The following is a 72,089-nucleotide window of genomic DNA, read 5'->3' as shown; positions in this document are numbered from 1 at the left end:
CCTCTCTGTTTTGCCTAGGTGGGGCTGCGACGTGTTGATCTTCCGCAGCCGGGCATGACCCAGGAAAGTGTGTCCGGCCAAATGGGATCAAGCGTGTTGGGTTATGTGGTGCACCCCTGCAGGGAAGTTAATCTATTCGAATAGCCGTGATCTTCGGTAACAGGACGACTTGGAGTTGTACCTTGACCTTATGACAACTAGAACCGGATACTTAATAAAACACACCCTTCCAAGTGCCAGATACAACCGGTGGTCGCTCTACCTCAGGGATATGAGGAGGGGATCGCCGGGTAGGATTATGCTATGAGATGCTATTTGGAGGTGCTACTTGGAGGACTTCAATCTACTCTCTTCTACTTGATGCAAGACGGTGGCTGCGAGAAGCGTAGTCTTCGACAGGATTAGCTATCCCCCTCTTATTCTGGCATTCTGCAGTTCAGCCCACTGATATGGCCTCCTTACACATATACCCATGCATATGTAGTGTAGTTCCTTGCTTGCGAGTACTTTGGATGAGTACTCACGGTTGCTTTCTCCCCCCTTTTTCCCCTTTCCTTTCTTTCTGGTTGTCGCAACCAGAGGCTGGAGTCCAGGAGCCAGACGCCACCGTCGACGACGACCCCTACTACACTGGAGGTGCCTACTACTACGTGCTGCCCGCTGACGACGACCTGGAGTAGTAGGAGGATCCCAGGCAGGAGGCCTGCCCCTCTTTCGATCCGTATCCCAGTTTGTGCTAGCCTTCTTAAGGCAAACTTGTTTAACTTATGCCTGTACTCAGATATTGTTGCTTCCGCTGACTCGTCTATGATCGAGCACTTGTATTCGAGCCCTCGAGGCCCCTGGCTTGTATTATGATGCTTGTATGACTTATTTATGTTTTAGAGTTGTGTTGTGATATCTTCCCGTGAGTCCCTGATCTTGATCGTACACGTTTGCGTGCATGATTAGTGTACGATTGAATCGGGGGCGTCACACCAGTCCTTCCTCGAGCTGGCCGAGGCCACTACTGCACTCGCCGTGAGGTCCTCTTCCTTCTCCCCCTTTCCACGTCGCTCGATCTGCCCCCTAACCTCGTTGTCCATCACAGCCGAGAGCTCGACTCCGCCGGACATGTCGCTGCCATAGCGACATATGCGTAAGCTCGAAACCAAGCGCGTCACCATGCTCATCACATCACCAGGAGGCTGTAGCACCCGACTGTACGCTCCGTCGTGCCCCACAACACCATTTTCAACCTCGCCCGAACTCCGGCAGTCGCAAAAGAGCTCGCCACCGTCAGCTCCGCCCACACCAGCCCCTTCTGTTTGCAGGGCTAGTTGCGCATGAGCCTCAGATGCGTGTAGCACCAATCCGCCGTCCAAATGGTCGCCCGGGGGCGATTTCCGACGTGCTCCGCCGTGTCTGGACTCGCTGCCGTTGAGTCGACGGTGGGTTTGACCCCCTGTTTGACCTCTCCTGGGTCGCCGACGAGTGGGCCCAGGCCCCTGCTAATTTAGGTTAAGCGTTAACTAAACTTAATTAGCCCTATTAATACTGACATGTGGGACCAAGGCTTTAACTAGTCTAGTTTACTATTAGTTTAGAGCTAATTAACTTAGGTCAATTAGTTAGACACTAACATGTGGGTCGCAGCCACCAGGTTTGACCTGGGCTAGCGCCTTTGACCTGCTGATGTCACACCGACGTCATGCTGACGCAGTTAACCATTTTCTAGATTAAAACAATTCAGGAAATTCTAGAAAATTCTCTAAACTTCTAAAAAATCATAGAAATTAATCTGTAACTCCAAATGCAAAGTTTTATACATTCTTTCCATCTGTACTAGTTTCATGCATGGTTAAGAAACTTAACCTTGCTGTTTAGTGCAAAACATGATAAGGCACTATTTAAATTCATAAGTTGAGTTTGGGATTGAACCTTTGGTTCAAAATGACTCAAACCCAGCTAGTTGTAGTTGCATTAGCCCAACACACTCATTTTGCCATGTCCTGATCATGCATCATATAGAGCATTGCATTGATTGTGTTCTTCCTTGTTTGCTGGTAACTGTCCCCTCTGAGTAGACGATGTTCCGACGATGAGTTCAATGACACCAATGAAGAGCTATATTATCTTCAGAAGTGCCAGGCAAGCAAAACCCCCTTGTTCATTCCAATACAAACCCACTCTCTCGCTCCTGCTCTCTTTTACTGCATTAGGACAACAACGATTCAACTGTTACATGCTGCGGTAGTTGAACCCCTTTCCTCTGCATGACCTGTCATTGCCACAGTAAATAGATGAAACCCACTAGCATGAGTAGGAGTTGTTTGAGCCTTGATGTGCCTACTCATTCATGTTTGTTGTCATGCCAGCTACTGCTTAGAGTTGAGTCAGGTCTGATTCATTGGGGATGAATTGGAAAGTTGTGAACATGTCCTACTATTGGGAGCTAAGTGTGTGAACACAATTTGGTGAAGTTAGCGGTGAGAGGACATGTAGGAGTACATGGTGGGTTGTCTCATTGAAACCGTCCTCAGGAACTGACTTCTGTGTTTGTGATCCATGAACAGCTACTACCACACATTAGGATCCTTAATTGACTCTCTCGACTTATTAATCGCCTTGATCTCTGTCCAAGAGTTGCAACTAGCTAGTTTCTGGTGTTCTTAGGATATGTGTTGGAGGCCATGCGTAGCGCTGACCCTAGGGGTGGGCTATGATGCAAAAGATACACCGTGGCACGATGTACTGAGTCGCCCGTTTGGTGTCCTAGGAACCCTGCACACATCGTTTGGGGACTTGAGTGACATCCCGGCCGGATCTCCTTGCGGATTGAACCCGAATAGGCGATAAACCTGGACTAGAGACTTGTGTGGTTAGTCAGGTCATGGCCGACACCCTCACCAGGCCTCCGCTTGAAGGTTGCCGAGATACATGACGTGTACATGGCGGTAAGTGGCGAGAGCGTGTGTGAAGAAGTACACATCTGCAGGGTTAACATCATCTATTCGAATAGCCGCGTCCGCGGTAAAGGCCCTCTGGGTTGCCTATACAGTTCATAGACAAGTGAAAGTGGATACTCTAAAATGCGCAAGATAAGCATGAGTGCTATGGATGGCGTTCTCGTAGGGAGACGGGAGCGGATCCATAGTGGTGTATTGATATGGTGAATATGTGGACTCATGTGTGCCACCTCAAAAGAGTTACTTGCAATCGTAGTTTAGGAGAGCCACAGAGTCAAAGATGGCTTGCTGCAGTTAAACTCCACCACCCCCTTTGTTGATACTGATGCATATGTAGCTAGTTCTGATGTAAGCCTTGTTGGGTACATTTGTACTCACGTTTGCTTAATTTATGTTTTTGCAGAGAGACTTCAGTCTAACTAGTAGTTCTTGTTGGAAATATGCCCTACAGGCAATAATAAATTGATTATTATTATATTTCCTTGTTCATGATAATCGTTTATTATCCATGCTAGAATTGTATTGATAGGAAACTCAGATACATTTGTGGATACATAGACAACACCATGTCCCTAGTAAGCCTCTAGTTGACTAGCTCGTTGATAAATAGATGGTTACGGTTTCCTGACCATGGACATTGGATGTCATTGATAACGGGATCACATCATTAAGACCCAATCCTAAGCCTAGCACAAGATCATGTAGTTCGTATGCTAAAGCTTTTCTAATGTCAAGTATCATTTCCTTAGACCATGAGATTGTGCAACTCCTGGATACCATAGGAGTGCTTTGGGTGTGCCAAACGTCACAACATAACTGGGTGGCTATAAAGGTACACTAGAGGTATCTCCGAAGGTGTCTGTTGGGTTGGCACGAATCGAGACTGGGATTTGTTACTCTGTGTAAACGGAGAGGTATCTCTGGGCCCACTCGGTAGGACATCATCATAATGTGCACAATGTGATCAAGGAGTTCATCACGGGATGATGTGTTACGGAACGAGTAAGGAAACTTGCCGGTAACGAGATTGAACAAGGTATCGGGATACCGACGATCGAATCTCGGGCAAGTATCGTACCGCTAGACAAAGGGAATTGTATACGGGATTGATTAAGTCCATGACATCGTGGGTCATCCGATGAGATCATCGTGGAACATGTGGGAGCCAACATGGGTATCCAGATCCCGCTGTTGGTTACTGACCGGAGAGTTATCTCGGTCATGTCTGCATGGTTCCCGAACCCGTAGGGTCTACACACTTAAGGTTCGATGACGCTAGGGTTATAGGGAATAGATATACGTGGTTACTGAATATTGTTCGGAGTCCCGGATGAGATCCCGAACGTCACGAGGAGTTCCAGAATGGTCCGGAGGTAAAGATTTATATATGGGAAGTCCTGTTTTGGTCGCCGGAAAAGTTTTGGGGTTTATCGGTAACGTACCGGGACCACCGGGAGGGTCCCGGGGGTCCACCAAGTGGGGCCACAAGCCCCGGAGGGCTACATGGGCCAAGTGTGGGAGGGGACCAGCCCCAGGTGGGCTGGTGCGTCCCCCCCCCCCACAAGGGCCCAAGGCACCTCCAAGAGGGAAGGGGGGGCAAACCCTAGGGCAGATGGGCCCTAAGGCCCACCCCAGGTGCGCCTCCCCCTCTCCCCCTTGTGGCCGCCACCCAGATGGGATCTGGGGGCTGCCGCCACCACTAGGGAGGGAACCCTAGGTGGGGGCGCAGCCCCTCCCCTCCCCCTATATATACTTGAGGTTTGGGCTGCCCAACACACAGGAGTTCTTGACCTCTCCCTGGCGCAGCCCTACCTCTCTTTCTCCTCTTATCTCGCGGTGCTTGGCGAAGCCCTGCTGGAGTATCACGCTCCTCCACTACCACCACGCCATCGTGCTGCTGCTGGACGGAGTCTTCCCCAACCTCTCCTTCTCCCCTTGCTGGATCAAGGCGTAGGAGACGTCATCGGGCTGTACGTGTGTTGAACACGGAGGTGCCATCCATTCGGCACTAGGATCATTGGTGATTTGGATCACGACGAGTACGACTCCATCAACCCCGTTCACTTGAACGCTTCCGCTTAGCGATCTACAAGGGTATGTAGATGCACTCTCCTTCCCCTCGTTGTTAGATTACTCCATAGATTGGTCTTGGTGATGCGTAGAAAATTTTGAATTTCTGCTACATTCCCCAACAGTGGCATCATGAGCTAGGTCTATGCGTAGTTACTATGCATTAGTAGAACACAAAGTAGTTGTGGGCGTCGATATTGTCAATTATCTTGCCGTTACTAGTCTTATCTTGATTCGGCGGCATCATGGGATGAAGCGGCCCGAACCAACCTTACATGTACGCTTACGTGAGACCGGTTCCACCGACTGACATGCACTAGTTGCATAAGGTGGCTGGCGGGTGTCTGTCTCTCCCACTTTGGTCGGATCGAAATCGATGAAAAGGGTCCTTATGAAGGGTAAATATAAATTGGCAATTCACTTGTGGTTTTGGCGTAGGTAAGAAACGTTCTTGCTAGAAACCTATAGCAGCCACGTAAAAAAAACTTGCAACAACAATTAGAGGACGTCTAACTTGTTTTTGCAGCAAGTGTTTTGTGATGTGATATGGCCAAAGGATGTGATGAATGATATATGTGATGTATGAGATGATCATGTTCTTATAATAGGAATCACGACTTGCATGTCGATGAGTATGACAACCGACAGGAGCCATAGGAGTTGTCTTAATTTATTTATGACCTGCGTGTCAACATAAACGTCATGTAATTACTTTACTTTATTGCTAACCGTTAGCTGTAGTAGTAGAAGTAATAGTTGGCGAGACAACTTCATGAAGACACGATGATGGAGATCATGATGATGGAGATCATGGTGTCATGCCGGTGACGATGATGATCATGGAGCCTCGAAGATGGAGATCAAAAGGAGCAATATGATATTGGCCATATCATGTCGTTTGATTGCATGTGATGTTTATCATGTTTATACATCTTATTTGCTTGGAACAACGGTAGTAAATAAGATGATCCCGCATTAAAATTTCAAGAAAGTGTTCCCCCTAACTATGCACCGTTGCGAAAGTTCGTCGTTTCGAAGCACCACGTGATGATCGGGTGTGATAGATTCTTACGTTCGAATACAACGGGTGTTGACGAGCCTAGCATGTACAGACATGGCCTCGGAACACATGCAAAACACTTAGGTTGACTTGACGATCCTAGCATGTACAGACATGGCCTCGGAACACAAGAGACCGGAAGGTCGAGCATGAGTCGTATGGTAGATATGATCAACATGAAGATGTTCACCGATGTTGACTAGTCCGTCTCACGTGATGATCAGACACGGCCTGTTGACTTGGATCATGTAATCACTTAGATGACTAGAGGGATGTCTATCTGAGTGGGAGTTCATAAGATGAACTTGTTTATCCTGAACATAGCTCGCGCTTTAGTTCTACTGTTTAGATATGTTCCTAGAGAAAAAACAGTTGAAAGTTGATAGTAGCAATTATGCAGACAGTAAAAGGCTTATGTCATTAATGCACCACTCAGTGTGCTGAACCTCGAATGTCATCTGTGGATGTTGCGAACATCTGACATACACATTTTGATAACTACGTGATAGTTCATTTAAACGGTTTAGAGTTGAGGCACCGAAGATGTTTTAAAACGTCGCGAAACATATGAGATGTTTTGAGGGCTGAAATTGGGATTTCAGGCTCGTGCCCACGTCAAGAGGTATAAGACCTCCGACGATTTTCTTAGCCTACAAACGAAGGGAGAAAAGCTCAATTGTTGAGCTTGTGCTCAGATTGTGTGAGTACAACAATCGCTTGAATCAAGTGGGAGTTGATCTTCCAGATGAAATAGTGATAGTTCTCTGAAGTCATTACCACCAAGCTGCGAGAGCGTCGTGATGAACTATAATATATCAGGGACATATATGATGATCCTTGAGATATTCGCGATGTTTGACACCACAAAAGTAGAAATCAAGAAGGAGCATCAATTGTTGATGGTTGGTGAAACCACTAGTTTCAAGAAGGGCAAGGGCAAGAAGGGATACTTCATGAAACGGCAAATCAGCTGCTGTTCTAGTGAAGAAACCCAAAGTTGAACCCAAGCCCATGACTAAATGCTTCTGTAATAAGGGGAACAGTCACTGAAGCAGAACCACCCTAGATACTTGGTAGATGAGAAGGCTGGCAAGGTCGACAAAAGTATATTGGATATGCATTACAATGTGTACTTTACTAGTACTCCTGGTAGCACTAGGGTATTAGATACCGGTTCGGTTGCTAAATGTTAGTAAACTCGAAATAAAAGGTTGCGGAGTAAACGGAGACTAGCTAAAGGTGAGCTGGCGATATGTGTTGGAAGTTTTTCCCTAGCTTGATGTGATCAAGCATCACACACTCCCTCTACCATCGAGATTGGTGTTTGCGTTGAGCATAGACATGACTGGATTATGTCTATCGCAATACGGTTATTCATTTAAGGAGAATAATGGTTACTCTGTTTATTTGAATAATACCTTCAATGGTCTTACACCTAAAATGAATGGTTTATTGAATCTCGATCGTAGTGATACACATGTTCATGCCAAAAGATATAAGATAGTAATGATAGTACCACCTACATGTGGCACTGCCACTTAAGTCATATCGGTATAAAACGCATGAAGAAGCTCCATGTTGATGGATCTTTGGACTCACTCATTTTTGAAAGGATTGAGACATGCGAGCCATGTTTGTTGGTAGATATGCATGAAGAAACTCTGTACAGATGGATCGTTTGGACTCACTTGATTTTGAATCACTTGAGACATGCAAATCATACCACATGGGCAAGATGACTGAAAGCCTCGTTTTCAGTAAAATGGAACAAGAAAGCAACTTGTAGGAAGTAATACATCTTGATGTGCGCAGTCCAATGAGTGCTGAGGCATGTAGTGGATATCGTTATGTTCTTACTTCACAGATGATTTGAGTAGATACTGTGTATATTTACTTGATGAAACATAAGTCTGAATTATTGAAAGGTTCAAGTAATTTCAGAGTGAAGTTGAACATCGTCGTGACAAGAGGATAAAATGTCTATGATATGATCGTAGAGATGAATATCTGAATTACGAGTTTGGCACAGAATTAAGACATTGTGGAAATTGTTTCACAACCAATACAGCCAGGAACACCATGGTGTGATGGTGTGTCCGTACATCATAACTGCACCCTATTGGATATGATGCATACCATGATGTCTCTTATCGAATTACCATGATAGTTTATGGGTTAGGCATTAGAGACAACCACATTCACTTTAAAAAGGGCACAATGTAATTCCGATGAGATGACACCATATGAACAATGGTTTAGAGAAACCTAAGCTGTCATTTCTTAAAAGTTTGGGGCTGCGACGCTTATCTGAAAAAGTTTCAGGCTGATAAGCTCGAACCCAAAGCGGATAAATGCATCTTCATAGGACACCCAAAACAGTTGGGTATACCTCCTGTCTCAGATTCAAAAGCAATAAGGGATTGTTTCTAGAATTGGGTCCTTTCTCGAGGAAAAGTTTCTCTCGAAAGAATTGAGTGGGAGGATGGTGGAGACTTGATGAGGTTATTGAACCGTCTCTTCAACTAGTGTGTGGCAGGGCATAGGGAGTTGTTCCTATGCCACCTACACCAATTGAAGTGGAAGCTTATTATAGTGATCATGAAACTTTAGATCAAGTCACTACCAAACCTCATAGGACGACAAGGATGTGTACTACTTCAGAGTGGTACGTAATCCTGTCTTGGAAGTCATGTTGCTAGACAAAAATGAACCTACGAGCTATGGAGAAGCGATGGTGGGCCCGGATTCCGATAAATGGCTCGAGGCCATAAAATCCGAGAGAGGATCCATGTATGAAAACAAAGTGTAGACTTTGGCAGAACGGCTGGATGGTCGTAAGGCTGTTGAGTATAGATGGATTTTAAAAGGAAGACGGACAATGATGGTAAATATCACCATTAAGAAAGCTCGACTTCTCGTTAAGATGTTTCCCGACAAGTTCAAGGAGTTGACTACGATGAGACTTTCTCACTCGTAGCGATGCTAAGAGTCTGTTGGAATTATATTAGTGATTACTGCATTATTTATGAAATCTTGCAGATAGGATGTCAAAAACCATTGTTTCCTCGACGATTTTTTTGAGGAAAGGTTGTATGTGATACAACCGGAAGGTTTTGTCAATCCTGAAATATGCTAACAAGTATGCAAAGCTCCAGCAATCCTTCTAAGGACTGGAGTAAGCATCTCGGAGTTGGAATGTATGGTTTGATGAGATGATCAAAGTTTTGGGTGTATACAAAGTTTATGAGAAACTTGTATTTCCAAAGAAGTGAGTGGGAGCACTATAGAATTTCTGATGAGTATATGTTGTTAACATATTGTTGATCGGAAATGATGTAGAATTTATGGAAAGCATGCAGAGTTATTTGAAAAGTGTTTTTTAATGGAAAGCCTGGATTAAGCTACTTGAACATTGAGCATCAAGATCTATAAGGATAGATCAAAACGCTTAATGGTACTTTCAAATGAGCACATACCTTGACATGGTCTTGAAGGTGTTCAAGATGGATCAGTCAAAGAAGGAGTACTTGCCTGAGTTGTAAGGTATGAAGTTAAGACTTAAAGCTCGACAACGGCAGAAGAAAGAGGAAGGACGAAGGTCGTCCCCTATGCTTTTGTCATAGGCTCTCTACAGTATGCTATGTTGTGTGCCGCACCTCAAGTGTGCCTTGCCATGAGTCAGTCAAGGGGTACAAGAGTGATCCAAGAATGGATCATAGGACAGCGGTCAAAGTTATCCTTAGTAACTAGTGGACTAAGGAATTTTCTCGATTATGGAGGTGGTAAAAGAGTTCATCGTAAAGGGTTACGCCGATGCAAACTTTGACACTAATCCAGATTATTCTGAGTAGTAAACTGGATTCGTATAGTAGAACAGTTATTTGGAATAGCTCCAAATAGAATGTGGTAGCTGCATCTAGGAGATGACATAGAGATTTGTAAAGCACACACGGATCTGAAAGATTCAGACCCGTTGACTAAAACATCTCTCACAAGCATAACATGATCAAACCCAGAACTCATCGAGTGTTAATCACATGGTAATGTGAACTAGATTATTGACTCTAGTAAACACTTTGGGTGTTAGTCACATGGGGATGTGACCTTGAGTGTTAATCACATATCGATGTGAACTGGAATATTGACTCTAGTGCAAGTGGGAGACTGTTGGAAATATGCCCTAGAGGCAATAATAAATTGATTATTATTATATTTACTTGTTCATGATAATTGTTTATTATCCATGCTAGAATTGTATTGATAGGAAACTCAGATACATGTGTGGATACATAGACAACACCATGTCCCTAGTAAGCCTCTAGTTGACTAGCTCGTTGATCAATAGATGGTTACGGTTTCCTGACCATGGACATTGGATGTCATTGATAACGGGATCACATCATTAGGAGAATGATGTGATGGACAAGACCCAATCCTAAGCCTAGCACAAGATCATGTAGTTCGTACGCTAAAGCTTTTCTAATGTCAAGTATCATTTCCTTAGACCATGAGATTGTGCAACTCCCGGATACTGTAGGAGTGCTTTGGGTGTGCCAAACGTCACAACGTAACTGGGTGGCTATAAAGGTACACTACAGGTATCTCCGAAAGTGTCTGTTGGGTTGGCACGAATCGAGACTGGGATTTGTTACTCCGTGTAAACGGAGAGGTATCTCTGGGCCCACTCGCACTACTAGAAAAACCCCTACTAATGGCGCACCTAGTATGGCCATTAATGGCGCATCTGCGGTGCGCCATTAACAGCACGCCATTAGTAATTTTTACTAATGGCGCACCACCTGGTGCGCCATTAGTATCTGGTACACTAATGGCGCACCGCGGGTGCGCCATTAGTATAGGCCAGGGTGCGCCATTAGTATGCCTCCCAGGGGCCATGTATATCCAGGTGCTTTGGCATACTAATGGCGCACCACCACTGGATGCGCCATTAGTAACCATGGCATATTAATGGCGCACTTACCAGTGATGCGCCATTAGTATGCTTTGTCATACTAATGGCGCACTGTCATGTGATGCGCCATTAGTATGAATATTAGGTTTTTTTTATTTTTTTATTTTCTGTTTTTTGCACAGGTTACAAAATGTATAATTTGACAAAATATAGACAGCACACATCAACAACAGATTCATCGAATACAATAGAAGAATACAATTCATCATATTAGTCTCTGAATACAATTCATCATATTAGTCTCCGAATTGAAAAGACCGAACAAAGATAGAACATTATATTACAAGTCTCGAGACCGCGAGTAGCGAGTTTGTCTTCACATTACAAGTCTATATCGATCATCTAAACTACCATCACATAGAAGAGAGCTGCGGTCATCACGATGAGCATCATCACGATGAAACTCGTCTTCATCCGGTTCCTCCAACGCTCCCTCCCCTCTCCCGCTAGATAGCGGGCGTATCTAGATTCGGCCTCGGCCCTAGTGGTGTACCCTTTGTAACTGTTACCGCTGAATCGGTGAACCTGTCTCCGACACTCCTCCCAGTCATCGTAGACTCCGGGAACCTTACCCTTGTACACGACATACGTCGGCATCGCTATGCACTAGCCAAACGAAATGTTAGTACCAATTCACAGACAATACATAAGCAATATATAATTATGCAACAGAACGATCGGAAGAGAAAAGCAAGACATTAGTAGCATCGATTACATCTAAGTTGAACAACTCTCGAAACCAAAGTGACATACTACAAGTTCATTAAAGTTTAATTACAACATGAGCCAATCGATGTTTCAGAACTAGACACATCATCACTGCTTTCGACTCGACTCAAGGGACTGGAGCGTGGATGAAGCCGCCGTCTATCGTGGGAGTCATGAAATAACGGTCGTTGTCAGCCTGCATTTGAAGCATTGTGTCGATGTCACTGTTGGACGGTTGATTTCTGAGGTAGAACTGCCCCGAGGTACGAAGGACATCTTGATGGATGATTTCCGCAAACTCCGACTGGATGCGAAAGAATTCTTGTCGGAGGTCCGCGTCCTGGATTGCCGAGACGCTCGCGGCCCAATCTTTGAGTTTACTCGGTAGCAGAAGTTGATGATGGTCCCGTACGATCGCCCGCATGTGATGGATGGCGTAGTAGGCACCCTTCTGACCGCCAGGCGGCTGCTTGACGTAGCAGAACATCGTATTGTGGGAGAACACGTGCTTGCCGTACTTACGAATAGGCCTGGTGAAGGTGCCTCCAGATTTGGCGTAGCCGGGGAGAACATCATCAAGAACCTTCTTGACATTTGTGTAGTCTACGTTCGACTGACGGTCCGGGTCGAAATACGTGGCCATGGAATATTTGGGGCTTAGGAGGATGAGCGTGCAACGTGTGTCACTACAGAAAACACGGAATGTTAAAAGAAAAACGATCGAAATGTAAGAATTCATATGTTACGGGCCGGTTGAGGGGAGGACTTACTCGGGAAAGTAAGGCACGAGGAAGTTATCCTTATCTTGGTTTGCCAGAATGACGCCTTCGAGGTAAGAACTCGCGACTTGCCGGTCCCCAGCGCTGCCCAAGATCTTGGCACGCATGTAGAAGGGGTCGACTATCACGATGTCCGGGGTCTTGTTGCGAATGATCCGCATCTCCATACTCAGCGAAAATAGCCGAACGAAGGTGTAGTGCAGCGGATGAAGGTTCAACATAGCATGGATGTCATCAAAACGCAGGACGATCGTACGCCCGATGGAGTTATCCACAAAGCCCTTGCCCTCTGGCACCTTGGCCGCGAAAACTGGGTATGCCACATCCTTCTCCCTGAGACGCTGCTTCTCCAAAGAAAGAACACTGTCATGCAGACTCCGCATAGCACCGGTTGCAGCATTGAGCATATTTGTCGGTAGCATCGCCCTACCCGCCACATGCACCCTCCTCGAGATATCCTGCGGTGAAGGTGGCCCGTCCTGAGCACGGATCGTACTCGGTGCCGGCTGGCTCGCACCCTTCTTAGTCTTTCTTTTGCGTGCCTTCTTCTTCTCCTGTAATGGGACCGAGTTCTGCTCACAGACCGCCTTCTTGAGTGTGTTGGTGCTGATAATATTTCGCACCTCGCCTATCTGAGGCTCGGTGAAGTCGGCAGCTGGAGGCGTCTCCTGAGAGCTGAACGTCAGACGGCGCCTGTTGCAACTTGGCTTCTCCGCGGTACCAGCTAGATCGCACACGTCTTTTGTTGGGTTTGGTTCTTGAGAAGGAGGCCCCATGAAGTCGCCATCGTACCCATGATCGGCAAAGTACTGATCGACGTTGCCAAATGTATCATTTTCGTCGTCGTCGTCGTTCTGATCCTGTGCCATATGCATGTTTGGATCCAGTGGCATAGGGATGTCCGGCACCGTTACGGCGGTCTTGCCATGGGGCCGACTTGGCGCCGGCACGACTGGTGGTGTTATCTTTGGGGTGGTGTCCCCCGCCCCCAAACGAATCTGGATCTTCGGCCAAAGCAGGGGCCAGCTCAGGCAGGCGCTGAGGGTCATCACATCTTCATCGTCGGCCCCGACGGGTCGAATCGGAGGTAACAAGTCGTCGCAGCCTGGCAGCACCTGAACCAGTTGAACCCTAAACAAGTTGGGTGGCATCTGGGTACCGTGGAACAAGGGGTTGCCCAGTTGAACGGTTTTGCCCTTGGCGACATCGACCAACTCATTGTTCACGAAGGGGAGGAGAGTGCACGGAACGTCGGCGGCACCCTGCGAAAACATGTAGGGCGTCAGGGATGACCAGTCAAAGGCAAGGAGATGAAGTCCTCGGCCGAGAGAGGCTTAATTAGTTACCGTGATGATGGCGTCGAGCTCGGCTAATGTCGACGCACCGCCAACGGCGGGCGTGCAGTTGACGGAGGTGCCGCTTGCTACAGAGGTGCCGGCCGGCGTACACCCGGGTGCATTAAGCTCCCGTGCCGGCGTCGGAGACACCAATGTCGCCTCCGCCGGAGGCACCAATGGCCCCGCCATCGCATTATGCGAGTTGCTGGCCGTGAAGCTAGGAATCGGGGGCGGCCCCTGTTGGCTGCCCGCAATCCATGCACTCAACCCCGAGATCAAGGTAGGCACAAGGCGGTGATCGTCGCTTCGAGTCGTTGTTCCGCTTGCTCTTGGACAATCTCCGGAATCCGCGCCACCTGTGCCTTGAGTTCTTGAACCTCTCGCACCTGGCTTTCCGAGCTGGTCTTTTTCTCCTTCCGCACACCAGCGGTATAGTATGACCCCCATTTTGTCGACAAGCCTTTGCCGGCCACACGACCAGCTGACGTCGGCTTACTGAGCTTATCCTTGTTCTTCATTACATTCAACCGCCTATTTAGAGTGGTGTCCCAAGGGTTGCTCTTAGTCGACCCCGCGCTACTGCTTTCAGTCGCCTGCGGAAGGAATGTGAACCATTTAGAAATTTGGCTTCATCAATTAGAATGAAACCATATGGAGCTAATTACGCGGGGGTGTATTCCTTACTAGAACAAGCTCAAGCTGCCTGGTCTTCGGATCCGTGGTAAGCTCCTTTGTTTTCGGGTCCTTCTTGTACCGGGCCCTGACAAAGTTCCTTTTCTGCTTGTCACCGTATTTATCGAAGAGGGGCGGTAGGCCTTGCTCGGCACGGTCCGCCTCCTCCTTGTCCCATATAGGCTCCGCCACTCTGTAACCGCCGGGACCGAGTGTGTGTTCCCCTATGTTCAGCTCCCGCATTTGTTTCCCCCACTCACTTGATTGGGAGCTTGCGGTGCTCGAGCAATTGATCTTGAAGTCGTTGTAGTCATCTTCGGTGATCGAAGGATTTTTCTCCTTGATCTTCTGATAACTCTCACCTTTCTTGATCATTCTCTTCACATTGCTTTTCCAAGTAGACAGGGCCTTGCTCATCTTCGTGAGGGCAGCATTGTTCACTTTATTCCCTTTGAGGCTTGTGTTTTCAAATTCAGCGGGGAACTTGTATCGTTCGTGCAGCTTCGTGAAGAGGAGGTTGCGCAAATTCCCTCGGTCAGGATGCCTCAGGTTCTCGGTGTTGATCGAGACGGTGCTCCGGACAATGCACCCGAGCTGAAGCGAGTACCCCTTGACTATTCGTTCGGGCGCCGTTGGATTCCCGTTGGAGTCCACTTCAGTAACTTCCTCCTTGAGGGTGCGGAGCACGATCGGGCGCTGGTCCTTCCGTTGCCTCTTCGGTTGGCTGCCATCTGTGCGGGCGCCGCCATCATCAGTGGTGGCATCCTCGGCGGCACCATCAGTGGTGGCATCAGTGTGGTCTTCCTCGGCGGCACCATCAGTGGTCTCAGGATCGATGGGGAAGGCGGCGGCCTCATACAAGTGAGGTTGTTCCTCCATCTCCTGGGACAGCTCCCAGAATGCCTTGCCGCCCGAACCCCCGGCCTCATCGTTGTGGGCCATGTTTCTCTCTAAATAGAAACAAAGTTTGGTCAAAAAGTTGGTTATTGTCAAGGAACAAGATCTCTAAGTTGACCAAATAACCTAATTCTCGAGGAATGTCGCCAAAAAGTTGGTTATTGTCAAGGAACAATTGAGAGATGTTTGTGATATTGCCTAGGTGTTTTGGGATAGAACCTGTTAGTGTGTTGTTGCTAAGGTCCAAGTCCACGTTCTCAGGGTAACCTAGTTCTTGAGGGGTGTGTCTAGAAAGTTGGTTGCTGCAAAGATACAAGGTTGTGAGTTTGGTCAAATTGCCTATGATGCAGTGGTACAGCCAGCATGGGACCTCATCTTTGCAGGCTAATTTTCTAGATTGTAACACTGGGATTTGTGCACAAGCTAAGCTAGCTAAGACAGTAGCTTCCTTGCAACCCACAAAAGACAAAGGAAAAGGGGTGAAAAGGGGGAGATGGTTAGCTTTGATGAGCAGGCAACATCTTCCTAACCCCTTTCTTCTTGTCTCCTCTCACTATCTCTCTCACACACATGGCAAGCAAGGGTGTCTAAGTGTGTGAAAAAAATACTAAACTAATCCAACCACTAAAGCAAATTAATTTTTATTTCGGTTGAGAATCGGGCACCTTCTAGGTCAAGAAAATTGGGCATGACCTTTGCTAATTTTCTTGACCTTTGCGTGCCCCATTTCTCAACCGAAACGGAAATTAATCAATGTTTCAGGAGAAAGGGGTCATTTTAGAAGATCACAAGTAGCAGCAGCATCACTTGACAAAATCACAACTAGCACCAGGAACTCGCAGATAGCAGCAGCAGCATCACTTGACAAATAGTACAGCAGCAGCAGCAGCATGCATGCACTGGTCCATGGCACAAAGTCCATGACCCAGAACAGAGCACTTTACTAAAAATGAAGAAGAAAAAAGGCGTGCATGCACTGGTTGTAGCAAATCATCACTTCTGAATCAAAACAACAATTAGGACAGGGAAATTATGACACACTTAATCACAAACCAAAACACCAACTATCATATGACTTCAGAATCATATTAGTGTCCAATTACCACTTGAGTAAATCATCACTATGACATACAAGTATGGAAACTCCATGTTTACCAGCTTTGCAGTATAGACAGAGCATATTGAAATTTTGCAGCATAGACAGCACAGTTGATAGAAGCTAAATCCAAAGACCAATGCTCAGACCGCTAGATACTAATACTCTTAACACAATAAAAACCGGGAGTGCAAAGCAGAGTAATTGGATATAGACCAGTGCATCGACATGATCTGATATTGTATCAATGGAACAAGAGAAACAAAGAATTTGCTAAAATGGCGTGTCACACGCAGACCAGATGATACAGTTTCCAATTCAGCAATTCAGCAAACAAAGAATTCTGCATCTAATCAACTACTCTAGGTATGTATGTACATGGCAGACAAAAACACCTAGCAATAGCAACAAGAGAACATAGTTTCGTCCCTTAGGAAAAAAACACGCCAGAGCATGAGAGATGGAGAGAGCAGAGAGAGAGAGGGGGGATGATACCTTGACGAGCTCCCCTGATGGCGTGGGTAGTAGGGTCGGGGCAGCGTCCCGGGAAGAACTAGGCACACGCGGTCCGAGGTGCGTGCAGCCTGCGCGCGAGAGGAACCAGCATCATCAGGGAACCTTGACGGCGGCACAATCGAATCGAACAAAGGGGGAGGGGGAGGAGAAGAGGACCTTGCGAGACCTTCAATGGCGGGGTCGCGGGAGAGAAGAAGCACGCGAGCAGCGGCGTGGTCGATGGGAGCAGCTCGAGCAGAGGTGGCGGCAGATCTGGCCGGCGTCGAGGGCGGCGGGGCGGCGGCGTCGGGAGAGGAGAGGGGAAGGGGATCGAGGGTGAGGGCTCGGGCGAGGGAGAGAGAGGGGATCGAGGGCGAGGGCTCGGGCGAGGGAGAGAGAGGGGATCGAGGGCGAGGGCTCGGGCGACGGAGAGAGAGGGGATCGATACGAAGTAGGGGGGGCACAATACTAATGGCGCACCACCCCTCGGTGCGCCATAAGTATATACATGCTAATGGCGCACCTCGACCTGGTGCGCCATTAGTATTTTTTTTATTTCCGCTCGAGCCAACAGGTTATCTCCCACCTGACCTTATCCACATCAACTCCCCTCTACTAGCTCGACTGGTCAGGTGCCAGTTCTCACACCAGGAGGTCCTCGGTTCGATTCCTAGGCTCCACAAAAAAAAATTTATGCATTTAAAATGTTGTTTGATACTTATTTGTGTTTAAATATGTTCAAACTTGTTTAAATCATAACAGTAATTTTTTTTATAAGACAGTAATAATTTTTTAAAAAATATCATCAAACAGTAATGCCGGTGGAGCGGGGGGTCGGTGGCGGCGATTGAGCAGGGGAGGGGTGCGGGGGGTCGGCGGCGGCGGTTGAGTAGGGGAATCGAGGGTGCGGGGGGTCGGCGGCGGCGGCCGGTGGACCGGGGGGTGCTCGGCGGCGAGGGGGGCCGGATCTGGCGAGGTGGGATAGCGATCGAGATGGAGGGGGATCAAGATCGAGTTTCCATGAAATTTAAAAATATTCATGATAGTTAAAAATATTCATGATAGTTCCATGAAATCGAGAAATGAAGGCTACGATTTAAATACAATCGATCTTAGCTAGCTATCTGTTAACAATCTTCTTGCCCTTCTTTTTTGCAAATGGAGTTCTTCTGTGGAACGGACGTCCTTTAGGTAGGGTGGTCCTGCTTCTTCTTGTGGTGCATGCTGCTACTTCATCATCGTCGTCATGTTCGATCCTCGGGTCGCCGTACTTTTCGAAGTCTTGCTCATTGGCTACTCCATCCATTCCGATGATCTTCCTTTTGCCTCTCCTCATGACAACACGACTGGTCTTTGACGGGTCGGTAATGAAGAAGCATTGGTCCACTTGGGAAGCCAGTACCCATGGCTCATTTTTCGCGGTGATGTTTGCGCCCGCGGTCTTGGATTTGGCTTCGGGTATAACCATGGTGGTGAAATACCGGTCTTCTTTTAGGACGCTCTTGGCCCATCTGACACGGAACATCGGGACCTTCTCTCTAGCGTAGCTCAGCTCCCAGATCTCCTCGATCCTTCCATAGTATCTGTCCTTGTCGTTACCGGTGTAGGATTCCATCGTTACCCCGGAGTTCTGATAACCATCACTCTTCATGTCCTTGGCCTCGGTGTAGAATGTGTAGCCGTTGATATCGTACGCCTCATAGGTCATCAGGTTGTGCTCGGCGCCCTGTGACAAGGCGAATATGCGTTGTTCTTCCGCGGAAGAATCCTCATGTAATGGGTACGACAGAAGCTTCTGCTTGAACCAACGCGTGAAATATGAGTTGTGCTCTTTGAGTATATCTCCGTCCGTCCTCTGTTGGCCTCGGTCATTGTACATCTTCTTAATAAAGGTTTTGTGCTCTACCACCCAAGGATCGACCACGTCTATGTGTTGTAGCGCGACTAGGTTTGCTCTTTCAAAGTCGGCGAGTCGACCCTCGAAGTCGACATGCATTTCGCAGCGACCCTCACGGTGACCCCATCCAGCAAGCCTACCGAGGTGCCTGTTGACGGGCCGACCAACGGGGTTCTCGATGCCTAGATAATTCGTGCAGTAGGAGATGCACTCTTCGGTCAGAAAGCCCCTGGCTATGCTTCCCTCTGGACGTGACATGTTGCGAACGTATCCTTTGATGACACCATTCATCCTTTCGAACGGCATCATGCTGTGCAGGAACGTCGGCCCGAGTTGTATGATATCCTCCACTATATGGACCAGCAGATGCACCATAACGTCGAAGAATGCGGGCGGGAAGTACATCTCAAGCTCGCATAGTATCACCACGATCTCTTCCTGTAGCCTTCTGAGTTGCCTCACGCCAATCGACTTCCGAGAGATGACGTCGAAGAAGTTGCATAGGCCAAATAGCGTTTCACGGACGTGCGCGTCCATGATCCCACGGATGGCAACTGGAAGTATCTGCGTAATCAGCACGTGACAGTCGTGAGACTTCATCCCGCTGAACTTCTGCTTCGCTGGGTCTAGGTATCTACTTATCTTCCCCGCGTAACCGTACGGAAGTTTTACTCCTAGGAGGCAGGTGAAAAACTGCTCGATCTCCTCCTGACTTAGAGTGAAGCACGCGGGAGGGTAGTCATTTCCGGTCTTCTTGGCCTTTTTGCCTTTGCGACGACTTTCTGTGTCCTGCTTCGCCTCATCATCATCATCATCATCATCATATATAGCGTGAAGCTCCTGCCTGATGCCCATTGGTTTCAAGTCTGCCCTTGCTTTCGGCCCATCTTTGGTCCTCTCTGGCATGTTGAGCAGGGTACCAAGCAGACTCTCGCACACGTTCTTCGTGATATGCATGACATCAAGGCTGTGAGGCACACGGTGGATCTTCCAGTACGGCAAGTCCCAGAAAACAGACCTCGTTTTCCATACCTTCAGCAGCGGCTCTGGCGCCTTTTGCTTCTTTCCCGGCAGTGGGCAGTCTTTCCAATTTTTCAACAGCTTGTCTATTTCCTCGCCGCTCCTCGTACACGGGCGTTTTCGGGGTTCGGTTTCACCATCGAACAGATCCTTGCGTTTCCTCCACGGGTCATCATCGGGAAGCCACCTTCGATGTCCCATGAACACGGTTTTCGAAGACCCGGGATCTCTATCTAGCTGGCGATACGTTGTGTCATCCATGCACCTTACGCATCCAGAAAATCCGTGGACTACCTGCCCCGCAAGATATCCGTAACCGAGATAGTCGTGCACCGTCGTGAGCAGTGCGGCTCTCATAGGGAAATATTCTTTCTCTGCGGCGTCCCACGTATTGGCTGGCGTTTTCCACAGCGTGTCAATCTCCTCTTTCAGCAGCCCCAGATACAGATTGATGTCGTTCCCTGGTTGTTTCGGCCCTTCAATTAGCATACTCATGTGAATGTACTTCCTCTTCATGCACAACCAGGGGGGAAGGTTGTACATCCACACGAACACAGGCCAGGTGCTATGTGTGCTTCTCTGGCTGCCAAACGTATTGACTCCATCGGTGCTTGCGCCCAGCATGATGTTCCTTGGATCGTTCCCAAATTCTGGGTATTCGAAGTTCAACGCTTGCCACTGGCTCGCATCCTTAGGGTGACTCAGCATCTTGTCTTTTTTATCTATCTCCGGATCATTTGCGTCATCTTCTCGCTTCTTCTCCTCCCTATCCGCGTGCCAACGCAGGAGCTTTGCTACCTTAGGGTCCGCGAAATACCGCTGCAGACGAGGAGTGATCGGAAAGTACCACACCACTTTTCGAGGAGCTTTCTTCCTCTTCTTGTATCGAGTGACACCGCACACCAGACATATGGTAGACTCCGCGTGCTCGTCCCGATAAATGATGCAATTGTTCATGCACACCTGGTATTTCACGTGCGGTAAATCTAGAGGACACACGATTTTCTTCGCCTCCTCCAAACTGGTCGGGCACTTGTTCCCCTTGGGAAGACGTTCGTGCCAGAATGACATGTTCTCGTCGAAGCATGCGTCGGTCATTTTGTGTTTTACCTTCATCTCCAGAGCCATGAGCGTTACTTTCAGGCGGGTATCCTCGGGCCTGCATCCTTCATACAATGGAGTAACCGCGTCTAACTCAAGTTGATCCATCTTGGCTTTCTCTCGGGCGGCAGCTCTTGCGTTATCCGTCTGCTTGAGAAGCAGCTCTTGAATATGAGGGTCCTGCACCCAGCCCATCGATGGTCCAGCGTCGTCTGCTCCGCCGGCATCATCATCATGTCCTGCATCTTCTACATGATGACTGTGTACAGCATCACCGTCGTGATCATCTCCTGGGGATTCGTCGTCTTCTCGCTCCCCCGAGCCGCGGTGGTTGTCTTGCTGCCCTTCCTCATTTCTTGCCCGGCCCCCATGGACGACTTCGTAGTCATCTTCATCACCTTGCCACCGATAGCCATCCATGAAACCACGCAAGAGCAGGTGGTCCCGCACCTGCCCGGAATCCGGATCCGCAATAAGGCTATTCAGCTTGCATCTTCGACACGGACATCTTATCTCCGTCTCGTTCTTTTGAAGCATCTCGGCCTTCGCGGACCTCAAAAACCTATTCACGATGCCTTCGGTCGTCGTGCGGACCATGGTCGCCTACGGGGTAGAGCAAAACGATATTTTAGAACCAAGAAAAAATTTGGCATGACTTTCCCTAAAAATAGGACCAAAAAGAATGCTTAATGCCAAAATTCTCGCCGAAACGGAAATGAATCAACATTCCGGCAAAATATTGGCAACTATCGCATTTCAAATACCGGTACACCTCCAAACACAAACACATATGCAACACCACAAACATATGCAACACCACGAACATACATAGATCTAGCTAGGCCATAAAAAGTGCATGTGCACATTGTTGTAGGGAGAACAACATAAATATAGCTTCCCCCCTTACTTACCTAGCAAAACAAGGTAACTTAACCACTTAATTTGAATGAATCTATGGTGGAAATGAGGTGAAAAAGAGGAGGCACCCGAGACAAGGAGGAGGCGGTGGAGAGAATGAAGTGGGGAGAAAGTGAGTGTGAGAGGAGAGGCTGTCCAAAATATCTTGTTGCTGCCCACTTACTAATGGCGCACCAGCAACAAATGCGCCATTAGTAATCCAGGTTACTAATGGCGCACCCCCTGGTGGTGCGCCATTAGTACTTTTGCAAAAAAAAGGAATAAAAACAATAATAAAAAAATAACATTAGTGGCGCACCTTCTGGCTGGTGCGCCATTACTAGTTACAACTAGTAATGGCGCACCACCAGTGGATGCGCCATTAGTATGTTTGGACAGGCGCACTAGTTCAAAAAAAAATTTTGGTACTAATGGCGCACCGTGGGCAGGGTGCGCCATTAGTAGTTTCAACACTAATGGTGCATCAGAAGGTGGTGCGCCATTAGTATATACTAATGGCGCACCACATGTCTGGTGCGCCATTAGTGTCATTTCCATCTATAGCCCTTTTCCTAGTAGTGTCGGTAGGACATCATCATAATGTGCGCAATGTGATCAAGGAGTTGATCACGGGATGATGTGTTACGGAACGAGTTAAGAGACTTGCCGGTAACGAGATTGAACAAGGTATCGGGATCCCGACGATCGAATCTCGGGCAAGTATCGTACCGCTAGACAAAGGGAATTGTATACGGAATTGATTAAGTCCATGACATCGTGGTTCATCCGATGAGATCATCGTGGAACATGTGGGAGCCAACATGGGTATCCAGATCCCGCTGTTGGTTATTGACCGGAGAGTTATCTCGGTCATGTATGCATGGTTCCCGAACCCGTAGGGTCTACACACTTAAGGTTCGATGACGCTAGGGTTATAGGGAATAGATATACGTGGTTACCGAATATTGTTCGGAGTCCTGGATGAGATCCCGGACGTCACGAGGAGTTCCGGAATGGTCCAGAGGTAAAGATTTATATATGGGAAGTCCTGTTTTGGTCGCCGGAAAAGTTTCGGGGTTTATCGGTAACGTACCGGGACCACCGGGAGGGTCCCGGGGGTCCACCAAGTGGGGCCACAAGCCCCGGAGGGCTACATGGGCCAAGTGTGGGAGGGGACCAGCCCCAGGTGGGCTGGTGCACCCCCCCCCCCCTGTTGGGGAACGTAGTAATTTAAAAAAAATTCCTACGCACACGCAAGATCATGGTGATGCATAGCAACGAGAGGGGAGAGTGTGATCTACGTACCCTTGTAGACCGACAGCGGAAGCGTTAGCACAACGCGGTTGATGTAGTCGTACGTCTTCACGGCCCGACCGATCAAGCACCGAAACTACGGCACCTCCGAATTTTAGCACACGTTCAGCTCGATGACGATCCCCGGACTCCGATCCAGCAAAGTGTCGGGGAAGAGTTCCGTCAGCACGACGGCGTGGTGACGATCTTGATGTACTACCGTCGCAGGGCTTCGCCTAAGCACTGCTACAATATTATCGAGGATTATGGTGGAAGGGGGCACCGCACACGGCTAAGAATATGATCACGTGGATCAACTTGTGTGTCTATGGGGTGCCCCCTGCCCCCGTATATAAAGGAGTGGAGAAGGGGAGGGCCGGCCCTCTCTATGGAGCGCCCTAGGGGAGTCCTACTCCCACCGGGAATAGGATTCCCCCTTTCCTAGTCCAACTAGGAGTCCTTCCATGTAGTAGGAGTAGGAAACAAGGAAGGGGCGCAGCCCCTCCCCCTAGTCCAATTCGGACTAGGCCTTGGGGGGCGCGCGGCCTGCCCTAGGCAGCCCCTCTCTCTTTCCCGTATGGCCCAATAAGGCCCAATACTTCTCCCGGCGAATTCCCGTAACTCTCCGGTACTCCGAAAAATACTCGAATCACTCGGAACCTTTCCGATGTCCGAATATAGTCGTCCAATATATCGATCTTTACATCTCGACCATTTCGAGACTCCTCGTCATGTCCCCGATCTCATCCGGGACTCCGAACTCCTTCGGTACATCAAAACTCATAAACTCATAATATAATTGTCATCGAAACCTTAAGCGTGCGGACCCTACGGGTTCGAGAACAATGTAGACATGACCGAGACACGTCTCCGGTCAATAACCAATAGCGGAACCTGGATGCTCATATTGGCTCCTACATATTCTACGAAGATCTTTTATCGGTCAGACCGCATAACAACATACGTTGTTCCCTTTGTCATCGGTATGTTACTTGCCCGAGATTCGATCGTCGGTATCTCAATACCTAGTTCAATCTCGTTACCGGCAAGTCTCTTTACTCGTTCCGTAATACATCATCTCACAACTAACTCATTAGTTGCAATGCTTGCAAGGCTTATGTGATGTGCATTAACGAGAGGGCCCAGAGATACCTCTCTGACAATCAGAGTGACAAATCCTAATCTCGAAATACGCCAACCCAACATGTACCTTTGGAGACACCTGTAGAGTAACTTTATAATCACCCAGTTACATTGTGACGTTTGGTAGCACACAAAGTGTTCCTCCGGTAAATGGGAGTTGCATAATCTCATAGTCATAGGAACATGTATAAGTCATGAAGAAAGCAATAGCAGCATACTAAACGATCGGGTGCTAAGCTAATGGAATGGGTCATGTCAATCAGATCATTCACCTAATGATGTGATCCCGTTAATCAAATAACAACTCTTTGTCCATGGTTAGGAAACATAACCATCTTTGATTAACGAGCTAGTCAAGTAGAGGCATACTAGTGACACTCTATTTGTCTATGTATTCACACATGTATTATGTTTCCGGTTAATACAATTCTAGCATGAATATTAAATATTTATCATGAAATAAGGAAATAAATAATAACTTTATTATTGCCACTAGGGCATATTTCCTTCAGTCTCCCACTTGCACTAGAGTCAATAATCTAGTTCACATCGCTATGTGATTAACACCAATAGTTCACATCTTTATGTGATTGGTTCACATCTCCATGTGACTAACACCCAAAGGGTTTACTAGATTCAATAATCTAGTTCACATCGCTATGTGATTAACACCCAAAGAGTAACCATGTTTTGCTTGTGAGAGAAATTTAGTCAACGGGCCTGCCAAATTCAGATCCATATGTATTTTGCAAAATTCTATGTCTACAATGCTCTGCACGGAGCTACTCTAGCTAATTGCTCCCACTTTTAATATGTATCCAGATTGAGACTTAGAATCATCTGGATCAGTGTCAAAAAACTTGCATCGATGTAACCCTTTACGACAAACCTTTCTGTTACGTCTATAATCAAGAAACATATCCTTTATTTCACTAAGGATAGTTCTGACCGCTGTCCAGTGATCTACTCCTAGATCACTATTGTACTCCCTTGCCAAATCAGTGCAGGGTATACAATAGATCTGGTACACAGCATGACATACTTTATAGAACCTATGGCCAAGGCATAGGGAATGACTTTCATTCTCTTTCTATCTTCTGCCGTGGTCGGGCTTTGAGTCTTACTCAACTTCACACCTTGTAATACAGGAAAGAACTCTTTCTTTGACTACTCCATTTTGAACTACTTCAAAATCTTGTCAAGGTATGTACTCATTGAAAAAACTTATCAAGCGTCTTGATCTATCTCTATAGATCTTGAAGGTCAATATGTAAGCAACTTCACCGAAGTCTTTCTTTGAAAAACTCCTTTCAAACACTCCTTTATGCTTTACAGAATAATTCTACATTATTTCCGATCAACAATATGTCATTCACATATACTTATTAGAAATGCTGTAGTGCTCCCACTCACTTTCTTGTAAATACAGGCTTCACCGCAAGTCTGTATAAAACTATATGCTTTGATCAACTCATCAAAGCGTATATTCCAACTCCGAGATGCTTGCACCAGTCCACAGATGGATCGCTGGAGTTTGCACATTTTGTTAGCACCTTTCGGATTGACAAAACCTTCTGGTTGCATCATATACAACTCTTCTTAAATAAATCCATTAAGGAATGCCGTTTTGTTTATCCATTTGCCAGATTTCATAAAATGCGGCAATTACTAACATGATTCGGACAGACTCAAGCATAGATACGAGTGAGAAACTCTCATCATAGTCAACACCTTGAACTTGTCGAAAACCTTTTGCGACAATTCTAGCTTTGTAGATAGTAACACTACTATCAACGTCCGTCTTCCTCTTGAAGATCCATTTATTCTCAATTGCTTGCCGATCATCAGGCAAGTCAACAAAAGTCCACCCTTTGTTCTCATACATGGATCCCATCTCAGATTTCATGGCCTCAAACCATTTCGCGGAATCTGGGCTCACCATCGCTTCTTCATAGTTTGTAGGTTCGTCATGGTCTAGTAACATAACCTCCAGAACAGGATTACCGTACCACTCTGGTGCGGATCTTATTCTGGTTGACCTACGAGGTTCGGTAGTAACTTGATTCAAAGTTTCATGATCATCATCATTAACTTCCTCACTAATTGGTGTAGGCATCACTGGAACTGATTTCTATGATGAACTACTTTCCAATTCGGGAGAAGGTACAATTACCTTATCAAGTTCTACTTTCCTCCCACTCACTTCTTTCGAGAGAAACTCCTTATCTGGAAAGGATCCATTCTTAGCAACGAATGTCTTGCCTTCGGATCTGTGATAGAAGGTGTACCCAACAGTTTCCTTTGGGTATCCTATGAAGACATATTTCTCCGATTTGGTTTTGAGCTTATCAAGATGAAACCTTTTCATATAAGCATCACAATCCCAAACTTTAAGAAACGAAAACTTTGGTTTTTTGCCAAACCACAGTTCAGATTGTGTCGTCTCGACGGACTTAGATGGTGCCCTTTTAAACGTGAATGCAGCTGTCTTTAATGCATAACCCCAAAACAATAGTGGTAAATCGGTAAGAAACATCATAGGTCGCACCATATCTAATAAAGTACGGTTATGAGTTCGGACACACCATTACATTGTGGTGTTCCAGGTGGCGTGAATAGTGAAACTATTTCACATTGTTTTTAACTGAAGGCCAAACTCGTAACTCAAATACTCTTCTCTATGATCAGATCGTAGAAACTTTATTTTCTTGTTACGATGATTTTTCACTTCACTCTGAAATTCTTTGAACTTTTCAAATGTTTCAGACTTATGTTTCATCTAGTAGATATACTCATATCTGCTCAAATCATCTGTGAAGATCAGAAAATAATGATACATGTCGTGAGCCTCAATATTCATCGGACCACATACATCAGTATGTATGATTTCCAACAAATCTGTTGCTCGCTCCATTGTTCCGAAGAACAGAGTCTTAGTCATCTTGCCCATGAGGCATGGTTCGCAAACATCAACTGATTCATAATCAAGTGATTCCAAAAGCCCATCAGCATGGAGTTTCTTCATGCGCTTTACACCAATATGACCTAAACGGCAGTGCCACAAATAAGTTGCACTATCATTATTAACTTTGCATCTTTTGGTTTCAATATTATGATTATGTGTATCACTATGATCGAGATCCAACGAACTATTTTCATTGGGTGTGTAACCATATAAGGTTTTATTCATGTAAACAGAACAACAATTTATTCTCTTACTTAAATGAATAACCGTATTACAATAAATATGATCAAATCATATTCATGCTCAACACAAACACCAAATAACACTTATTTAGGTTCAACACTAATCCCGAAATTATAGGGAGTGTGCGATGCTGATCATATCAATCTTGGAACCACTTCCAACACACATCGTCACTTCACCCTTAACTAGTCTCTGTTTATTCTGCAACTCCCGCTTCGAGTTACTAATCTTAGCAACTGAACTAGTATCAAATACTGAGGGGTTGCTATAAACACTTGTAAAGTACACATCAATAACATGTATATCAAATATACTTATGTTCACTTTGCCATCCTTCTTATCCGCCAATCACTTGGGGTAGTTCTGTTTCCAGTGACCAGTCCCTTTGCAGTAGAAGCACTTAGTCTCAGGCTTAGGATCAGACTTGGGCTTCTTCACTTGAGCAGCAACTTGCTTGCCGTTCTTCTTGAAGTTCCCCTTCTTCCCTTTGCCCTTTTCTTGAAACTAGTGGTCTTGTTAACCATCAACACTTGATGTTTTTCTTGATTTCTACCTTCGTTGATTTCAGCATCACGAAGAGCTTGGGAGTTGTTTCCGTTATCCCTTGCATATTATAGTTCATCATGAAGTTCTGCTAACTTGGTGATGGTGACTAGATAATTCTGTCAATCACTATCTTATCTGGAAGATTAACTCCCACTTGATTCAAGCGATTGTAGTACCCAGACAATCTGAGCACATGCTCACTCGTTGAGTGATTCTCCTCCATCTTTTAGCTATAGAACTTGTTGGAGACTTCATATCTCTCAACTCGGGTATTTGCTTGAAATATTAACTTCAACTCCTGGAACATCTCATATGGTCCATGACGTTCAAAACGTCTTTGAAGTCCCGATTCTAAGCCATTAAGCATGGTGCATTTAAACTATCAAGTAGTCATCATATTGAGCTAGCCAAACGTTCATAACGTCTGCATCTCCTCCTGCAATAGGTCTGTCACCTAGCGGTGCATCAAGGACATAATTCTTCTGTGCAGAAATGAGGATAAACCTCAGATCACGGATCCAATCCGCATCATTGCTACTAACATCTTTCAACACAATTTTCTCTAGGAACATATCAAAATAAACATAGGGAAGCAACAACGCAAGCTATTGATCTACAACATAATTTGCAAAATACTACCAGGACTAAGTTCATGATAAATTTAAGTTCAATTTAATCATATTACTTAAGAACTCCCACTTAGATAGACATCCCTCTAATCCTCTAAGTGATCACGTGATCCAAATCAACTAAACCATGTCCGATCATCACGTGAGATGGAGTAGTTTCATTGGTGAACATCACTATGTTGATCATATCTACTATATGATTCACGCTCGACCTTTCGGTCTCTGTGTTCCGAGGCCATATCTGTATATGCTTGGCTCGTCAATTATAACCTGAGTATTCCGCGTGTGCAACTGTCTTGCACCCGTTGTATTTGAACATAGAGCCTATCACACCCGATCATCACGTGGTGTCTCAGCATGAAGAACTTTCGCAATGGTGCATACTCAGGGAGAACACTTCTTGATAATTTAGTGAGAGATCATCTTATAATGCTACCGTCAATCAAAGCAAGATAAGATGCATAAAACATAAAAATCACATGCAATCAATATAAGTGATATGATATGGCTATCATCATCTTGTGCCTGTGATCTCCATCTCTGAAGCACCGTCATGATCACCATCGTCACCGGCGCGACACCTTGATCTCCATCGTAGCATCATTGTCGTCTCGCCAGTCTTATGCTTCCACGACTATCGCTACCGCTTAGTGATAAAGTAAAGCATTACAGCGCGATTGCATTGCATACAATAAAGCGACAACCATATGGCTCCTGCCAGTTGCCGATAACTCGGTTACAAAACATGATCATCTCATACAATAAAATTCAGCATCATGTCTTGACCATATCACATCACAACATGCCCTGCAAAAACAAGTTAGACGTCCTCTACTTTGTTGTTGCAAGTTTTACGTGGCTGCTACGGGCTTAAGCAAGAACCAATCTCACCTACGCATCAAAACCACAACGATAGTTTGTCAAGTTGGTGCTGTTTTAACCTTCGCAAGGACCGGGCGTAGCCACACTCGGTTCAACTAAAGTTGGAGAAACTGTCACCCGCAAGCCACCTATGTGCAAAGCACGTCGGGAGATCCGGTCTCGCGTAAGCGTACGCGTAATGTCGGTCCGGGCTGCTTCATCCAACAATACCGCCGAACCAAAGTATGACATGCTGGTAAGCAGTATGACTTATATCGCCCACAACTCACTTGTGTTCTACTCGTGCATATAACATCAACACATAAAACCTAGGCTCTGATACCACTGCTGGGGAATGTAGTAATTTCAAAAAAATTCCTACGCACACGCAAGATCATGGTGATGCCTAGCAACAAGAGGGGAGAGTGTGATCTACGTACCCTTGTAGACCGACAGCGGAAGTGTTAGCACAACGCGGTTGATGTAGTCGTACGTCTTCACGGCCCGACCGATCAAGCACCGAAACTACGGCACCTCCGAGTTTTAGCACACGTTCAGCTCGATGACGATCCCCGGACTCCGATCCAGCAAAGTGTCGGGGAAGAGTTCCGTCAGCACGACGGCGTGGTGACGATCTTGATGTACTACCGTCGCAGGGCTTCGCCTAAGCACCGCTACAATATTATCGAGGATTATGGTGGAAGGGGGCACCGCACATGGCTAAGAATATGATCACGTGGATCAACTTGTGTGTCTATGGGGTGCCCCCTGCCCCCGTATATAAAGGAGTGGAGGAGGGGAGGGCCGGCCCTCTCTATGGCGCGCCCTAGGGGAGTCCTACTCCCACCGGGAGTAGGATTCCCCCTTTCCTAGTCCAACTAGGAGTCCTTCCATGTAGTAGGAGTAGCAAACAAGGAAGGGGCACAGCCCCTCCCCCTAGTCCAATTCGGACTAGGCCTTGGGGCGGGGGGGGGGGGGGGCGCGGCCTGCCCTAGGCAGCCCCTCTCTCTTTCCCGTATGGCCCGATAAGGCCCAATACTTCTCCCAGCGAATTCCCGTAACTCTCCGGTACTCCGAAAAATACTCGAATCACTCGGGACCTTTCCGATGGTTTTGATATCCTTCGCCGACGGCCCTTGTCCGATTTATGATTCGGATGTGGTATAATATCTTTTATAACTATTTGTTGCATTTCGTGTTTATGACAATTATGCCCATCAAGCTGACATATATATTTTTATCTAGGAGGTATGTGAATCAGAAATTGCCACCGACCCTCTTGTCGAGAAGTTAAATTTAGTTGAAAAAGAAAATGATTATTTGAAAGAAAAATTAAAAAGAATTGAGAAGAGAAGACGAAATTGGATTTGTATGTTGCTGTTGTCGTCGATGATCCAAAGATCAAGATGGATGCAATGCGCTTGAAGATTAGAAAGTTTAGAAAATATGCCGCTAATAAATAGGCTTGGTATCATTATGCTATTGGATCAATTATTACCTTAGTTGCAATTTTGATCGCATTTGTTGTTGCATTTAAATGCTTTATCTAGATAGTTGTATGTTGTTGTTGCACCCCTTGTCCAATTCGGACCAGAGGGGGGGGCTCCTTCCTTTTGGCCTTTCTCCTCTATTCCCGTATGGCCCTATAAGGCCCATATACTCCCCGACGAATTCCCGTAACTCTCCGGTAGTCCGAAAAATACCCGAATCACTCGGAACCTTTCCGATGTCCGAATATGGTCGTCCAATATATCGATCTTTATGTCTCGACCATTTAGAGACTCCTCGTCATGTCCTCGATCTCATCCGGGACTCCGAACTCCTTCGGTACATCAAAACTTATAAACTCATAATATAAATGTCATCGAAACCTTAAGCGTGCGGACCCTACGGGTTTGAGAACAATGTAGACATGACCGAGACACGTCTCTAGTCAATAACCAATAGCGGAACCTGGATGCTCATATTGGCTCCTACATATTCTACGAAGATCTTTATCGGTCAGACTGCATAACAACATACGTTGTTCCCTTTGTCATCGGTATGTTACTTGCCCGAGATTCGATCGTCGGTATCTCAATACCTAGTTCAATCTCGTTACTGGCAAGTCTCTTTACTCGTTCCGTAATACATCATCCCGCAACTAACTCATTAGTTGCATTGCTTGCAAGGCTTAAGTGATGTGCATTACCAAGAGGACCCAGAGATACCTCTCCGACAATCCAAGTGACAAATCCTAATCTCGAAATACGCCAACCCAAAAAGTACCTTCGGAGACACTTGTAGAGCACCTTTATAATCACCCAGTTACATTGTGAAGTTTGGTAGCACACAAAGTGTTCCTCTGGTAAATGGGAGTTGCATAATCTCATAGTCATAGGAACATGTATAAGTCATGAAGAAAGCAATAGCAACATACTAAACGATCGTGTGCTAAGCTAACGGAATGGGTCAAGTCAATCACATCATTCTCCTAATGATGTGATCCCGTTAATCAAATGACAACTCGTGTCTATGGTTAGGAAACATAACCATCTTTGACCAACGAGCTAGTCAAGTAGAGGCATACTAGTGACACTTTGTTTGTCTATGTATTCACACATGTATTATGTTTCCAGATAATACAATTCTAGCATGAATAATAAACATTTATCATGAAATAAGGAAATAAATAATAACTTTATTATTGCCTCTAGGGTATATTTCCTTCACACACCCCCCATACTAGGCCTATGCATTCTTGAGGCATTGCACAAGGGCAAATGAGACATTAGTGGAGTAAAACCGCCGGAAATGACTGAAAATATTGCTAAGGAAAGATGCAGAAAACAACATGCAAGGGGTCTAGTTTTATAGAATGAGGGTAAGGGGTTGGCAGGAAAATTGGGCGGGAAAGAGGATGGAAGGAAACAGTGGAGGGAAAGAAAATGGCGTGAACAAATGGAGGGAAAGATACATTACAGATGGCGGAAAAGGCTTGGCGGGAAAAGGTCACTCTTTAGCCTAGTATAAACCGAAGAGGTCCTCTTCAGCCAAGTGTAAACCGAAGTATGGTGCCATGCAACTTCGGTCTGCAGTTCACGCGAAGAGGTGGGCCTCAGATGACACTTCGGCTTGGCTTAAACCGAAGTGCACTCTTCGGCCAAGCGTAGACCAAAGAGTTCTTTTTGGCCCAACTTTGGAGCTCTTCAGTCTATAGTACACCGAAGACCTGTCTTCGGCCTAAGTTAGACCGAAGAGCTCCTCTTCGGCTTCAGCTAGACCGAAGAGCACCTCCTATATATTAATTGTAAACATGTTTTCCAAAAATGTTTCACATGTATTAAAAAACTGCAAACGTGTTTTCGAAATATGTTCGTCATGCATTCAAAAAATTGACAACGTGTACTTCAAAAAAATTCAACCTGTATTAAAAATATTCTGTAAATTTATGTATCTTCATTCAGGACGACAAGCATGCACGATTACTGTGTATTTTCGTCCATGTCTGAGCCACACAACACGTGGATGAAGAGTATACTTGCAGGCTCCGTGTCGGTGGGAAGGAAGGGTGGCAAGTGGGGCCCTCGCAGGTCTGTGAGATCCTGCCAATTGGTACTGAGGTCAACTTTCACGGGTTTTCACATTGCAACGCACGGGCCCTTTACAGCGGAAACTAGGTTATATACATATAGCATAACACACATTCCGAGCTATCTATTTTTTAGCATAGTATAGACGCAAGTGCTCAAACATACGCACATACGCTCATCCCTATGAATGCACACATGCACATTCCTACCCCTATGAGCACCTACGAGAGACCTAGCCAGTATATCATCTTGACATTTACAAAGTCACCGTAGGCGCCTCGTTGTCGACAGGAACGTCTCCTCCCGCTGAAAGCACAACGCCAGAAATCCTAAAATAAATCCAGGAATAATGTGAGCACCAGGACTTAAACCCTGATGGGCTGTGGATACTACTGTCCCTCTAACCGTCCAACCACAGGTTGATTCGCACATCCTAAGCTAACTGGTTGGTGAGATTAAAGGAACACACTCTGCGAGAACCTTCACGCATTTTCCCTGTATAGCCTTCCTAATTTCTTCCTTAAAAGTCTGCATATTTTGATATATTATATGTATTTTTCTGAATTACAATGATTTAGTTATGATTTTTTCAAGTTTGAAAATTGCCCTATAGTGCCGGTTTGTGTCTCCAACTGGTACTATAGGTCAGACCCCTTTAGTACCAGTTCATGGCACGAACCGGTAGTAAAGGTTAGACCTTTAGTACCGGTTCATGCCATGAACCGGTACTAAAGGTGATCGTGGGGCCCCGGCCTGACGCCAGCCTGCCACCACCCCTTTAGTACCGGTTCGTGCCACGAACCGGTACTAAAGGTTCAACACGAACCGGCATTAATGCAAATCCGTTCGAACCGGCACTAATGGTACCATTAGTACCGGCTCAAATACAAACCGGCACTAATGTGCTTCACGTTTGACCCTTTTCTACTAGTGAGGTCTGCTTAAGGAGGATGAGAAGGTGAAGTTCCAAGCTGGAGTGAAGAGGTTAGCTCACGTGGCTGCTGCGCTGGCGGACAGGTCCTTCCCTCGTGGCAGACTTCTCTTGGGAGACAGAGATGGGATCCAGATTGGTTAGATGAAATCGGTGCTTGGATCTTTCCTTTTGCGTTCTGTTGTCCACTGGGGTTTGATGCCCGCTGGCAATTGTGCTTCCTGGTTGTGGTTCGCCTAGTCGTAGAGGCTTACTGGCGGTTTCATCCTGGGAACCTTGGGTATTTTGGTTGGGCCGTTGCTTGTAAGTGTCATCAGGTTTTCGCGCCACGGCGGATGGTCCGTTCCAGGATTGTCCGACGATGGGTTTCCTGATGATGCACCAACCTGCTCTCCTCTTTCAGTCTCATTTTGCTTGCGGTTAGTTCTATCTTTCAGTCTAGTTATCTTTAGCAAGTGGATGCTTGATACAGAACTTGAAACCAGACTAATGTGTTTCCGTTGATTGCAAAATTAATGGAAAGGGGTTGTGAGCCCGGTTGGAAAAAAAGCTGGTATCATGCCCCAATCACATATCCTAGCTCAACCTCTCTAAAAATCGTGGCCATGCCATTTGAGACCCTGACCATCAACCTGAGTCCCACCCCTCGAAAAAAAAAATCAAGCTGAGTCCCAATGTTAGAACATACATATATTTTTTGTGTGTGGAAAAACATACATATTTGTAGGCTATCTTGTTCAAATTCACGCTCTTTTGTGTGTAAATTGCCGCAAACAATATATCAAAGGCATTCGATAAAAAAGAACAATATATCAAAGGCATTCGATAAAAAGAACAATATATCAAAGGCACATCACACATGGCAATTTTATTGGAAACTCGCACGTGCGTTCATACGTGTACGTACGTACCGCTGAGAATAGATGACACGTCTGAGTATGTACTACTACACGTAGTATATGTGTAGGTTATATGTTTACGTTCTGCCGCTAGCTATCTCATCATGGGCAGAAGACGATCTGGAGCTGGCTGCCGGCGGCGGTGCATGAGTGGTCGTTGTACTTCACGTACGGGAACGCGTCGTGGCACCCGTCCTCCCGGCACCGGAGCGCGTCGCCGGAGCTGCACATGAGATCCATGGGCAGGTTGAACCCCTTGTCCAACGTGATGCCGTAGTGGTAGAAGCCCTCGGAGATGGCGACCTGGGCCTTGGTCGCCGGCGCCGCAGGGTCGGTGCTCCGGCAGCGCAGCCCGCTGCCGCAGTCTGCCGTCTGGCACCGCCCCCTGCCTGCCGCGTCGAAGGAGCAGCCCGTGCGCCCCCATATGTCCGCGGTGTAGTGGATCGCTGACGCGACCACGGTCCAGTTGGCTCCCGGATGGAGCTCGGTGCCGAGGCCTGCGGAGGCCACCGCCGGCCACACCATGAAGGAGCACCGGTTGGTGATGCTGAGCGGCGTCAGCGTCGATGTCGCGCTGGCCCCCGCGGCGAGGGCCGCGACCACGACGACGAGGAGGACCGGAGTGGCGCTCGCGCTTCCGGCCATTATATTAGGTGGAACTGTGGGTGTGTGTGTGCTGGGACTGAGCTCATGGAGCTTGGCGTTTATATAGGGTTCGTGATGAAGATGTCGATCATCTCACCGAGCTATCTACTTTGGAGAACACTCATTCAATTCAAAGATGGCTACCTACCTGGACGACCTTTGTCGGGTCCGACTTTTTTCCCTTGTGTTTCGTTCAAGATAACTCCTACCGTGTGTAGTGTAGTGGTGTCATCTAACTGCCAAGATTTGTTAAGATTTGAGGCACCCCATCTATCCAAGTGTTTAAAAGGTTAGTAACATTGTCCTTTCCTCTCTCATTGCTAGTTTAGCTTGTTTCATGCTGTATAAGTATAGTCATTTGTGGGTTTTGGTTTGGGAGTAATTATGTGGGAGTTTATTTGATTTATATGTAATTTGATCTCAAATTAACTTATTAGTTTCCATATGTGTAGGTGTGGTTTAACTACTGCCTTCCCGTCCTCACCGCCATCGATCGCCCGCGCCGTCCCGTCGCCGACACCTCCTTGGTGAGGCTCTTGTTCTTATCCTTTTTGTGCAAAGAAATCTTATTTCTATGATTTAGATAGTTGCTTGTATAATTTTCTTACTTGTATGATTGTTTGTTATACGTAGTGCCATGGTTTTGATATCCTTCGCCAACGGCCCTTGTCCGATTTATGATTCGGATGTGGTATAATATCTTTTATAACTATTTGTTGCATTTCGTGTTTATGACAATTATGCCCATCAAGCTGACATATATATTTTTATCTAGGAGGTATGTGAACCAGAAATTGCCACCGACCCTCTTGTCGAGAAGTTCAATTTAGTTGAAAAAGAAAATGAGTATTTGAAAGAAAAATTAAAAAGAATTGAGAAGAGAAGATGAAATTGGATTTGTATGTTGCCGTTGTCGTTGATGATCCAAAGATCAAGATGGATGCAATGCGCTTGAAGATTAGAAAGTTTAGAAAATATGCCGCTAATAAATAGGCTTGGTATCATTATGCTATTGGATCAATTATTACCTTAGTTGCAATTTTGATCATATTTGTTGTTGCATTTAAATGCTTTATCTAGATAGTTGTATGTTGTTGTTGCACCCCTTGTCCAATTCGGACCAGAGGGGGGGCCTCCTTTCTTTCGGCCTCTCTCCTCTATTCCCGTATGGCCCAATAAGGCCCATATACTCCCCGACGAATTCCCGTAGCTCTCCGGTAGTCCGAAAAATACCCGAATCACTCGGAACCTTTCCGATGTCCGAATATGGTCGTCCAATATATCGATCTTTATGTCTCGACCATTTCGAGACTCCTCGTCATGTCCTCGATCTCATCCGGGACTCCGAACTCCTTCGGTACATCAAAACTTATAAACTCATAATATAAATGTCATCAAAACCTTAAGCGTGCGGACCCTACGGGTTCGAGAACAATGTAGACATGACCGAGACACGTCTCCAGTCAATAACCAATAGCGGAACCTGGATGCTCATATTGGCTCCTACATATTCTACGAAGATCTTTATCGGTCAGACTGCATAAGAACATACGTTGTTCCCTTTGTCATCGGTATGTTACTTGCCCGAGATTCGATCGTCGGTATCTCAATACCTAGTTCAATCTCGTTACTGGCAAGTCTCTTTACTCGTTCCGTAATACATCATCCCGTAACTAACTCATTAGTTGCATTGCTTGCAAGGCTTAAGTGATGTGCATTACCAAGAGGACCCAGAGATACCTCTCCGACAATCGAAGTGACAAATCCTAATCTCGAAATACGCCAACCCAACAAGTACCTTCGGAGACACTTGTAGAGCACCTTTATAATCACCCAGTTACGTTGTGACGTTTGGTAGCACACAAAGTGTTCCTCTGGTAAATGGGAGTTGCATAATCTCATAGTCATAGGAACATGTATAAGTCATGAAGAAAGCAATAGCAACATACTAAACGATCATGTGCTAAGCTAACGGAATGGGTCAAGTCAATCACATCATTTTCCTAATGATGTGATCCCGTTAATCAAATGACAACTCGTGTCTATGGTTAGGAAACATAACCATCTTTGACCAACTAGTGACACTTTGTTTGTCTATCTATTCACACATGTATTATGTTTCCGGTTAATACAATTCTAGCATGAATAATAAACACTTATCATGAAATAAGGAAATAAATAATAACTTTATTATTGCCTCTAGGGTATATTTCCTTCACACACCCCCCATACTAGGCCTATGCATTCTTGAGGCATTGCACAAGGGCAAATGAGACATTAGTGGAGTAAAACCGCCGGAATTGTCGTCGGACATGACTGAAAATATTGCTAAGGAAAGATGCAGAAAACAACAGGCAAGGGGTCTGGTTTTATAGAATGAGGGTAAGGGGTTCGCAGGAAAATTGGGCGGGAAAGAGGATGGAAGGAAACAGTGGAGGGAAAGAAAATGGCGTGAACAAATGGAGGGAAAGATACATTACAGATGGCGGAAAAGGCTTGGCGGGAAAAGGTCACTCCTCAGCCTAGTATAAACCAAATTGGTCCTCTTCAGCCAAGTGTAAACCGAAGTGTGGTGCCATGCAACTTCGGTCTGCAGTTCACGCGAAGAGGTGGGCCTCAGAGGACACTTCGGCTTGGCTTAAACCGAAGTGCACTCATCGGCCAAGCGTAGACCGAAGAGTTCTTTTCGGCCCGACTTCGGAGCTCTTCAGTCTACAGTACACCGAAGACCCGTCTTCGGCCTAAGTTAGACCGAAGAGCACCTCTTCGGCTTCAGCTAGACCGAAGAGCACCTCCTGTATATTATAAAATTGTAAACATGTTTTCCAAAAATGTTTCACATGTATTAAAAAACCGCAAACGTGTTTTCGAAATATGTTCGTCATGCATTCAAAAAATTGACAACGTGTACTTCAAAAAAATTCTACCTGTATTAAAAATATTCTGTAAATTTATGTATCTTCATTCAGGACGACAAGCATTCACGATTACTGTGTATTTTCGTCCATGTTTGAGCCACACAACACGTGGATGAAGAGTATACTTGCAGGCTCCGTGTCGGTGGGAAGGAAGGGTGGCAAGTGGGGCCCTCGCAGGTCTGTGAGATACTGCCAATTGGTACTAAGGTCAACTTTCGCGGGTTTTCACATTGTAACGCACGGGCCCTTTACAGCGGAAACTAGGTTATATACATATAGCATAACACACATTCCGAGCTATCTAATTTTTAGCTTAGTATAGACGCAAGTGCTCAAACATACGCACATACGCTCACCCCTATGAATGCACGCATGCACATTCCTACCCCTATGAGCACCTACGAGAGACCTAGCCAGTATATCATCTTGACATTTACAAAGTCACCGTAGGCGCCTCGTTGTCGACAGGAACGTCTCCTCCCGCTGAAAGCACAATGCCAGAAATCCTAAAATAAATCCAGGAATAATGTGAGCACCAGGACTTAAACCCTGATGGGCTGTGGATACTACTGTCCCTCTAACCGTCCAACCACAGGTTGATTCGCACATCCTAAGCTAACTGGTTGGTGAGATTAAAGGACCACACTCTGCGAGAACCTTCACGCATTTTCCCTGTATAGCCTTCCTAATTTCTTCCTTAAAAGTCTGCATATTTTGATATATTATATGTATTTTTCTGAATTACGATGATTTAGTTATGATTTTTTCAAGTTTGAAAATTGCCCTATAGTGCCGGTTTGTGTCTCCAACCGGTACTATAGGTCAGACCCCTTTAGTACCGGTTCATGGCACGAACCGGTACTAAAGGTTTGGTACCGGTTCGTGCCATGAACCGGTACTAAAGGTGATCGTGGGGCGCCGGCCTGACGCCAGCCTGCCACCACCCCTTTAGTACCGGTTCGTGCCACGAACCGGTACTAAAGGTTCAACACGAACCGGCATTAATGCAAATCCATTCGAACCGGCACTAATGGTACCATTAGTACCGGCTCAAATACAAACCGGCACTAATGTGCTTCACATTTGACCCTTTTTCTACTAGTGAGGTCTTCTTAAGGAGGATGAGAAGGTGAAGTTCCAAGCTGGAGTGAAGAGGTTAGCTCACGCGGCTGCTGCGCTGGCGGACAGGTCCTTCCCTCGTGGCAGACTTCTCTTGGGAGACAGAGATGGGATCCAGATTGGCTAGATGAAATCGGCGCTTGGATCTTTCCTTTTGCGTTCTGTTGTTCACTGGGGTTTGATGCCCGCTGGCAATTGTGCTTCCTGGTTGTGGTTCGCCTAGTCGTAGAGGCTTACTGGCAGTTTCATCCTGGGAACCTTGGGTATTTTGGTTGGGCAGTTGCTTGTAAGTGTCATCAAGTTTTCGCGCCACGGCGGATGGTCCGTTCCAGGACTGTCCGACGATGGGTTTCCTGATGATGCACCAACCTGCTCTCCTCTTTCAGTCTCATTTTGCTTGCGGTTAGTTCTATCTTTCAGTCTAGTTATCTTTACAAGTGGATGCTCGATACAGAACTTGAAACCAGACTGATGTATTTCCGTTGATTGCAAAATTAATGGAAAGGGGTTGTGAGCCCGGTTGGAAAAAAAGCTGGTATCATGCCCCAATCACATATCCTGGCTCAACCTCTCTAAAAATCGTGGCCATGCCATTTGAGACCCTGACCATCAACCTGAGTCCCACCCCTCGAAAAAAAATTCAAGCTGAGTCCCAATGTTAGAACATACATATATTTTTTGTGTGTGGAAAAACATACATATTTGTAGGCTATCTTGTTCAAATTCACGTTCTTTTGTGTGTAAATTCCCGTAAACAATATATCAAAGGCATTCAATAAAAAAGAACAATATATCAAAAGCATTCGATAAAAAAGAACAATATATCAAAGGCACATCACACATGGCAATTTTATTGGAAACTCGCACGTGCGTTCATATGTGTACGTACGTACCGCTGAGAATACATGACACGTCTGAGTATGTACTACTACACGTAGTATATGTGTAGGTTATATGTTTACATTCTGCCGCTAGCTAGCTCATCATGGGCAGAAGACGGTCTGGAGCCGGCTGCCGACGGCGGTGCACGAGTGGTCGTTGTACTTCACGTACGGGAACGCATCGTGGCGCCCGTCCTCCCGGCACCGGAGCGCGTCGCCGGAGCTGCACGTGAGATCCATGGGCAGGTTGAACTCCTTGTCCAACGTGATGCCGTAGTGGTAGAAGCCCTCGGAGATGGCGACCTGGGCCTTGGTCGCCGGTGCCGCAAGGTCGGTGCTCCGGCACCGCAGCCCGCTGCCGCAGTCCGCCGTCTGGCACCGCCCCCTGCCTGCCGCGTCGAAGGAGCACCCCGTGCGCCCCCATATGTCCGCGGTGTAGTGGATCACCGACGCGTCCACGGTCCAGTCGGCTCCCGGATGGAGCTCGGTGCCGAGGCCTGCGGAGGCCACCGCCGGCCACACCGTGAAGGAGCACCGGTTGGTGATGCTGAGCGGCGTCAGCGTCGATGTCGTGCTGGCCCCCGCGACGAGGGTCGCGAGCACGACGACGAGGAGGACCGGAGTGGCGCTCGCGCTTCCGGCCATTATATTAGGTGGAACTGTGGGTGTGTGTGTGTGCTGGGACTGAGCTCATGGAGCTTGGCGTTTGTATAGGGTTCGTGATGAAGATGTCGATCATCTCACCGAGCTAGCTACTTTGGAGAACACTCATTCAATTCAAAGATGGCTACCTACCTGGACGACCTTTGTCGGGTCCGACTTTTTTCCCTTGTGTTTCGTTCAAGATAACTCCTACCGTGTGTAGTGTAGTGGTGTCATCTAACTGCCAAGATTTGTTAAGATTTGAGGCACCCCATCTATCCAAGTGTTTAAAAGGTTAGTAACTTTGTCCTTTCCTCTCTCATTGCTAGTTTAGCTTGTTTCTTGCTGTATAAGTATAGTCATTTGTGGGTTTTGGTTTGGGAGTAATTATGTGGGAGTTTATTTGATTTATATGTAATTTGAGCTCAAATTAACTTCTTAGTTTCCATATGTGTAGGTGTGGTTTAACTACTGCCTTCCCGTCCTCACCATCATCGATCGCCCGCGCCGTCCCGTCGCCGACACCTCCTTGGTGAGGCTCTTGTTCTTATCCTTTTTGTGCAAAGAAATCTTATTTCTATGATTTAGATAGTAGCTTGTATAATTTTCTTACTTGTATGATTGTTTGTTATACGTAGTGCCATGGTTTTGATATCCTTCGCCGACGGCCCTTGTCTGATTTATGATTCGGATGTGGTATAATATCTTTTATAACTATTTGTTGCATTTTGTGTTTATGACAATTATGCCCATCAAGCTAACATATATATTTTTATTTAGGAGGTATGTGAATCAGAAATTGCCACCGACCCTCTTGTCGAGAAGTTAAATTTAGTTGAAAAAGAAAATGAGTATTTGAATGAAAAATTAAAAAGAATTGAAAAGAGAAGATGAAATTGGATTTGTATGTTGCTGTTGTCGTCGATGATCCAAAGATCAAGATGGATGCAATGCGCTTGAAGATTAGAAAGTTTAGAAAATATGCCGCAAATAAATAGGCTTGGTATCATTATGCTATTGGATCAATTATTACCTTAGTTGCAATTTTGATCGCATTTGTTGTTGCATTTAAATGCTTTATCTAGATAGTTGTATGTTGTTGTTGCACCCCTTGTCCAATTCAGACCAGAGGGGGGCCTCCTTCCTTTTGGCCTCTCTCCTCTATTCCCGTATGGCCCAATAAGGCCCATATAGTCCCCGGCGAATTCCCGTAACTCTCCGGTAGTCCGAAAAATACCCGAATCACGCGGAACCTTTACGATGTCCGAATATGGTTGTCCAATATATCGATCTTTATGTCTCGACCATTTCGAGACTCCTCGTCATGTCCTCGATCTCATCCGGGACTCCGAACTCCTTCGGTACATCAAAACTTATAAACTCATAATATAACTGTCATCGAAACCTTAAGCGTGCGGACCCTACGGGTTCGAGAACAATGTAGACATGACCGAGACACGTCTCCAGTCAATAACCAATAGCGGAACCTGGATGCTCATATTGGCTCCTACATATTCTACGAAGATCTTTATCGGTCAGACAGCATAACAACATACGTTGTTCCCTTTGTCATCGGTATGTTACTTGCCCGAGATTCGATCGTCGGTATCTCAATACCTAGTTCAATCTCGTTACTGGCAAGTCTCTTTACTCGTTCCGTAATACATCATCCCGCAACTAACTCATTAGTTGCATTGCTTGCAAGGCTTAAGTGATGTGCATTATCAAGAGGACCCAGAGATACCTCTCCGACAATCGAAGTGACAAATCCTAATCTCGAAATACGCCAACCCAACAAGTACCTTCAGAGACACTTGTAGAGCACCTTTATAATCACCCAGTTACGTTGTGACGTTTGGTAGAACACAAAGTGTTCCTCTAGTAAATGGGAGTTGCATAATCTCATAGTCATAGGAACATGTATAATTCATGAAGAAAGCAATAGCAACATACTAAACGATCGTGTGCTAAGCTAACGGAATGGGTCAAGTCAATCACATCATTCTCCTAATGATGTGATCCCGTTAATCAAATGACAACTCGTGTCTATGGTTAGGAAACATAACCATCTTTGACCAACGAGCTAGTCAAGTAGAGGCATACTGGTGACACTTTGTTTGTCTATGTATTCACACATGTATTATGTTTCCGGTTAATACAATTCTAGCATGAATAATAAATATTAATCATGAAATAAGGAAATAAATAATAACTTTATTATTGCCTCTAGGGTATATTTCCTTCACACACCCCCCATACTAGGCCTATGCATTCTTGAGGCATTGCACAAGGGCAAATGAGACATTAGTGGAGTAAAACCGCCGGAATTGTCGTCGGACATGACTGAAAATATTGCTAAGGAAAGATTCAGAAAACAACAGGCAAGAGGTCTGGTTTTATAGAATGACGGTAAGGGGTTGGCAGGAAAACTGGGCAGGAAAGAGGATGGAAGGAAACAGTGGAGGGAAAGAAAATGGCGTGAACAAATGGAGGGAAAGATACATTACAGATGGCGGAAAAGGCTTGGCGGGAAAAGGTCACTCTTCAGCCTAGTATAAACCAAAGAGGTCCTCTTCAGCCAAGTGTAAACCGAAGTGTGCTGCCATGCAACTTCGGTCTGCAGTTCACGCGAAGAGGTGGGCCTCAGAGGACACTTCGGCTTGGCTTAAACCGAAGTGCATTCTTCAGCCAAGCGTAGACCGAAGAGTTCTTTTTGGCCCGACTTCGGAGCTCTTCAGTCTACAGTACACCGAAGACCTGTCTTCGGCCTAAGTTAGATCGAAGAGCACCTCTTCGGCTTCAGCTAGACCGAAGAGCACCTCCTGTATATTATAAAATTGTAAACATGTTTTCCAAAAATGTTTCACATGTATTAAAAAACTGCAAACGTGTTTTCGAAATATGTTCGTCATGCATTCAAAAAATTGACAACGTGTACTTCAAAAAAATTCAACCTGTATTAAAAATATTCTGTAAATTTATGTATCTTCATTCAGGACGACAAGAATGCACGATTACTGTGTATTTTTGTCCATGTCTCAGCCACACAACACGTGGATGAAGAGTATACTTGGAGGCTCCGTGTCGGTGGGAAGGAAGGGTGGCAAGTGGGGCCCTCGCAGGTCTGTGAGATCCTGCCAATTGGTACCGAGGTCAACTTTCGCGGGTTTTCATATTGCAACGCACGGGCCCTTTACAGCGGAAACTAGGTTATATACATATAGCATAACACACATTCCGAGCTATCTGTTTTTAGCATAGTATAGACGCAAGTGCTCAAACATACGCACATACGCTCACCCCTATGAATGCACACATGCACATTCCTACCCCTATGAGCACCTACGAGAGACCTAGCCAGTATATCATCTTGACATTTACAAAGTTACCGTAGGCGCCTCGTTGTCGACAGGAACGTCTCCTCCCGCTGAAAGCACAACGCCAGAAATCCTAAAATAAATCCAGGAATAATGTGAGCACCAGGACTTAAACCATGATGGGTTGTGGATACTATTGTCCCTCTAACCGTCCAACCACAGGTTGATTCGCACATCCTAAGCTAACTGGTTGGTGAGATTAAAGGAACACACTCTGCGAGAACCTTCACGCATTTTCCCTGTATAGCCTTCCTAATTTCTTTCTTAAAAGTCTGCATATTTTGATATATTATATGTATTTTTCTGAATTACGATGATTTAGTTATGATTTTTTCAAGTTTGAAAATTGCCCTATAGTGCCGGTTTGTGTCTCCAACCGGTACTATAGGTCAGACCCCTTTAGTACCGGTTCATGGCACGAACCGGTACTAAAGGTTAGACCTTTAGTACCGGTTCGTGCCACGAACCCGTACTGAAGGTGATCGTGGGGCCCCGGCCTGACGCCAGCCTGCCACCACCCCTTTAGTACCAGTTCGTGCCACGAACCGGTACTAAAGGTTCAACACGAACCGGCATTAATGCAAATCCGTTCGAACCGGCACTAATGGTACCATTAGTACCGGCTCAAATACAAACCGGCACTAATGTGCTTCACGTTTGACCCTTTTTCTACTAGTGAGGTCTGCTTAAGGAGGATGAGAAGGTGAAGTTCCAAGATGGAGTGAAGAGGTTAGCTCACGCGGCTGCTGCGCTGGCGGACAGGTCCTTCCCTCGTGGCAGACTTCTCTTGGGAGACAGAGATGGGATCCAGATTGGTTAGATGAAATCGGCGCTTGGATCTTTCCTTTTGCGTTCTGTTGTCCACTGGGGTTTGATGCCCGCTGGTAATTGTGCTTCCTGGTTGTGGTTCGCCTAGTCGTAGAGGCTTACTGGCAATTTCATCCTGGGAACCTTGGGTATTTTGGTTGGGCAGTTGCTTGTAAGTGTCATCAGGTTTTCGCGCCACGACGGATGGTCCGTTCCAGGATTGTCCGACGATGGGTTTCCTGATGATGCACCAACCTGCTCTCCTCTTTCAGTCTCATTTTGCTTGCGGTCAGTTCTATCTTTCAGTCTAGTTATCTTTAGCAAGTGGATGCTCGATATAGAACTTGAAACCAGACTGATGTATTTCCGTTGATTGCAAAATTAATGGAAAGGGGTTGTGAGCCCGGTTGGAAAAAAAGCTGGTATCATGCCCCAATCACATATCCTGGCTCAATCTCTATAAAAATCGTGGCCATGCCAGTTGAGACCCTGACCATCAACCTGAGTCCCACCCCTCGAAAAAAAAATCAAGCTGAGTCCCAATGTTAGAACATACATATATTTTTTGTGTGTGGAAAAACATACATATTTGTAGGCTATCTTGTTCAAATTCACGTTCTTTTGTGTGTAAATTCCCGTAAACAATATATCAAAGGCATTCAATAAAAAAGAACAATATATCAAAGGCATTCGATAAAAAAGAACAATATATCAAAGGCACATCACACATGGCAATTTTATTGGAAACTCGCACGTGCGTTCATACGTGTACGTACGTACCGCTGAGAATACATGACACGTCTGAGTATGTACTACTACACGTAGTATATGTGTAGGTTATATGTTTACATTCTGCCGCTAGCTAGCTCATCATGGGCAGAAGATGATTTGGAGCCGGCTGCCGGCGGCGGTGCATGAGTGGTCGTTGTACTTCACGTACGGGAACGCGTCGTGGCACCCGTCCTCCCGGCACCGGAGCGCGTCGCCGGAGCTGCACGTGAGATCCATGGGCAGGTTGAACCCCTTGTCCAACATGATGCCGTAGTGGTAGAAGCCCTCGGAGATGGCGACCTGGGCCTTGGTCGTCGGCGCCGCAGGGTCGTTGCTCCGGCACCGTAGCCCGCTGCCGCAGTCCACCGTCTGGCACCGTCCCCTGCCTGCCGCGTCGAAGGAGCAGCCCGTGCGCCCCCATATGTCCGCGGTGTAGTGGATCGCCGACGCGTCCACGGTCCAGTTGGCTCCCGGATGGAGCTCCGTGCCGAGGCCTGCGGAGGCCACCGCCGGCCATACCGTGAAGGAGCACCGGTTGGTGATGCTGAGCGGCGTCAGCGTCGATGTCGCGCTGGCCCCCACGGCGAGGGCCGCGACCACGACGACGAGGAGGACCAGAGTGGCGCTCGCGCTTCCGGCCATTATATTAGGTGGAACTATGGGTGTGTGTGTGCTGGGACTGAGCTCATGGAGCTTGGCGTTTATATAGGGTTCGTGATGAAGATGTCGATCATCTCACCGAGATAGCTACTTTGGAGAACACTCATTCAATTCAAAGATGGCTACCTACCTGGACGACCTTTGTCGGGTCCGACTTTTTTCCCTTGTGTTTCGTTCAAGATCACTCCTACCGTGTGTAGTGTAGTGGTGTCATCTAACTGCCAAGATTTGTTAAGATTTGAGGCACCCCATCTATCTAAGTGTTTAAAAGGTTAGTAACTTTGTCCTTTCCTCTCTCATTGCTAGTTTAGCTTGTTTCATGCTGTATAAGTATAGTCATTTGTGGGTTTTGGTTTGGGAGTAATTATGTGGGAGTTTATTTGATTTATATGTAATTTGAGCTCAAATTAACTTCTTAGTTTCCATATGTGTAGGTGTGGTTTAACTACTGCCTTCCCGTCCTCACCGCCATCGGTCGCCCGCGCCGTCCCGTCGCCGACACCTCCTTGGTGAGGCTCTTGTTCTTATCCTTTTTGTGCAAAGAAATCTTATTTCTATGATTTAGATAGTTGCTTGTATAATTTTCTTACTTGTATGATTGTTTGTTATACGTAGTGCCATGGTTTTGATATCCTTCGCCGACGGCCCTTGTCCGATTTATGATTCGGATGTGGTATAATATCTTTTATAACTATTTGTTGCATTTCGTGTTTATGACAATTATGCCCATCAAGCTGACATATATATTTTTATCTAGGAGGTATGTGAACCAGAAATTGCCACCGACCCTCTTGTCGAGAAGTTAAATTTAGTAGAAAAAGAAAATGAGTATTTGAAAGAAAAATTAAAAAGAATTGAGAAGAGAAGATGAAATTGGATTTGTATGTTGCTGTTGTCGTCGATGATCCAAAGATCAAGATGGATGCAATGCGCTTGAAGATTAGAAAGTTTAGAAAATATGCCGCTAATAAATAGGCTTGGTATCATTATGCTATTGGATCAATTATTACCTTAGTTGCAATTTTGATCACATTTATTGTTGCATTTAAATGCATTATCTAGATAGTTGTATGTTGTTGTTGCACCCCTTGTCCAATTCGGACCAGAGGGGGGGCCTCCTTCCTTTTGGCCTCTCTCCTCTATTCCCGTATGGCCCAATAAGGCCCATATACTCCCCGACGAATTCCCGTAACTCTTCGGTAGGCCGAAAAATACCCGAATCACTCGGAACCTTTCCGATGTCCGAATATGGTCGTCCAATATATCGATCTTTATGTCTCGACCATTTCGAGACTCCTCGTCATGTCCTCGATCTCATCCGGGACTCCGAACTCCTTCGGTACATCAAAACTTATAAACTCATAATATAACTGTCATCGAAAACTTAAGCGTGCGGACCCTACGGGTTCGAGAACAATGTAGACATGACCGAGACATGTCTCCAGTCAATAACCAATAGCGGAACCTGGATGCTCATATTGGCTCCTACATATTCTACGAAGATCTTTATCGATCAGACTGCATAACATACGTTGTTCCCTTTGTCATCGATATGTTACTTGCCCGAGATTCGATCGTCGGTATCTCAATACCTAGTTCAATCTCGTTACTGGCAAGTCTCTTTACTCGTTCCGTAATACATCATCCCGCAACTAACTCATTAGTTGCATTGCTTGCAAGGCTTAAGTGATGTGCATTACCAAGAGGACCCAGAGATACCTCTCCGACAATCGAAGTGACAAATCCTAATCTCGAAATACGCCAACCCAACAAGTAACTTCAGAGACACTTGCAGAGCACCTTTATAATCACCCAGTTACGTTGTGACGTTTGGTAGCACACAAAGTGTTCCTCTGGTAAATGTGAGTTGCATAATCTCATAGTCATAGGAACATGTATAAGTCATGAAGAAAGCAATAGCAACATACTAAACGATCGTGTGCTAAGCTAACGGAATGGGTCAAGTCAATCACATCATTCTCCTAATGATGTGATCCCGTTAATCAAATGACAACTCGTGTCTATGGTTAGGAAACATAACCATCTTTGACCAACGAGCTAGTCAAGTAGAGGCATACTAGTGACACTTTGTTTGTCTATGTATTCACACATGTATTATGTTTCCGGTTAATACAATTCTAGCATGAATAATAAACATTTATCATGAAATAAGGAAATAAATAATAACTTTATTATTGCCTCTAGGGTATATTTCCTCCACACACACCCCATACTAGGCCTATGCATTCTTGAGGCATTGCACAAGGGAAAATGAGACATTAGTGGAGTAAAACCGCCGGAATTGTCGTCGGACATGACTGAAAATATTGGTAAGGAAAGATGCAGAAAACAACAGGCAAGGGGTCTGGTTTTATAGAATGAGGGTAAGGGGTTGGCAGGAAAATTGGGCGGGAAAGAGGATGGAAGGAAACAGTGGAGGGAAAGAAAATGGCGTGAACGAATGGAGGGAAAGATACATTACAGATGGCGGAAAAGGCTTGGCGGGAAAAGGTCACTCTTCAGCCTAGTATAAACCGAAGAGGTCCTCTTCAGCCAAGTGTAAACCGAAGTGTGGTGCCATGCAACTTCGGTCTGCAGTTCACGGGAAGAGGTGGGCCTCAGAGGACACTTCGGCTTGGCTTAAACCGAAGTGCACTCATCGGCCAAGCGTAGACCGAAGAGTTCTTTTCAGCCCGGCTTCGGAGCTCTTCAGTCTACAGTACACCGAAGACCTGTCTTCGGCCTAAGTTAGACCGAAGAGCACCTCTTCGGCTTCAGCTAGACCGAAGAGCACCTCCTGTATATTATAAAATTGTAAACATGTTTTCCAAAAATGTTTCACATGTATTAAAAAACTGCAAACGTGTTTTCGAAATATGTTCGTCATGCATTCAAAAAATTGACAACGTGTACTTCAAAAAAATTCAACCTGTATTAAAAATATTCTGTAAATTTATGTATCTTCATTCAGGACGACAAGCATGCACGATTACTGTGTATTTTCGTCCATGTTTGAGCCACACAACACGTGGATGAAGAGTATACTTGCAGGATCCGTGTCGGTGGGAAGGAAGGGTGGCAAGTGGGGCCCTCGCAGGTCTGTGAGATCCTGCCAATTGGTACCGAGGTCAACTTTCGCGGGTTTTCACATTGCAACGCACGGGCCCTTTACAGCGGAAACTAGGTTATATACATATAGCATAACACACATTCCGAGCTATCTATTTTTTAGCATAGTATAGACGCAAGTGCTCAAACATACGCACATACGCTCACCCCTATGAATGCACACATGCACATTCCTACCCCTATGAGCACCTACGAGAGACCTAGCCAGTATATCATCTTGACATTTACAAAGTCACCGTAGGCGCCTCGTTGTCGACAGGAACGTCTCCTCCCGCTGAAAGCACAACGCCAGAAATCCTAAAATAAATCCAGGAATAATGTGAGAACCAGGACTTAAACCCTGATGGGCTGTGGATACTACTGTCCCTCTAACCGTCCAACCACAGATTGATTCGCACATCCTAAGCTAACTGGTTGGTGAGATTAAAGGAACACACTCTGCGAGAACCTTCACGCATTTTCCCTGTATAGCCTTCCTAATTTCTTCCTTAAAAGTCTGCATATTTTGATATATTATATGTATTTTACTGAATTACGATGATTTAGTTATGATTTTTTCAAGTTTGAAAATTGCCCTATAGTGCCGGTTTGTGTCTCCAACCGGTACTATAGGTCAGACCCCTTTAGTACCGGTTCGTGCCACGAACCGGTACTAAAGGTGATCGTGGGGCCCCGGCCTGACGCCAGCCTGCCACCACCCCTTTAGTACCGGTTCGTGCCACGAACCGGTATTAAAGGTTCAACACGAACCGGCATTAATGCAAATCCGTTCGAACCGGCACTAATGGTACCATTAGTACCGGCTCAAATACAAACCGGCACTAATGTGCTTCACGTTTGACCCTTTTTCTACTAGTGAGGTCTGCTTAAGGAGGATGAGAAGGTGAAGTTCCAAGCTGGAGTGAAGAGGTTAGCTCACGCGGCTGCTGCGCTGGCGGACAGGTCCTTCCCTCGTGGCGACTTCTCTTGGGAGACAGAGATGGGATCCAGATTGGTTAGATGAAATTGGCGCTTGGATCTTTCCTTTTGCGTTCTGTTGTCCACTGGGGTTTGATGCCCGCTGGCAATTGTGCTTCCTGGTTGTGCTTCGCCTAGTCGTAGAGGCTTACTGGCAGTTTCATCCTCGGAACCTTGGGTATTTTGGTTGGGCAGTTGCTTGTAAGTGTCATCAGGTTTTCGCGCCACGGCGGATGGTCCGTTCCAGGATTGTCCGACGATGGGTTTCCTGATGATGCACCAACCTGCTCTCCTCTTTCAGTCTCATTTTGCTTGCGGTTAGTTCTATCTTTCAGTCTAGTTATCTTTAGCAAGTGGATGCTCGATACAGAACTTGAAACCAGACTGATGTATTTCCGTTGATTGCAAAATTAATGGAAAGGGGTTGTGAGCCCGGTTGGAAAAAAAGCTGGTATCATGCCCCAATAACATATCCTGGCTCAACCTCTCTAAAAATCGTGGCCATGCCATTTGAGACCCTGACCATCAACCTGAGTCCCACCCCTCGAAAAAAAATATTCAAGCTAAGTCCCAATGTTAGAACATACATATATTTTGTGTGTGTGGAAAAACATACATATTTGTAGGCTATCTTGTTCAAATTCACGTTCTTTTGTGTGTAAATTCCCGTAAACAATATATCAAAGGCATTCAATAAAAAAGAACAATATATCAAAAGCATTCGATAAAAAAGAACAATATATCAAAGGCACATCACACATGGCAATTTTATTGGAAACTCGCACGTGTGTTCATACGTGTACGTACGTACCGCTGAGAATACATGACACGTCTGAGTATGTACTACTACATGTAGTATATTGTAGGTTATATGTTTACGTTCTGCCGCTAGCTAGCTAGCTCATCATGGGCAGAAGACGATCTGGAGCCGGCTGCCGGCGGTGGTGCATGAGTGGTCGTTGTACTTCACGTATGGGAACGCGTCGTGGCACCCGTCCTCCCGGCACCGGAGCGCGTCGCCGGAGCTGCACGTGAGATCCATGGGCAGGTTGAACCCCTTGTCCAACCTGATGCCGTAGTGGTAGAAGCCCTCGGAGATGGCGACCTGGGCCTTGGTCGCCGGCGCCGCAGGGTCGGTGCTCCGGCACCGCAGCCCGCTGCTGCAGTCCGCCGTCTGGCACCGCCCCCTGCCTGCCACGTCGAAGGAGCAGCCCGTGCGCCCCCATATGTCCGCGGTGTAGTGGATCGCCGACGCGTCCACGGTCCAGTTGGCTCCCGGATGGAGCTCGGTGCCGAGGCCTGTGGAGGCCACCGCCGGCCACACCGTGAAGGAGCACCGGTTGGTGATGCTGAGCAGCGTCAGCGTCGATGTCGTGCTGGCCCCCGCGGCGAGGGCCACGACCACGACGACGAGGAGGACTGGAGTGGCGCTCGCGCTTCCGGCCATTATATTAGGTGGAACTGTGGGTGTGTGTGTGCTGGGACTGAGCTCATGGAGCTTGGCGTTTATATAGGGTTCGTGATGAAGATGTTGATCATCTCACCGAGCTAGCTACTTTGGAGAACACTCATTCAATTCAAAGATGGCTACCTACCTGGACGACCTTTGTCGGGTCCGACTTTTTTCCCTTGTGTTTCGTTCAAGATAACTCCTACCGTGTGTAGTGTAGTGGTGTCATCTAACTGCCAAGATTTGTTAAGATTTGAGGCACCCCATCTATACAAGTGTTTAAAAGGTTAGTAACTTTGTCCTTTCCTCTCTCATTGCTAGTTCAGCTTGTTTCATGCTGTATAAGTATAGTCATTTGTGGGTTTTTGTTTGGGAGTAATTATGTGGGAGTTTATTTGATTTATATGTAATTTGAGCTCAAATTAACTTCTTAGTTTCCATATGTGTAGGTGTGGTTTAACTACTGCCTTCCCGTCCTCACCGCCATCGATCGCCCACGCCGTCCCGTCGCCGACACCTCCTTGGTGAGGCTTTTGTTCTTATCCTTTTTGTGCAAAGAAATCTTATTTCTATCATTTAGATAGTTGCTTGTATAATTTTCTTACTTGTATGATTGTTTGTTATACGTAGTGCCATGGTTTTGATATCCTTCGCCGATGGCCCTTGTCCGATTTATGATTCGGATGTGGTATAATATCTTTATAACTATTTGTTGCATTTCGTGTTTATGACAATTATGCCCATCAAGCTCACATATATACTTTTATCTAGGAGGTATGTGAACCAGAAATTGCCACCGACCCTCTTGTCGAGAAGTTAAATTTAGTTGAAAAAGAAAATGAGTATTTGAAAGAAAAATTAAAAAGAATTGAGAAGAGAAGATGAAATTGGATTTGTATGTTGCTGTTGTCGTCGATGATCCAAAGATCAAGATGGATGCAATGCGCTTGAAGATTAGAAAGTTTAGAAAATATGCCGCTAATAAATAGGCTTGGTATCATTATGCTATTGGATCAATAATTACCTTAGTTGCAATTTTGGTCGCATTTGTTGTTGCATTTAAATGCTTTATCTAGATAGTTGTATGTTGTTGTTGCACCCCTTGTCCAATTAGGACCAGAGGGGGGGCCTCCTTCCTTTTGGCCTCTCTCCTCTATTCCCGTGTGGCCCAATAAGGCCCATATACTCCCCGGCGAATTCCCGTAACTCTCCGGTAGTCCGAAAAAAACCCGAATCACTCGGAACCTTTCCGATGTCCGAATATGGTCGTCCAATATATCGGTCTTTATGTCTCGACCATTTCGAGACTCCTCGTTATGTCCTCGATCTCATCCGGGACTCCGAACTCCTTCGGTACATCAAAACTTATAAACTCATAATATAATTGTCATCGAAACCTTAAGCGTGCCGACCCTACGGGTTCAAGAACAATGTAGACATGACCGAGACACGTCTCCAGTCAATAACCAATAGCGGAACCTGGATGCTCATATTGGCTCCTACATATTCTACGAAGATCTTTATCGGTCAGACTGCATAACAACATACGTTGTTCCCTTTGTCATCGGTATGTTACTTGCCCGAGATTCGATCGCCGGTATCTCAATACCTAGTTCAATCTCGTTACTGGCAAGTCTCTTTACTCGTTTCGTAATACGTCATCCCGCAACTAACTCATTAGTTGCATTGCTTGCAAGGCTTAAGTGATGTGCATTACCAAGAGGACCCAAAGATACCTCTCCGACAATCGAAGTGACAAATCCTAATCTCGAAATACGCCAACCCAACAAGTACCTTCGGAGACACTTGTAGAGCATCTTTATAATCACCCAGTTACGTTGTGACATTTGGTAGCACACAAAGTGTTCCTCTGGTAAATGGGAGTTGCATAATCTCATAGTCATAGGAACATGTATACGTCATGAAGAAAGCAATAGCAACATACTAAACGATCGTGTGCTAAGCTAACGGAATTGGTCAAGTCAATCACATCATTCTCCCAATGATGTGATCCCGTTAATCAAATGACAACTCGTGTCGATGGTTAGGAAACATAACCATCTTTGACCAACGAGCTAGTCAAGTAGAGGCATACTAGTGACACTTTGTTTGTCTATGTATTCACACATGTATTATGTTTCCGGTTAATACAATTCTAGCATGAATAATAAACATTTATCATGAAATAAGGAAATAAATAATAACTTTATTATTGCCTCTAGGGTATATTTGATTCACACACACCCCATACTATGCCTATGAATTCTTGATGCATTGCACAAGGGCAAATGAGACATTAGTGGAGTAAAACCACCGGAATTTTCGTCGGACATGACTGAAAATATTGCTAAGGAAAGATGCAGAAAACAACATGCAAGGGGTCTGGTTTTAAAGAATGAGGGTAAGGGGTTGGCAGGAAAATTGGGCGGGAAAGAGGATGGAAGGAAACAGTGGAGGGAAAGAAAATGGCGTGAACAAATGGAGGGAAAGATACATTACAGATGGCGGAAAAGGCCTGGCGGGAAAAGGTCACTCTTCAGCCTAGTATAAACCCAAGAGGTCCTCTTCAGCCAAGTGTAAACCGAAGTGTGGTTCCATGCAACTTCGGTCTTCAGTTCACGCGAAGAGGTGGGCGTCAGAGGACACTTCGGCTTGGCTTAAACCGAAGTGCACTCTTCGGCCAAGCGTAGACCGAAGAGTTCTTTTCGGCCCGACTTCGGAGCTCTTCAGTCTACAGTACACCGAAGACCTGTCTTCGTCCTAAGTTAGACCGAATTGCACCTCTTCAGCTTCAGCTAGACCGGAGAGCACCTCCTGTATATTATAAAATTGTAAACATGTTTTCCAAAAATGTTTCACATGTATTAAAAAACTGCAAACGTGTTTTCGAAATATGTTCGTCATGCATTAAAAAAATTGACAATGTGTACTTCAAAAAAATTCAACCTGTATTAAAAATATTCTGTAAATTTATGTATCTTCATTCAGGACAACAAGCATGCACGATTACAGTGTATTTTCTTCCATGTCTGAGCCACACAACATGTGGATGAAGAGTATACTTGGAGGCTCCGTGTCGGTGGGAAGGAAGGGTGGCAAGTGGGGCCCTCGCAGGTCTGTGAGATCCTGCCAATTGGTACCGAGGTCAACTTTCGCGGGTTTTCACATTGCAAAGCACGGGCCCTTTATAGCGGAAACTAGGTTATATACATATAGCATAACACACATTCCGAGCTATCTGTTTTTTAGCATAGTATAGACGCAAGTGCTCAAACATACGCACATACGCTCACCCCTATGAATGCACACATGCACATTCCTACCCCTATGAGCACCTACGAGAGACCTAGCCAGTATATCATCTTGACATTTACAAAGTCACCGTAGGCGCCTCGTTGTCGACAGGAACGTCTCCTCCTGCTGAAAGCACAACGCCAGAAATCCTAAAATAAATCCAGAAATAATGTGAGCACCAGGACTTAAACCCTGATGGGCTGTGGATACTACTGTCCCTCTAACCGTCCAACCACATGTTGATTCGCACATCCTAAGCTAACTGGTTGGTGAGATTAAAGGAACACACTCTGCGAGAACCTTCACGCATTTTCCCTGTATAGCCTTCCTAATTTCTTCCTTAAAAGTCTGCATATTTTGATATATTATATGTATTTTTCTGAATTACGATGATTTAGTTATGATTTTTTCAAGTTTGAAAATTGCCCTATAATGCCGGTTTGTGTCTCCAACCGGTACTATAGGTCAGACCCCTTTAGTGCCGGTTCATGGCATGAACCGGTACTAAAGGTTAGACCTTTAGTACCGGTTCGTACCACGAACCGGTACTAAAGGTGATCGTGGGGCCCCGGCCTGACGCCAGCCTGCCACCACCCCTTTAGTACCGGTTCGTGCCACGAACCGGTACTAAAGGTTCAACACGAACCGGCATTAATGCAAATCCGTTCGAACCGGCACTAATGGTACCATTAGTACCGGCTCAAATACAAACCGGCACTAATGTGCTTCACGTTTGACCCTTTTTCTACTAGTGAGGTCTGCTTAAGGAGGATGAGAAGGTGAAGTTCCAAGCTGGAGTGAAGAGGTTAGCTCACGCGGCTGCTGCGCTGGCGGACAGGTCCTTCCCTCGTGGCAGACTTCTCTTGGGAGACAGAGATGGGATCCAGATTGGTTAGATGAAATCGGCGCTTGGATCTTTCCTTTTGCGTTCTGTTGTCCACTGGGTTTTGATGCCAGCTGGCAATTGTGCTTCCTGGTTGTGGTTCGCCTAGTCGTAGAGGCTTACTGGCAGTTTCATCCTGGGAACCTTGGGTATTTTCGTTGGGCAGTTGCTTGTAAGTGTCATCAGGTTTTCGCGCCACGGCGGATGGTCCGTTCCAGGATTGTCCGGCGATGGGTTTCCTGATGATGCACCAACCTGCTCTCCTCTTTCAGTCTCATTTTGCTTGCGGTTAGTTCTATCTTTCAGTCTAGTTATCTTTAGCAAGTGGATGCTCGATACAGAACTTGAAATCAGACTGATGTATTTCCGTTGATTGCAAAATTAATGGAAAGGGTTTGTGAGCCCGGTTGGAAAAAAAAGCTGGTATCATGCCCCAATCACATATCCTGGCTCAACCTCTCTAAAAATCATGGCCATGCCATTTGAGACCCTGACCATCAACCTGAGTCCCACCCCTCGAAAAAAAAAATCAAGCTGAGTCCCAATGTTAGAACATCCATATATTTTTTGTGTGTGGAAAAACATACATATTTGTAGGCTATCTTGTTTAAATTCACGTTCTTTTGTGTGTAAATTCCCGTAAAGAATATATCAAAGGCATTCGATAAAAAAGAACAATATATCAAAGGCATTCGATAAAAAAGAACAATATATCAAAGGCACATCACACATGGCAATTTTCTTGGAAACTGGCACGTGCGTTCATACGTGTACGTACGTACCGCTGAGAATACATGACACGTCTAAGTATGTACTACTACACGTAGTATATGTGTAGGTTATATGTTTACGTTCTGCCGCTAGCTAGCTCATCATGGGCAGAAGACGATCTGGAGCCGGCTGCCGGCGGCGGTGCATGAGTGGTCGTTGTACTTCACGTACGGGAACGCGTCGTGGCACCCGTCCTCCCGGCACCGGAGCGCGTCGCCGGAGCTGCACGTGAGATCCATGGGCAGGTTGAACCCCTTGTCCAACGTGATGCCGTAGTGGTAGAAGCCCTCGGAGATGGCGACCTGGGCCTTGGTCGCCGGCGCCGCAGGGTCGGTGCTCCGGCACCGCAGCCCGCTGCCGCAGTCCGCCGTCTGGCACCGCCCCCTGCCTGCCGCGTCGAAGGAGCAGCCCGTGCGCCCCCATATGTCTGCAGTGTAGTGGATCGCCTACGCGTCCACGGTCCAGTTGGCTCCCGGATGGAGCTCGGTGCCTAGGCCTGCGGAGGCCACCGCCGGCCACACCGTGAAGGAGCACCGGTTGGTGATGCTGAGCGGCGTCAGCGTCGATGTCGCGCTGGCCCCCGCGGCGAGGGCCGCGACCACGACGACGAGGAGGACCGGAGTGGCGCTCGCGCTTCCGGCCATTATATTAGGTGGAACTATGGGTGTGTGTGTGCTGGGACTGAGCTCATGGAGCTTGGCGTTTATATAGGGTTCGTGATGAAGATATCGATCATCTCACCGAGCTAGCTACTTTGGAGAACACTCATTCAATTCAAAGATGGCTACCTACCTGGACGACCTTTGTCGGGTCCGACTTTCTTCCCTTGTGTTTCGTTCAAGATAACTCCTATCGTGTGTAGTGTAGTGGTGTCATCTAACTTCCAAGATTTGTTAAGATTTGAGGCACCCCATCTATCCAAGTGTTTAAAAGGTTAGTAACTTTGTCCTTTCCTCTCTCATTGCTAGTTTAGCTTGTTTCATGTTGTATAAGTATAGTCATTTGTGGGTTTTGGTTTGGGAGTAATTATGTGGGAGTTTATTTGATTTATATGTAATTTGAGCTCAAATTAACTTCTTAGTTTCCATATGTGTAGGTGTGGTTTAACTACTGCCTTCCCGTCCTCACCGCCATCGATCGCCCGCGCCGTCCCGTCGCCGACACCTCCTTGGTGAGGCTCTTGTTCTTATCCTTTTTGTGCAAAGAAATCTTATTTCTATGATTTAGATAGTTGCTTGTATAATTTTCTTACTTGTATGATTGTTTGTTATACATAGTGCCATGGTTTTGATATCCTTCGCCGACGGCCCTTGTCCGATTTATGATTCGGATGTGGTATAATATCTTTTATAACTATTTGTTGCATTTCGTGTTTATGACAATTATGCCCATCAAGCTGACATATATATTTTTATCTAGGAGGTATGTGAACCAGAAATTGCCACCGACCCTCTCGTCGAGAAGTTAAATTTAGTTGAAAAAGAAAATGAGTATTTGAAAGAAAAATTAAAAAGAATTGAGAAGAGAAGATGAAATTGGATTTGTATGTTGTTGTTGTCGTCGATGATCCAAAGATCAAGATGGATGCAATTTGCTTGAAGATTAGAAAGTTTAGAAAATATGCCGCTAATAAATAGGCTTGGTATCATTATGCTATTGGATCAATAATTACCTTAGTTGCAATTTTGATCGCATTTGTTGTTGCATTTAAATGCTTTATCTAGATAGTTGTATGTTGTTGTTGCACCCCTTGTCCAATTCGGACCAGAGGGGGGGGGCCTCCTTCCTTTTGGCCTCTCTCCTCTATTCCCGTGTGGCCCAATAAGGCCCATATACTCCCCGGCGAATTCCCGTAACTCTCCGGTAGTCCGAAAAATACCCGAATCACTTGGAACCTTTCCGATGTCCGAATATGGTCGTACAATATATCGATCTTTATGTCTCGACCATTTCGAGACTCCTCGTTATGTCCTCGATCTCATCCGGGACTCCGACCTCCTTCGGTACATCAAAACTTATAAACTCATAATATAACTGTCATCGAAACCTTAAGCGTGCGGACCCTACGGGTTCGAGAACAATGTAGACATGACCGAGACATGTCTCCAGTCAATAACCAATAGCGGAACCTGGATGCTCATATTGGCTCCTACATATTCTACGAAGATCTTTATCGGTCAGACTGCATAACAACATACGTTGTTCCCTTTGTCATCGGTATGTTACTTGCCCGAGATTCGATCGTCGGTATCTCAATACCTAGTTCAATCTCGTTACTCGCAAGTCTCTTTACTCGTTTCGTAATACATCATCCCGCAACTAACTCATTAGTTGCATTGCTTGCAAGGCTTAAGTGATGTGCATTACCAAGAGGACCCAGAGATACCTCTCCGACAATCGAAGTGACAAATCCTAATCTCGAAATACGCCAACCCAACAAGTACCTTTGGAGACACTTGTAGAGCACCTTTATAATCACCCAGTTACGTTGTGACGTTTGGTAGCACACAAAGTGTTCCTCTAGTAAATGGGAGTTGCATAATCTCATAGTCATAGGAACATGTATAAGTCATGAAGAAAGCAATAGCAACATACTAAACGATCGTGTGCTAAGCTAACGGAATGGGTCAAGTCAATCACATCATTCTCCTAATGATGTGATCCCGTTAATTAAATGACAACTCGTGTCTATGGTTAGGAAACATAACCATCTTTGACCAACGAGCTAGTCAAGTAGAGGCATACTAGTGACACTTTGTTTGTCTATGTATTCACCCATGTATTATGTTTCCGGTTAATACAATTCTAGCATGAATAATAAACATTTATCATGAAATAAGGAAATAAATAATTTCTTTATTATTGCCTCTAGGGTATATTTCCTTCACACACCCCCCATACTAGGCCTATGCATTCTTGAGGCATTGCACAAGGGCAAATGAGACATTAGTGGAGTAAAACCGCCGGAATTGTCGTCGGACATGACTGAAAATATTGGTAAGGAAAGATGCAGAAAACAACAGGCAAGGGGTCTGGTTTTATAGAATGAGGGTAAGGGGTTGGCAGGAAAATTGGGCGGGAAAGAGGATGGAAGGAAACAGTAGAGGGAAAGAAAATGGCGTGAACAAATGGAGGGAAAGATACATTATGGATGGCGGAAAAGGCTTGGCGGGAAAAGGTCACTCTTCAGCCTAGTATAAACCGAAGAGGTCCTCTTCAGCCAAGTGTAAACCGAAGTGTGGTGCCATGCAACTTCGGTCTGCAGTTCACGCGAAGAGGTGGGCCTCAGAGGACACTTCGGCTTGGCTTAAACCGAAGTGCACTCTTCGGCCAAGCATAGACCGAAGAGTTCTTTTCGGCCCGACTTCGGAGCTCTTCAGCCTACAGTACACCGAAGACCTGTCTTCGGCCTAAGTTAGACCGAAGAGCACCTCTTCGGCTTCAGCTAGACCGAAGAGCACCTCCTGTATATTATAAAATTGTAAACATGTTTTCCAAAAATGTTTCACATGTATTAAAAAACTGCAAACGTGTTTTCGAAATATGTTCGTCATGCATTCAAAAAATTGACAACGTATACTTCAAAAAAATTCAACCTGTATTAAAAATATTCTGTAAATTTATGTATCTTCATTCAGGACGACAAGCATGCATGATTACAGTGTATTTTCGTCCATGTCTGAGCCACACAACACGTGGATGAAGAGTATACTTGCAGGCTCCGTGTCGGTGGGAAGGAAGGGTGGCAAGTGGGGCCCTCGCAGGTCTGTGAGATCCTGCCAAATGGTACCAAGGTCAACTTTCGCGGGTTTTCACATTGCAACGCACGGGCCCTTTACAACGGAAACTAGGTTATATACATATAGCATAACACACATGCCGAGCTATCTGTTTTTAGCATAGTATAGACGCAAGTGCTCAAACATACGCACATACGCTCACCCCTATGAATGCACACATGCACATTCCTACCCCTATGAGCACCTACGAGAGACCTAGCCAGTATATCATCTTGACATTTACAAAGTCACCGTAGGCGCCTCGTTGTCGACAGGAACGTCTCCTCCCGCTGAAAGCACAACGCCAGAAATCCTAAAATAAATCCAGGAATAATGTGAGCACCAGGACTTAAACCCTGATGGGCTGTGGATACTACTGTCCCTCTAACCGTCCAACCACAGATTGATTCGCACATCCTAAGCTAACTGGTTGGTGAGATTAAAGGAACACACTCTGCGAGAACCTTCACGCATTTTCCCTGTATAGCCTTCCTAATTTCTTCCTTAAAAGTCTGCATATTTTGATATATTATATGTATTTTTCTGAATTACGATGATTTAGTTATGATTTTTTCAAGTTTGAAAATTGCCCTATAGTGCCGGTTTGTGTCTCCAACCGGTACTATAGGTCAGACCCCTTTAGTACCGGTTCATGGCACGAACCGGTACTAAAGGTTAGACCTTTAGTACCGGTTTGTGCCACGAACCGGTACTAAAGGTGATCGTGGGGCCCCGGCCTGACGCCAGCCTGCCACCACCCCTTTAGTACCGGTTCATGCCACGAACCGGTACTAAAGGTTCAACACGAACCGGCATTAATGCAAATCCATTCGAACCGGCACTAATGGTACCATTAGTACTGGCTCAAATACAAACCGGCACTAATGTGCTTCACGTTTGACCCTTTTTCTACTAGTGAGGTCTGCTTAAGGAGGATGAGAAGGTGAAGTTCCAAGCTGGAGTGAAGAGGTTAGCTCACGCGGTTGCTGCGCTGGCGGACAGGTCCTTCCCTCGTGGCAGACTTCTCTTGGGAGACAGAGATGGGATCCAGATTGGTTAGATGAAATCGGCGCTTGGATCTTTCCTTTTGCGTTCTGTTGTCCACTGGGGTTTGATGCCCGCTGGCAATTGTGCTTCCTGGTTGTGGTTCGCCTAGTTGTAGAGGCTTACTGGCAGTTTCATCCTGGGAACGTTGGGTATTTTGGTTGGGCAGTTGCTTGTAACTGTCATCAGGTTTTCGCGCCACGGCGGATGGTCCGTTCCAGGATTGTCCGACGATGGGTTTCCTGATGATGCACCAACCTGGTCTCCTCTTTCAGTCTCATTTTGCTTGCGGTTAGTTCTATCTTTCAGTCTAGTTATCTTTAGCAAGTGGATGCTCGATACAGAACTTGAAACCAGACTGATGTATTTCTGTTGATTGCAAAATTAATGGAAAGGGGTTGTGAGCCCGGTTGGAAAAAAAGCTGGTATCATGCCCCAATCACATATCCTGGCTCAACCTCTCTAAAAATCGTGGCCATGCCATTTGAGACCCTGACCATCAACCTGAGTCCCACCCCTCGAAAAAAAAAATTCAAGCTGAGGCCCAATGTTAGAACATACATATATTTTTTGTGTGTGGAAAAACATACATATTTGTAGGCTATCTTGTTCAAATTCACGTTCTTTTGGGTGTAAATTCCCGTAAACAATATATCAAAGGCATTCGATAAAAAAGAACAATATATCAAAGGCATTCGATAAAAAAGAACAATATATCAAAGGCATTCGATAAAAAAGAACAATACATCACACATGGCAATTTTATTGGAAACTCGCACGTGCGTTCATACGTGTACGTACGTACCGCTGAGAATACATGACACGTCTGAGTATGTACTACTACACGTAGTATATGTGTAGGTTATATGTTTACGTTCTGCCGCTAGCTAGCTCATCATGGGCAGAAGACGATCTAGAGCCGGCTGCCGGCGGCGGTGCATGAGTGGTCGTTGTACTTCACGTACGGGAACGCGTCGTGGCACCCGTCCTCCCGGCACCGGAGCGCGTCGCCGGAGCTGCACGTGAGATCCATGGGCAGGTTGAACCCCTTGTCCAATGTGATGCCGTAGTGGTAGAAGCCCTCGGAGATGGCGACCTGGGCCTTGGTCGCCGGCGCCGCAGGGTCGGTGCTCCGGCACCGCAGCCCGCTGCCGCAGTCCGCCGTCTGGCACCGCCCCCTGCCTGCCGCGTCGAAGGAGCAGCCCGTGCGCCCCCATATGTCCGCGGTGTAGTGGATCGCCGACGCGTCCACGGTCCAGTTGGCTCCCGGATGGAGCTCGGTACCGAGGCCTGCGGAGGCCACCGCCGGCCACACCGTGAAGGAGCACCGGTTGGTGATGCTGAGCGGCGTCAGCGTCGATGTCGCGCTGGCCCCCGCGGCGAGGGCCGCGACCACGACGACGAGGAGGACCGGAGTGGCGCTCGCGCTTCCGGCCATTATATTAGGTGGAACTGTGGGTGTGTGTGTGCTGGGACTGAGCTCATGGAGCTTGGTGTTTACATAGGGTTCGTGATGAAGATGTCGATCATCTCACCGAGCTAGCTACTTTGGAGAACACTCATTCAATTCAAAGATGGCTACCTACCTGGACGACCATTGTCGGGTCCGACTTTTTTCCCTTGTGTTTCGTTCAAGATAACTCCTACCGTGTATAGTGTAGTGGTGTCATCTAACTGCACAGATTGAATACGCATGCACCCATCAGATACATAGAAGGGCCAAAGAAAGAAGACGCTTATCTTCATGCCCGAAAATGCCGGGTGACCCGATGCTGGTTGTAACGGGGATTATCATATACTAGTATCATGTATATGATATTAGTGTACGATACTACCTCCCTAATGCATAGTATCATATATTAGTATCATGTAGTACTCTATTTATTGCCATGCATGACAGAAAGTAGCATAGCATTTAATATGATACAGTATCATGATATGATACTACACCCTCTCTTTCTTCATTCAATGCTATGACACCTCATCAAAATTGCCTAGTTGGCATGCAAGATACTAGCTATGATACTACCATTACGACCAGCCTGAGAGGACGGTGGAGTAAATCAAGGACGGCGACACACCGACATGGTGGAGTTTTCCTTAATTTCTTCCTAGAGAGCATCTAGATGAGATTTTATTAGATTCTCAAAAAAAAAGTAGGCTTTGTTACAGAATTTCCAGCAAATCATCAAGAATAAAAAAACTGATTTCGCTTTATTGAAAAAAATATTTCACTCATCTAAAAAAATGATTTCACTTATTTCAAAAATCATATTTCACTCATTTCAAAACACTGATTTCAATCAATTGAAAAACTCAATGAATTTTAAAAACTAACATCACTCATTTCAACTAACAGATTTCACTCATCTAAAAAATTATAATTTCACTCATCTAAAACTACTAATTTCATCCATTTCACATATTTCACACAATTTAAAATACTAATATCAGTGAATTAAAAGATAACTTATTTAAAAAATCACTCACTCCAAATAACATATTTCAGTAATTTTCAAAAAAAATATCAATCATTTCAAAATGTTGATTTCACTCATTTCAAAACAATTATTTTACTCATTTGAAAAAACTTGTTTCACCCATTTCAAAAAGATATTTCACTCATTTCAAACAATGATTTAACTTGAGAAAAATATTTCTCTCATTTTGTTTATTGCTCCAGCTCTCGAAAATATCTGCTCGCTTGGAGGGTTTTTTCTGTTTGATAGCACATGATTATTATGTTTTGACTGTCTGGTATGTCCGGCTGAACACGCCTCCTCGCCGCATTCCAACAACCACACATCGCCGAGAAATCTACTCTGGCCAAACATCTGTTTCGCGAGCCGCCTGTTATTAAACACAACGCCGGTTGGCTTCGGCCGTCTGCTAGCTATTTAAATGGTGTGATACGCCTGGCAAAAATCGCACCACACTCTGCTCCCATCTTCTCCTTGTATTATTTTCTCCACAGTCTCCATTGCATTCGCGAGCAGAAAGAGGAGTTCTCTGGCATACAAGCCGGCTGTGTGGCCCATCGAGCCCACCGGATATGAGCTACACAACGCTTTGCTCCTCCACCCTCGACGATCAAGGCCGCTGCACGCCAGCGCGTGGATGCAGAAGCTCCAAGACGGCGCGTCATTCAGCAACTCGCCGGTCCAAGCCAGCTCGCCGAGGAGTGTAGACTTGCTCCAGGCTGGCACACGGGGAGCACGGCGGTACGGGCATCATGGCTGCCCTGGATGACGCCGTGCTGTACCGTGCTCAGGACCGCGCCATCCTCCGTCAAAGTATGCGTAACCGCGACCTGCCTATTGAGAAACAAGATGGCTTCACGGAGATGGACGAAACGGTGGCCAGCACGTCCACAATCGCCACCATCATCGAGGAGAAGTAGAACACGGGAGACCACCACCGCTTGGGCCCCATGAAGGCCACCACCGAGGCGGTACCGGCGTACACAACCGGTGTCTTGCCTGGCCGTAGGCCATCAACGTCCCCTTCCACTCCGGCTGAAGCACATCGCGGGGTTCCACTTCGATGAGCAGTGTTTCCAGACATATATAGGGAAGCGAGCCGCCCTTTCAACTGAAGCATATACCTCCGGGGATCACGGCAGTACGGCAAGCAGGCTGCCTGACATGGGGAAGACAATGGAGATTCGCCGCGGCCAGCCATAGACTAGTTAAGGGCATCCGTGTCGTGCGCATGGCTATCCACCGGCACTGGTCGTAAGCTAGTTTTACCTTAGTCTAGTATAGTTTTTAATTCAAAAAATGTCTAAAATATAATGAATGTCGCCCAGTTTATACGAAATCCGCTTGTGTTTGCACGAATTTTGCCCAGTTACTTTAAGAAGGTATCAAAATGTATGCGGGCAACGTTGGATGGTCGGCTCCCACATCCATATCTGCATACTGCCCCTTCACGGGTCTCCGTTGGAGGTGCCCTTATATGCAGTCCCGTTGAGACCCTTGTACTGCCCAAAGCCATCGTTACATTTTCATTCGAAAAGCAGATAGCCTAGACCACTGCATCGTCATTATGCACACAACCATCTATTATAAATCAAAAATAAATGACGGGTTAATTAGAAATAAGGGAATCTATTGAACATTATAACTGCATGAGGGGTGAACTCGATAAATCAGAAAGATGCTAAAAATCCTCAAAAAGGAAAAGAAAGATTTGTCCATTAATTTTGCATAACTATCCCATGAAGAAGCAATAACCATTAGATCTTCATAACTTTACGTGGATCTGTAATTGATAGACGTGTAGCCGTCCTTTCTGCGGTGACCACGACTCCGATAGCGACTCATGTGCATCTATCTAACTTCAGGTTCATCCAGCAACTACCGTCGGCCTTTAGGGAAATATCGACACTGATATAGTGTGAAATCCGCGCGCTAGATGTTTACACTTCATGCTGACTAAATGGATGATCAGTATCCGGCAACATGCATTGCGTCACGGATGGAGACGTCTCAGTGAACGTTCGCCCTGCTGACATTATTTTTAAATGCCACTTGTTCCTCTAGACTTGGATGCCGTTGGGGAAACGGCGGGACGCTGAGCGGATGAAGGAGGCCATGGAACGGATTCGCTTGATCCAGATTGCTGCTCGCCTCTAAGTTGATGGGGATCTACTTCATTTTGGTCGTCTAGTTCCATCTTATTCAGGCTAAAGGCTGGTTGCATGTATCTCTGTTGGGCTTCAGCAGTAGACTTCCTTTTGTGTTCTTTATTTTAATTGTTGGATGCTTTCTGTTGGTGGGTTTAATTAATTTAAAGCTGGACGTTTTTTATGTCTTCGTTTAAAAAAAAGTGGATGTTCGTCGGTTATAATTACGAGGATTTTTTGGGACAAACTCCGGACCAGCTCACCACTCATCTCCTCTCACTCGCTCGGAGGAAGGTGGAAGAAGGACCACACTGGATTTTTTCGGCGCACAAACGCCCCGCCGCACGAACGGCGCCTCGGCCGCACGATCGGCTTTACTTTACTAGGCACATACCCCCGGCTTGGCTCATACCGTCACCATGGCTCGGCAACAAACCGGCGCAACTACAAACAATACAAGAGGGGTTCTTATACCCCGGTGCACACACACCCAACACCCTCTAACAGCACAGACGCACGCACTAGCTAACCCACTACATACACGCACACGCCGGCCAAGTCACGCAAACGGATTGATCCTTCTTTTGCTCTCCACCAACTACATGCACGCACACGTCATATGCTTGTGCTGCATCTCCACAACAGCCGCTTGACCCAGCAAAACAAACATGCATGTAGACACACAACGGCCCGGCCGCTGCTCATGCACGAACGCGACTCGGCGAGCTTGCCGCTCGACGCCGTCGTCAAGATCAGTGCTGACAGACATCAAGTGTACGTTTTGTCCATTAACCGTGATTGCCCAAATCTCCTTGCTCTGTCCAATGACCACAACAACACAAATTAGTAGCATCAACATAAAACTGATCACATGCATATATTTGTTCTATATATATTTGTAAGATTGATTACATGCATTTCATCCTCACATCAATCACATTCTCACACACAGACACACAAAGGGTAGGCGTAGGTACAGGCGTACAGCGGACCAATTACATACTAGGTATACTGTTGGCCTGAGATACATATCTATGCACCAATCCATCAGGTCAGGTGCATGCGTACATACGACGGCCTCAGATCGCTGGATCAAAGCATTGAAGCTGCGGGGCAGAAGACGACATGGTAGCTGCTGTTGGCCGGGCAGGTGTGGACTTTGCTGTCGTCCGGACGGTGCTTCGCGTCGCTGCAGCCGGGATCCATGCACACGAGTGCGCCGGGGGCGTCGTCGCACCCGAAAGAAATGGGGATGTTGAAGCCGTCTGCAAGCGAGAGGTCGTAGTAGTCCACCGTGTCCCCGAGCGTGAACTCAGCCACGGTCGCCGGCGGCTTCCCGGGGACGTTGCAAACCTGCTGGCCCGCGCAGTCGCCGGTCTCGCATGTCCCATTGCCGTGGGCGTCCAAAGTGCAGCCGGTGCGGCCCCAGATCTTGCCGCTGCTGCCCGCGCTTGCGCCGGTATGCATCGTATCGCCACTTGGGAGACCGAAGCCCAGACCCAGTACGTCCTTGGACGAGGCCGGATACACCATGTCCGGGCACCAATTGGTGATGGTGAACACGGCCGCGCCGGCACCGGCGGTGTAGGAGTAGGACACGACGAACAGGACCAAGACAAACGGTATCGCCGCCATTTTATCAAGCTACCTATGCGAGGATGAAGCACTATGGTGAGTACTGAGTACACGGCCAGCGCCACGGGCTATATATATATAGAGGGCATGCAGGACGCCCAGCGTGGCCAGTTTAATTTGGTTACGCTACTTTGGACCCTTTTTTTGCCCTGCACATCTATCTATCACTTAACCTCTAAGAAATCAACGGACAGCATGAGTACAACCAAGCTCACAAAAAAAGACACTCATAAACAAATTAACTATAGGAACCAGAAATAAATTTGTGTACAACATGTTATGTGTACGTTACAAATTGCCCTCTTGTTAGACCACCCATACGTAGAAAGTTTCTCCTGTAGTGTCAGCATTCATTTGTGGCAATGGACAACCAGTAAAATTTTGACACATAATATATTCTCTTGCTTCATATGGATGTGTGAATCGAATGCAGACAACCAGGGATGCATTGTACTCCGAGCATTTCCTGCTTTTATACACAACAAGACTGTAAAGCCAGAGTGTGCAAAGGAGAAAGCCTTCGTGAAGAAGCTGGTTATCTTTTCCTTCATCACATGTTACTGATGGTGACATGATTAAGAAGGCTTTTCAGAAAATTTTCAGATATTCATATGAGAAAGAAAAATAATTATTTGTTAGATGGGCTTACTTTGTAGAAGCAAGCACAACCTAAGTTTCTTTGTGCAAAAGCCTAAGTACAACAAACATCATATAAAAAATAAAAATAAACCACATAAACAAATCAGCTATGTAAACCATACATCATGTTTCATGTACGTAGAAAATCGCTTCATCTCGGACCTAATGGTTCTTTACAAGTTAAGTTGCCCTCTTCTCTAGGCATCTACAAGTTAGGTCATTTCTAACCGATCCCGTGTAACTGGTTAGAGGAGTAAAAATCCAATTTTACTCCTCTAGTCGGGTGTCATGCCAAAGGTGCGACCCTATCGTAAAGGAACTCAAAGGTCCCACCAAGGATAGAAGCGCATCTTGAAGACGCTTTTGCAAGGTGGATATCATTACATCAACATTACATAATAGTGGGGATACAACCAAGACATACAATGTCACATGAATACAACAACACATCATATACAAGATCAACATCCGACTACGGATGAAACATAAACAGAAACTCAAACAATATCCACCCTGCTAGCCCAGGCTGCCGACCAGGAACCTATCCCTCAATCGAAGAAGAAGCAGCAGAAGAACTCCAACACAAATAAACATCGCTCTCGCCTCATGATCATCGCATAACCTGAACCTGCAACTGGTGGTGTAGTAATCTGTGAGCCACGAGAACTCAGCAATCCCATTACTATGGGTATCAAGACTAGCAAAGCTTAAAGGGGTAAGGAAGGGGTAAAGTGGTGAGGTTGCAGCAGCGACTAAGCATGTATGGTGGCTAACTTACACAAATAAGAGCGAGAAGAGAAGCAAAGCAAGCGGTCGTCAACTAGTAATGATCAATAAGTGATCCTGAACTCCTACTTACGTCAAACATAACCCAAGAACCGTGTTCTCCTCTCGAACAACCCCGAAAAGAGACCATCACGGTTACGCACTATTTTAGAAGAGTTTACTTCAAGTTTACTACAACCGGATATCAACAAATTCCCATCTGCCACATAACCGCGGGCACGGCTTTCAAAAGTTCAAAACCCTGCAGGGGTGTCCCAACTTAGCCCATGATAAGCTCTCGCGATCAACGAAGGATATTCCTTCTCCCCGGGAAGACCCGATCAGTCTCGGAATCCCGGCTACAAGACATTTTGACAGTAATAAAACAAGACCAGCAAGACCACCCGACTGTGCCGTCAAATCCCGATAGGAGCTGCACATATCTCGTTCTCAGGGCACACCGGATGAGCACTCCGTACAACTAAAACCAGGCCTCAAGTTTCCCCGAGGTGGCGCTGCAAAGGACTCTAATTTGGACCAGCACTCGAAGGAGCACTGGCCCAGGGGGGCTAAAATAAAGATGACCCTTGGGCTCCGGAAACCCAAGGGAAATAAAAGGGGATAGGTGAGGCAAATGGTAAAACCAATGTTGGGCCTTGCTGGAGGAGTCTTATTTAAAGCGAACTGTCAAGGGGGTCCCATAAATCACCTAACCGCGTTAGGGACGCAAAATCTGGGAACATAATACCGATATGATGGAAACTAGGGCGGCAAGAGTGGAACAAAACACCAGGCATAAGGCCGAGCCTTCCACCCTTTACCAAGTATATAGATGCATTAATAATATAAGAGATATTGTGATATCCCAACATAAACATAATCCAACATGGAGCAATCTTCATCTTCACCTGCAACTAGCAACGCTATAAGAGGGGCTGAGCAAAAGCGGTAACATAGCCAAACAACGGTTTGCTAGGAAGGGTGACAAGGTTAGAGGTTCATGGCAATTTGGGAGGCTTGATAAGCAAGTGGTAGGTAACGCGGCAAAGCAATAGAACGAAGCAACTAGCATAGCAATGATAGTAATGAGATCCAAGGTGACGGTCATCTTGCCTGAAATCCCGCTAGGAGGAAAAACGAGTCCATGAAGAAGATGAAGCCACGAAGATGAACCAAGCGTAGACGAACGAATCCTCACGATCGCAACGAAACGGGAACTATCGAGAAGAAGCACACAACATGGTAAACACACCACACATGAACAAGGCATGATGCTCAACCAAGTATGATGCATGGCAAGGCTACAAGAAGCTACTCATGGCAAGAGATGATGCATACAAGAGCAACACATCAAGGCAAGTTTAAATGAGGCCGGAAACAACATCGAACAATTCCGCTAAGTCCCCATATGCAAATTTCGAAATTGGTCCAGATCTGAATAACCTTATGTTCAAGTTTGTTAAACAGCAAGTTAAGATGCACCAACATGATCTACACGAAATTCTAGTCAAGTTACATATAAAGTTCATTAGATTCGGAGCTACGGCCTAGAAGATATGAGCAAATCAAGTTGAGCATGGCATTGATGCAAAATGCATTCAAACATCAAGCACACACCTCAAAACATGGATCCAACAAGGTAATATGAATATACATGCAAAACTAAGCAAGTTTTATATAGAGCATGCTCAAAATGGAGCAACGGTGCAACACATACACTCCCAACAAGACATAACAACAATCTGTCCAAAACAGCAAATAGGCATCTAGCAAGTATCAAAACTACATGCTACAGCCACTCAACATGAAAACAAAAGGCATGGACATGATGTACAGATAAAGCATAACAAAACATGAACACTGGGCTATCTCCAGAAACTACTGGAACATGCTCAAAAGGACATGGCAAGATTGCAAATAATAACAGGTTCCCAGACTTGGCAGAATTTCACAGGACATGGCAGAAATAACATCAGGTTGCAATATTTAGAGCTATCAAACAACATGTTACAGCAAGCTATCGTGTCAAACTAGAGCATGGCATGAATCTACTCAAAGCATATAACAAAAGTCCCTTAGTGACCATGAGGGAAAAGGGATCAGAAAGTACCACTGCAAGCATGTGAACATAGCAAAAACATAAACAGATTCAGACTTAGTGAAAAACTGAAGCATGGCATAAACAGATAACAAGTAGACATGTTTACGAGCTCGATGCACTCACTACGAGGCATTGCATGACAAAATAAGCATACACCCAGAAAC

General features: G+C 46.0%; 5 protein-coding genes and 1 pseudogene across 5 annotated transcripts; all 6 read right to left on the bottom strand.

The window, feature by feature from the left end:
- Nucleotides 1-34,977: 34,977 nt before the first annotated feature.
- On the bottom strand, nucleotides 34,978-35,709 carry LOC123106367 (thaumatin-like protein). The gene has a single exon (XM_044528557.1). It carries the CDS (start codon nucleotides 35,674-35,676, stop codon nucleotides 35,134-35,136), a length of 543 nt encoding a protein of 180 aa, XP_044384492.1. The 5' UTR covers nucleotides 35,677-35,709; the 3' UTR covers nucleotides 34,978-35,133.
- A 4,826-nt stretch (nucleotides 35,710-40,535) lies between these two features.
- LOC123106366 (thaumatin-like protein) lies at nucleotides 40,536-41,280 on the bottom strand. Its single transcript, XM_044528556.1, has one exon. It carries the CDS (start codon nucleotides 41,237-41,239, stop codon nucleotides 40,697-40,699), a length of 543 nt encoding a protein of 180 aa, XP_044384491.1. The 5' UTR covers nucleotides 41,240-41,280; the 3' UTR covers nucleotides 40,536-40,696.
- A 4,773-nt stretch (nucleotides 41,281-46,053) lies between these two features.
- On the bottom strand, nucleotides 46,054-46,858 carry LOC123106365 (thaumatin-like protein). The gene has a single exon (XM_044528555.1). It carries the CDS (start codon nucleotides 46,831-46,833, stop codon nucleotides 46,291-46,293), a length of 543 nt encoding a protein of 180 aa, XP_044384490.1. The 5' UTR covers nucleotides 46,834-46,858; the 3' UTR covers nucleotides 46,054-46,290.
- A 4,786-nt stretch (nucleotides 46,859-51,644) lies between these two features.
- LOC123106364 (thaumatin-like protein) lies at nucleotides 51,645-52,407 on the bottom strand. Its single transcript, XM_044528554.1, has one exon. It carries the CDS (start codon nucleotides 52,382-52,384, stop codon nucleotides 51,842-51,844), a length of 543 nt encoding a protein of 180 aa, XP_044384489.1. The 5' UTR covers nucleotides 52,385-52,407; the 3' UTR covers nucleotides 51,645-51,841.
- A 4,873-nt stretch (nucleotides 52,408-57,280) lies between these two features.
- On the bottom strand, nucleotides 57,281-57,988 carry LOC123106363 (thaumatin-like protein; annotated as a pseudogene).
- A 4,871-nt stretch (nucleotides 57,989-62,859) lies between these two features.
- LOC123106362 (thaumatin-like protein) lies at nucleotides 62,860-63,658 on the bottom strand. The gene has a single exon (XM_044528553.1). It carries the CDS (start codon nucleotides 63,594-63,596, stop codon nucleotides 63,072-63,074), a length of 525 nt encoding a protein of 174 aa, XP_044384488.1. The 5' UTR covers nucleotides 63,597-63,658; the 3' UTR covers nucleotides 62,860-63,071.
- Nucleotides 63,659-72,089: the final 8,431 nt, after the last annotated feature.

The sequence above is a fragment of the Triticum aestivum genome, chromosome 5A (assembly GCF_018294505.1).
Source record: "Triticum aestivum cultivar Chinese Spring chromosome 5A, IWGSC CS RefSeq v2.1, whole genome shotgun sequence".
NCBI classification, from domain to species: Eukaryota; Viridiplantae; Streptophyta; class Magnoliopsida; order Poales; family Poaceae; genus Triticum; species Triticum aestivum.
Note: the sequence above shows the minus strand (reverse complement) of the source record. Positions and strands in the feature narration are given on the sequence as shown.

Bases quoted from the DNA above. Each gene is read 5' to 3' on its own strand.
- LOC123106366 (XM_044528556.1), bottom strand. From the start codon at position 41,239: ATGGCCGGAAGCGCGAGCGCCACTCCGGTCCTCCTCGTCGTCGTGCTC.
- LOC123106362 (XM_044528553.1), bottom strand. From the start codon at position 63,596: ATGGCCGGAAGCGCGAGCGCCACTCCGGTCCTCCTCGTCGTCGTGGTC.
- LOC123106364 (XM_044528554.1), bottom strand. From the start codon at position 52,384: ATGGCCGGAAGCGCGAGCGCCACTCCAGTCCTCCTCGTCGTCGTGGTC.
- LOC123106365 (XM_044528555.1), bottom strand. From the start codon at position 46,833: ATGGCCGGAAGCGCGAGCGCCACTCTGGTCCTCCTCGTCGTCGTGGTC.
- LOC123106367 (XM_044528557.1), bottom strand. From the start codon at position 35,676: ATGGCCGGAAGCGCGAGCGCCACTCCGGTCCTCCTCGTCGTCGTGGTC.